Raw genomic sequence first — 72,089 nt, forward strand, 5'->3', positions numbered from 1 at the left:
AAATGTCAGCCAAAACACTTTGTCTTGTTCTTCACATTTGACTTTTCAGTTACATTCAGTACTAACCACATAACGGGTTTTGCTGTGTAAGAATAAAGCTGCAGTGTGACATGGATACAAGCCAAATAAAGGACAGGAGTGGTGTGTACTGGGATGTCTTAGGCAACTAGCATTACAGCAGCCCTGCCCTCCAGAGGCCAGTCAGTAGACTGCACTGCCAGCACAAAAAGCATTGAGCAGAGGAGCTGATGAAGGAGCCTTTGCGCTGAGCTCGGTCTATTCCCCTTAAGAAGAGGGTCCTTTGCTCAGGGAGTAGAAACATGATGAAATCACCAAGATGATGCTGCAAGTTCTTCAGACCTAGACTTTCACAACATCTATGTTGCATTGGTGTGACTAGGGGTTATGTACAGTAGTACTGATTTCAGTCTAACCAAGTGATTAGTTCACAGAAGAATTGAACTCCCAATCTTCACAGAAAACATTGGCAGATGAACCTACATCCAAAGCCGAGCCAGAGGGAGACATGGATTATTGGGATAATTTTGTTTTGGTACATTGTGGTTCTAATCTAGATGTTTTTCCAATGCAGATATACACAGAGTTGACAAAACATTAGGAACAACTTCCTAATGTTTAGTTGCACCCCATTTGCCCTCAGAACAGCCTTAATTCGTCGGGGCATGGACTCTACAAGGCACTGAAAGCCTTCCACAGGGATGCTGACTCCAATGCTTCCCACAGTTGTGTCAAATTGGATGGATGGCCTTTGGGTGGTGGACCATTCTTGATACAGACGGGAAACTGTTGAGCGTGAAACGCAGCGTTGCAGTTCTTGACACAAACCGGTGTGCCTGGCAGCTACTACCATACCCCGTTCAGAGGCACTTAAATCTTTTGTCTTGCCTATTCACCGTCAATGACACAGATACACAATCCATATCTCAAGGTTTAAAAATACCTCTAATCCGTCTCCTCCTGTCCATCTACACGGATGGAAGTGGATTTAACAAGTGACAACAATAAGGATCATAGATTTCACCTGAATTCACCTAGTCAGTCTATGTCATGGAAATATCAGTGCTCCTAATTGTGTACACAGTGTATGTAAATAAAACTAAATGAATCTGACAGAAAACAGATCAAAATAACAGATGAATAGTTGAAAGATTGCACGAAAGAGACCGACTGAGCTGAGTAGAGGATTGGAAGAGAGAAAGAAGCCAGTTAGGCCTAGAGTGAGTGAGAAAGCCAAGTGATCAGTGAGATCGTCATCACTGGACCAGGGCAGTACAATGGCCAGTGGAGGTGGCTGCAGTGTGGAGAGGCCAGGTCAGTGCTGCTGCAAAGTTAAAACAATAGCCCAGTGCAGGAGGCCCAGATCCCAGTCAGCCCCGGGGAATGTGAGCGAGGAAACTCAGGGAACAATGCGCAAGGGTTCCTACGCCTCCCTGGATTCCGCCCCGACGCTACTCAGGCCTCAGGCCTGCTTTCATGCCTGAGAAAAACAGGAAAACTGCCGGGGCCGGGCCGTCTCAGATTGTACAGCGCCCCAACACTTGGCTACACTCGCAGATAGACAAAAGGTCATTCACTGAGTGGAGTCCTGAGGATGACCCTCCTGTTATGTGAGAACGGAGCTGTGCTCCCTCCACGTGACAGAAACCCAGCCAGCTAGTCCACTTGACCTGATCCCAAACAACAGCTGGAGTAGGTTGGGTAAGGACAGTTGCTGTACGCCCTCCCGTGGTCTGGACAAAAACTACAGGAGTTGATAAAAGGAGCTTTGCGCAGTCAGCAAACACAGTCTGACATGACACACCTTTGATGCCTGTCTCAGCAGTGAATCACCTCCTGCTACTGCAACACTTCTCCAATTCCTCTGGCCTTGCCCCTTCACCTGGCTCTCACATACCCTCTTCAGTTTTTCACAGGTCTGAAAGGATGGCGCTTCGCTTCATCCATCATTGCCTCCAAATATCCAGATCTTTCATAGATCTGAACACAGGGGGTCATTGAAACCAGGCAGTTGCCATGTTGCCTCTCTTTGAGATAGTTGTTAGGTCTGCCCACAGGCAACATGGTTGTCATTGCTGGGGAACGTGAGAATGTCACTTAACCAGCCCCTGGGTCACAATCACACACGTTTCGGTCTTGGCCAATCACCACTCAGAACTAACAAGAGGGCTTCAAATTACCAGCTAGAGGCCAGAGTGTTGCACAGCACTATAAAACTGGTAGATTAAAGTGAACATAACCTAACAGCTCCCTTCCAGCTCTGCTACATTACTGCTTGCTCAAGAACCAATAAAAGAGTGCAATCTAAAAGGTCAAACTTATTCTATTGATATGTTGCAGGAACCAACGTGCTCCATGTCCTGCAGAGACGTGCCCTTGCATACCTTGGCGATTCCATGCTATCAGACAAGCACGGCAGTGCACACTTAGCCCGAAAGGAACCCGTCAACAACTTTCACTGATCTATCAAGAAAGAGACTCATACGACACAAAGGAAATGATACAAAGAACAGAACTCTTTCTTTGTGTGTTCTGTCTAATGGTGGTAGAGTGTATCAGTGTCAGACTGAGGTGACATTTCTCATGTCACACAGCTGACAGACAACACCTAGTTCACAGCCTAGAGTCAAAACCACTGCCAGTGAGATTGTTTGGCAGCCAGGCACTTGTCAAAGTGCCCAAAACATCTATGCCACTTCTTAATATAGTGTTTAAAGCCCAGAGAATTAAAGGAATATTTAAACAAATAACTACAATTATTTCAGCCATAATAATCTTTCCCAGTTCCCACACTGCTTAGCTCTGAGCTCATGTAACAGCCATGTAAGAAAATCACAGTGCAAACAGCTCCTGCTAAACCTGTGTAATGTTACGTACCTTAAGGCCATAGAGCAGTGGCTGTATTGGGGCAGTCAGGAAGGAGAGGTCCCAACGATGTCAGTGCACAAGACTCTGAAACAAATCATTCAATTAGTTACCATACCAGTCAATCACCCACAGAGATGCATCATGTAACAACCACCTATACGGTGCATTCGGAAAGTATTCAGACCCCTAGACTTTTTCCACATTGAGGAAAACTTAATAATCTATACCCCATAACGACAAAGCGAAAACAGGTTTAGAAATTGTTGCAAATGTATTAATACAAAACAGAAATACCCTATTTAAATAAGTATTCAGACCCTTTGCTATGACACTCGAAATTGAGCTCAGGTGCATCCTTTTTCCATTGATCAGACGTTCAATGGAAACTGTCAGAACACCTCTAACTTCACAGCACATCAGTATTTAAAAAGGTAGCAAAACAAACTCATTCACACACACACTCACAGTGGAATGAGGCATCTTACTCAAAAACGCAGACAAAAATGCTTCGCACACACACTGACAGACCTGTGAATAATAGATGAACTTCCTGTTACAGCTCAGACCGCAACACCGGAAAGGTGTGTTACCAGACCACAGACAGAACAAGTGGAGCAGAGAATAAGACCATAAAGGCCCTTTTTACCTCACTGTGTTGGGGAGTAACGGATTAGGGTAAATGCACCTATTATGCCCTCCAAAATCTCCAAGTTTAGATATTTCTAACATATACTGCCCCACTTTTTGTAAGAAAAGTATATATAAAATTAAAGCTGAACCTCTCATTTAAGTTTGACTTTACAAAAAAAGCAACAAAAAAAAAAAAAACACCTCTCTCATGGTGTACAAGATACCGGTGTGACTCGCGCTGAGTGGACTGAACCATTGTGGAGGCCGTGGGGATGGCAAAGTCCATCAGACCAGTGCTTCTGAGACAGGTGCTACTGAAATTGAATATGGTTATATTACATAAGAACAATGGTGCGACACTAATACAAAATATTATTTTATAACAAATGCGCTTTCTCCCTCATTGGATCAGTGTGCTGTTGAATTGGTGCCTTTTCCTAGACCATGATGTTATGTGCACAATAGCAAAGTTACCCGGCCTATCGGTTTTTAGAACAATGCCCCGGAAGCTGCAGCAGAGCTGGGATATGAGAAGGCAGCCCTTGCCTTGTCTAAGAAAAGTGAGGAGAGGAAACCCAAACTTAAAAATCGTGTTTATAATCAATAGCCTAACTGTTAGATGTGCCTGGCTTTATAAAATCAGAAGTAATCTACAGAAGTAAGAGAGATCCAGCTTCTGTTGCCGGTTGTTTAATAGCCTACTGATTCTGTCAGCAACAAACCTCACGTAACATATCAAGTAAACAGTTTCACAAATTCGACTGTTTTTAAAATATTTTCTTTGCTGTAAATAAAAGGCTTTGTTCCAAATGGTCAGAAAAATAATATTTATAATGATGCTCCTTTTTCTTTCTCATGATATGTCATCATTAGCAGGCTTAGTACAGCACCCTTTATAACCACCATCAATCTGTAGGCCTAAGAGCACATCCTACATAGTCTTAATTGGGAATGCACAATATAAAAAATATATATATACACATTTTAAAAAAGTGAACATATCGGAATTGGCTGATATTAACTAAAAATGCCAACATCGGTATCGGCCGATGTCTAGTTTAACGCCGATATGCAGAACCGATGTCAAAGCTGACGTGCATACCTATATAACGTAGGTACATGATGTAATGACACCACATAAAATTTTGCACAAACAGCATTCCTAACCTAGCCCACAACGTCTGCAGTGTGGAAAGAGTACGAAAATTTCAGCAAGAAAATTCAAAGGTGTAATCCATTAAAGCCAAGATAATGGAATTCATTGCCCTTGACAATCAACCGTTCTCTGTCGTGGGTGATGTTGGCTTTCGCCGACTGGTCGAGCACTGGTATACACTGCCAAGTGTGCCATTTTTCAGATGTTGCCCTACCGGAGTTACACAGTAATAGCGTCACTGCTATTAGCTTCACGACATAGATACTATGGAACGCCATTTGAGTCTTTGCGTGTCAAAAAAGATACAGTAACACTGTCAAAGCTGTACAAAAAACAGTCTGCAAACAAGCAAACACAGGCCACGAACGATGTGTTTACAATACCCCGTTAGTAATAAAGCATCATTTGTTTGACCACAACTTCTTGGGTACTTAGCTAGCACCAATTACAACCAGTCTGAAAACAATGACCAGTAGAAACTGCAGTCATTTTCATTATTCTTAGAAATATTTTAGGAATCCTTGAGTAAGTATTAGCTAGGTTGCCACTTGTTCACCTATTGAAATTGAACTTCAGTTCATGAAAATAAATAGCTAGCCAGCTACTTAACCCTGTTGCCCAAAGCTAACGTTACAAGCAGCCAGCTAGCTTCATCTGGCTAGTGAGGCTCGACCGGAACGGGTTGTGTTGTGAAGCTAGCCACAATAAGGATTAGGTACAATAGCGGAATTTGGAGTTTGCCTTCAAAATAAAAGTACCTCTTTGAATTTGATGCAAATTCATACAAATTGTAGAATTAAGCCATACTTATATTTTGAAGGCTAACTGCAAAGTCCACTATTGTGGCTAATCCTTATTGTGGTGAGCTTCACATAGATGGGTCCAACCACCATTAATCAAATAAGAACTGTCTTCTACATTAGGGTAATTTTAGATGACACCTAGCTATATAATTAGCTAGCTAGCTATAGCTACTGAAACAGATGTCATTTTGCTATGCTTTTGGGGAAGAACATTGTTTGCATCCATGAGCTAGCTAGCTTTAAAAAATATTTAAAAATTATGACCAGCACTGTTGCGCGAGACAACTTGACCAGCATCATAGCATACGTATCGATGAATCATTGTGACATGAAATACGAGTGATAGTGTAATCAATGTTTAATAACTACGAGAAAAAACAAGTATGAACACGTTAAATTATGTGACGTGCAGTCATATTCAGGTCCTGATTGGTCAACAAGCTTATTTGACACGCAAAGACCAAAACGGCGTTCCATAGAAATCCTGGTTGAGAATGAAACGACAGAACAACAAAACAGCACAGCAAATAAGTGAAAGAAATAGGTTTTGATTATGTTTTACTGGTAATGGGGACATACGTAAATGCCAACAAAATAACTTTTTGGACAGTGTGGTGTGTGTGTAATCTTTATTTACCTTGGCGAATCAGTTAAGAACAAATTCTTATTTACAATGACGGCCTACCCCGGACGACGCTGGGCCAATTGTGCGCCACCCTATGGGACTCCCAATCACGGCTGGATGTGATACAGCCTGGATTCGAACCAGGGACTGTAGTGATGCCTCTTGCACTGAGATGCAGAGCCTTAGACCGCTGCACCCATGTGTGTGTGCAACTAACTATTTAACTGTACTAGAACACTTAAAAGGACGCTAAAAAAATGTAATAATTGGTTATCAGTATTGTTTTTTTGGCAAGGGGAAAAAATCTGATATCAGTACCAGCCAAAAATGTCATATTGGTGCTTCACTAGTCTTAATACAGTAACTTACTTAGGCCTATATTCAACTTCTATAAGCCACTGTATCAATCAAATCATTTGTTCATGTCATCACGCAGCATATGCGTCATTCATGATTTTAAATGCAAATCAAGCATTTTAGTTTTAAAATAAAGGGAGTCTTGAATAAATAGCTTACGCAGTGCGAGCTGTGCCACCAGAGACTCTGGGTTCGAGCCCAGGCTCTGTCGCAGCCGGCCGCGACCGGGAGGTCCATGAGGCGACGCACAATTGGCCTAGCGTCGTCCGGGTTAGACCGGTAGGGATATCCTTGTCTCATTGCGCATTAATGACTCCTGTGGCGGGCCGGGAGCAGTGCACGCTAAACAGGTCGCCAGGTGCACGGTGTTTCCTCCGACACATTGGTTGGATGCGCGCTGTGTTAAGACGCAGTGCGGCTTGGTTGGGTTGTGTTTCGGAGGACGCATGGCTTTCGACCTTCGTCTCTCCTGAGCCCGTACGGGATTTGTAGTGATGAGACTAGATGCTAACAATTGGACACCACGAAATTAGGGAGAAAAGGGGGTAACATTATTATTATTTTTTTTTTTAATTTTAAGAATAAATAGCTTAAACAATAAATAAACCGTTCCATTTCGGAAATTGCATTCACAAACAAAAGTCGGGTAATGTAATTATGTGCATGAGCACAAAGCATAATTTTTGTCCCGTCCGAGTCTGCCATGCCAGTAATTTTTACATGACAGGAGTGTAACATTTCCATCCAGAAAAGAAAAAAAATTGACAGGTGTGCGCAAGAAAAATTTAGACTCAAGCATAAACTAAACTCAGTAAAAAAAATAAACGTTTCTTTTTCAGGACCCTGTCTTTCAAAGATAATTCATAAAAATCCAAATAACTTCACAGATCATCATTGTAAAGGGTTTAAACACTGTTTACCATGCTTGTTTAATGAACCATAAACAATTAATGAACATGCACCTGTGGAATGGTCGTTAAGACACTAACAGCGTACAGACGGTAGGCAATTAATATCATAGTTAGGACACTAAAGAGGCCTTTCTACTGACTGAAAAACACCAAAAGAAAGATGCCCAGAGTCCCTGCTCAACTGCGTGAATGTTCCTTAGACATGCTACGAGGCGGCATGAAGACTGCAGATGTGGCCAGGGCAATAAATTGCTATGTCCGTACTGTGAGACGCCTAAGACAGCGCTACAGGGAGACAGGACGGACAGCTGATCGTCCTTGCATTGGCAGACCACGTCGGCAACTGCCCGAGTTACACCAGGAACGCACAATCCCTCCATCAGTGTTCAGACTGTCCACAAAAGACAGAGAGGTTGGACTGAGGGCTTGTAGGCCTGTTGTAAGGCAGGTCCTCACCAGACATCACTGGCAACAACGTTGCCTGTGGGCACAAACCCACCGTTGCCGGACCAGACAGGACTGGTAAAAAAAGTGTTCACTGACGAGTTGCGGTTTTGTCTCACCAGGGGTGATGGTCGGAGTCGTGTTTATCGTCAAAGGAATGAGCGTTACACCGAGGCCTGTACTCTGGAGCGGGATCGATTTGGAGGTGGAAGGTCTGTCATGCTCTAGGGCAGTGCGTCACAGCATCATCGGACTGAGCTTGTTGTCATGGCAGGCAATTTCAACGCTGTGCGTTACAGGGAAGACATCCTCCTCCCTCATGTGGTACTCTTCCTGCAGGCTCATCCTGACATGACCCTCCAGCATGACAATGCCACCAGCCATACTGCTCGTTCTGTACATGATTTCCTGCATGACAGGAATGTCAGTGTTCTGTCATAGGCAGCAAAGAGTCCAGATCTCAATCCCATTGAGCACGTCTGAGACCTGTTGGATCGGGGGTGAGGGACTAGGGCCATTCCCCCCAGAAATGTCCGGTAACTTGCAGGTGCCTTGGTGGAAGAGTGGGGTAACTCACAGCAAGAATGGGCTAAATCTGGTGCAGTCTATGAGGAGCACTGCAGTCCTTAATGCAGCTGGTGGCCACACCAGATACCGACTGTTACTTTTGATTTTGACCCCCCTTTGTTCAGGGACACATTATTCCATTTCTGTTAGTCACATGTCTGTGGAACTTGTTCAGTTTATGTCTCAGTTGTTGAATCTTGTGTTCATACAAATATTTACACATGTTAAGTTTGCTGAAAATAAACACAGCTGACGTTTCTTTTTCTGCTGAGTTTATATAGGAATGGACTGCATGTAGCCTATCAACTTTCACAGTGAATGCTTTGGTTTATATTTGTGCCTATGAATTGAATATTGCCAAATGCATCAGTAAAAAGTAGCCCATTTAAATGCAACCTTTAAGTTAATAGATCGCAAAGCAGCATACAACTGACCTAAACGTTTGGAAATGATCAGTTAACTTAACTCTCATCCATTGCCTTAAAATGCATCTCAAGTTGGGGTAGTGTGAAGATTGATAAAGAAAATAATCTATTTAATCCATTTTAGAATAAGGCTGTAACGTAACATAACAAAATGTGGACAAAGTCAAGGGGTCTGAATACTTTACGAATGCACTGCATGTCAATCTACTATGACCCATAGTAGAAATGTTTGCCTTCTCCATTGGTCAGCTTGTCGTTCTGCGCGAGAAAGAACTAGCCTATTCCAGACTCTAGGACAGCTATGGGACGATAAGTCCCAATTTCATACAACCAGTAGGCCTAGACTGCATAAAAATAAAAATAAAGTAAAAATCAAATTAGGCTCATGCAACACTTAAACTATTTATTCGCATAATAAGCGCAGCAACACGCACAAGCCAGCAGGATACCCGTGAATGTTTGTTCCATAACATGCTGACCAAACCGGACAAGTCGCGTGCGCAAGCATCGCAAATTAAATTAAGAAATCCATGTTATTCAATTATTGCACCCACACTGCTCGCATGCGCCAACGAGCGTATGCAACACCAAGGGCTAAAATAGAACTCATTCCTATTTCTGACGCACATCGCGCTAAAAAGTCCTGCCTCTCCCATCTCCTCATTGGTTTATAGAATCAGGTACCCACGTGACTGAAAGACGAACTGTTTTGCCGGTAGTTGTGGTAATACAATGAAAGTTTAGATGGATCACCATATAAATTGAACGATGAAAAAGCCTGGGAGGAGAGATGACTAGAAACGATTCGGTTGGCCGTTGTCTGTCGGAGTAGAGGTTATTGTGCATTTCAGGTAAAATAACTCAATGTTTATATCCCAGGACAAATTAGCTAGCAACAGCAAGCTAGCTAAATAGGACAATTTAACGTTAGCTAGCAAGTGCAAGCTAACTAGCCATACATGATTTTCGACCTGTCCCCAAATTAATGTAATTTGGTTCAGAGTTTGTTTTGATATTTTAACCTGCGTGTCGTGATCGCGTTTGGTGTGGGGGGGCAAAATAAATGTATGCACGGTGGCGCACGCGCGCAGCCGGTTTAGGTTCTGTGTAATGAAACTAGCGTAAAACGCCATTGAGCGGTTTCATGTGACAGATGAAAATATCCCATTAGAAATTTAGAAAGAGAGGAGACTTAAAATATGCAACAACTAGCATGGGTTGCTAATATGACTAGGATTGTGCTTTTGGCTACTGGAAAATGAAAGAAAGTTGAGTTGAAAATAAATAGAGCATATGAGAGACAAAGGCTACTGGTTTCAATGGCACATGGAAGTCTTTATAAAATAATTGCCTGCCCGCTTGGTTTGATTTTTGCTAGGCTACTTCGAAGCAAGGTAAGACATGCCCCAGTATGTAGTAAAGCGTGCAAGCTTCAAACAAGTACGTAAATGTTTTCAAATCCATGCTGCCTCCAGCTCATTGCAAAGTGGTGTGTGACGCGCTGAAGCCTGCCTAGTTTCCTATGACGAACTGGAAGCGTGCTTCAATTACCAGTTGAGAAATAAAAGTATCTTTCTTTTAAATGTATTGTTGCGCAATGATTGTGCTTATCAAATCACGTCTCAGTCCAGCTTCATTAAAACAGCTATTTTAGCTATGTTAGCAGCTCACGACATACATCGACTGGTAGGCCATTTCAATCAATGAAGGGATTCTTTTTTTCCTTTTCCCGGACAATTGATCAGCGCCAATTTAATTAGTTATGCATTTGTTTGGGGCCCAAAAGGCAGCTAACGGAACCCCTGCCAGCTCTATATAGACCCATGACAAGCAGCAGAAGTACAGAGTTGCACTCATGCATTTTGCAGCTTGGAAATAATAACATTGACATTTACGTAACTAGGCCTACCTACACACTATGACCGGTTGTGACAGACGTGCTGAAATAGACTTTGTCGTGGGGTGAGAGTAAGAAGCCTGGACAACAAAGGGCACCACAGTATGCAGCACCAACCTGATGAATGGTTAAGTGAAACTGAAATCCCCCAGGGTTTTCTAGGTCAGACAGGATGCTGATCTCATCTACAAGTGAGAATATACTGTATTATCTTGATCTCACCACTGGTGCAGTCATGACTGGGGTGAGGTCTCACTATTATTACACCCCAATCATCCAGGTACGAAACACAGGCATGTGTTGTGCTTTACACATGGAGCCACGCCCATTTCTGTAATGGTAATGCAAAAGGGACAAAGAAGAATTAAGTACATCTGGTTCACCAGCACTAAAATGACAGGCTTTGCCCTGGCATAATCACTACCTTCATATGAATCGGAAACATCACTAGCTTCTGACAGAGAAGGCGTTCATTCTACCACCCAAACAGGACCCCTTATTTGCCTGTTTTAAAAGCTCTTCCTCATAACTAGTGTGCTTTCTAAAAATAGAGGTATGTTAAGCCTGGTACACATCCCTGAAAGTTCCAATCCAAACACACAAGCACACTATATGAGGTGTGAGAGGTAGAGAGTTGGCTTTCCTTGGGCCAAGGAAAGGGTGGTTTCTTTGGTGAAGTCAGTCCCAAACATGAATTATCCTGCTCCAAACCAGTTCTCCCGACCCAAAAATAATCTGCCTCGGCAAGGTCCAATTATAGGCTATTTCTAGCTGAACTTACCCCACATTTCTGTGTATTACAGAACAGCCTTAGAATCCAAAGAGAAAGGATCTCTCTGATTTTAGGATCACTATGACTTGGGTGGGGGGGGGGCTTATCGGATGAAGAACAGCTATTTAAACAGTAACTTGCATGACCTTTCAGTTTAACATGCTCTTCATTATTGCCGGTGGATACCCACTGCAGCAGTTCAGATTAATTATTTAGCTCCAAGCAAACACAGTCATGCCTCCAACCTTTTCAGTTAGGTTTAGTAGATCATTTGGCAGGAGATCCAGCATCAGTCACCAGGCAAGCAAATACAGGCTGTAATTCAGCTGGTAATAAGAATACAGACGGGTGTAGTTCACTCTAAATCCAGGTTCTTTAAGTTCTCTTGATAAGGCAGTAGGTGAACTGTTGAGACGTCATAGGTCAGTCAGATACAGGTGTTACAGAGAGTCAAGAAGCAAGGCAAGATATGTGCAGCCATGAGCTCCCTGTATGTAAATAATGGAAAGCATATTTGTTTACCAGATGGCAGAGGTGCAAAAAGTGTCAGTCAGTTGGTCAGTACAGGGACAAAGCAGTAAGAGAGGGGAAGGACAACAGTGTCAGTCTGATGGGACAGGAGAAACAGTGCGACACCGGGCTCAATAAGAAGAGAAATGCTCTTTACTGCACAGTTATTATTTGGCTCCTGTAAATCTAACCACCACACTCCAGTGATAAGTGATCCATGGCCCTCCTCTGGCTCATCCTGAGAGGAGACAAGCCCATGGCCTGACAGGAGAACCATTCAACCAGATGCCAGCTCTTTATATCTAGCACCTACAGAATATACATCAAGGTAGAGTGGAAAAAACACCCAGCAATGATATTGATTGAGAATGCAATCTTTGGGGGAGAGAATGATATTCCTTGTTGTTGGAGAACCATTCAACCAGAGGCCAGCTCTTAGTGGTCTTCAAAAACATCATGCCACCTTGAAATTTGAGAGACCTTGCTCAATTGTACCAAGGTATTAACATTGTTCATTCCATGTACCTGATGCGTGGGCAAATCCTTAGCAACAATCAAGTTGTATTCATCGGAATTATACAGACATGACATAATGCTGGTATGAAAAGAGAACACAGTACTTCTGTTTTCAGACCATGAATACCTGCACAACCTCAGAGACATTTCAGAGGAAAGTGTTTCTTCAAACGTGTCATGATGGTCACATGTTTGGTGTATGATAGAAACTATGATAGATAACAGCACAAATAAATGAGGACAAGCTGCAAAGTTAACTCCTTGCAAAGGGGAGCCAGGGATGCTTTGTCAGGGCCATTCTTAGTGAGCCTGGCCTTTCATCCCTACACTCAATGCCATTAATGTCTTACCAGATTAAACCAAAATCACACATTCCCTGGAATTATGCTCCGAATAATTGCAGATAGATGCCCCTCTGCAATCTAGAGGGATTCCCTGCTGTTTCTATGCACATAGACCTAGTGTGTGTGTCTGTGTACAGTGCAACACACCTGTACTGCCATCAGATGCTTATCCTTGCAGGGTGGAGCCGGGAGGATAAGTCAACCACACAGCGAGAGACACGTATGGGATGGGACAGACAGGGACCTCACTGTACCTTACACTCACCTTAAAGTCACCACAACAAACCAGACTGCCACTAGTCCTAACAGCCTCCTGTCCTGACGATGACAATCTAGTGATGTTTTTTAAATCAAAATAATAAATTATAACCCATTATGATGCATTGGCATTATACGTTATGTAAGATGTGGCCTATTATTCAACAATGAAAGAGCACCAGTCCTTGAATTAAGTGGTTACTGATTATTCAGAGCATGTACAACACCCATGTGGGAGTGACACAGACAAACTTTTCTCCAGATGAGAAGTGCATTGTAAAGGCCTCGGGGTCCACAGGCCACGTCTGAAATAGTTCAGCCCTCTCCACCTCCAGGCTCATTGCAAAGTGACCAGATTCCTCTGTGTGTCTGTGTTCTCATTTCAATGCTTGCCTCCAGAAAACAAGAACAAACTCCCCATTGTCTGTCTGTTGCACTCAACAGAGCAGATAACGTTCTAAGAATGTTAGACATGAAACACACAACTATTTCCCAGTACAAACACACCAGAAGACAGACAGGCGACCCTATTATGATTGATCTTTACTGTGCAGTGTGTACACTGCCAAACGTTTTCACAGACTGATGTTTGGTTCCCATGCCAGCCTGGATGTGGTCCAATTTAAGAGGGGGACAAAAACAGCTGCTAAACAGGACAAATGCAACTTGGCTGTTGCTGTAATTACACACTTGGAAGAAAGAGTGCCCAGTAGCAATTACAGAATGTTAGCTATTACAGTTCTGATTGGAGGTTAACTTTATATCTAGCACCTACAGAATATACATCAAGGTAGAGTGAAAAAACACCCAGCAATGATATTGATAGAGAATGCAATCTTTGGGGGAGAGAATGATATTCCTTGTTGTTGGGCTACAGGACTAGGCATACACAACTAGCATTGAATACAATTTTGGGGTATATTGGCATGACAAAGTAAAGGCATTTCCGAAGTAAGATTGAGTTGTGTAATAACAAGTGTATATGGATATTTGCTGATTATCCTGAAACATTAGTGGTATCCTAGCCAGTAACTTACTACTTATCCTTGCCAGTCAAATTGCCAATACATTGTGTCAGGAACAATTTACGGGACGTAAATCAACGAATGGACAGAGGCAAAACAAAAGAAACAGGGGGTTATAGTTCGCTATAACTAACGTTACATAATGAACTAACAGCGAACTTGCTACTGTACCAGCATTATCATTGTGCTGTGTCTTCTATATTGCATCGTAGCTAACGGTTAGCCTGGTTGGTTAATGTTAGCTAGCGTGGAATTTGTTTCCGACACCATAACTAGCTTGCTGACAACTGTAGCATACTCATTCAAGTATTTCTGGTGCTTGCCAAAATCCTGACAACATGGCTAACTAAGGTTATGCAAATATTTGTATAACTAACGCTCATAGCTCATTGTTCTATCTGTGCCTATGTTGCTAACTTACCTTACCTAGAAAATAAATAGCTTATAGCTAATGTTAGCTAGTTAACCGGGCTAACGTGAGCTAACTAGCAATGTGGGTGCGCTTTAGCCAGCTAACTAACTGCAACCTATGGCAGACAAACGGTTAGTTAACGGCTGCTAGTTGTTATCGAAGCAATTCGTTAACTAATCCATTTGTGCGAAACGTTAGCTACTCATAAATTAGCTTGCTAACTTGAACTGCCTAGCTAGCTATCTGTGGTGGGACCGAGTATTTCAAATCTCGGCCGAGCTTACCTCTTTCAAAGTGCGCTTAGCTTGTTTCCTAGCAATCCAACTCCTTTGGCATGCTAAACTAGTTTAGCTTTTTCCAACAGTGAAGCTTCACAGGCCTCGCAGAAATTATATTTCAACATTTGTCTGTGTCCCCACCTCCCATTTCCTTTCATTCTTTTTTTAGAACGTTCATTTTTTTCAAAGACCTAAAATTCGTCCAATGACAACTACCCTCCTCTTTGAGAAGGGTGTAATTGCAGATCACAGTTAAGGGCGTTTCTTGACATCAAGTTACTCCCATTGTTGCTCGCCATTGATCCGTGGTCGTTCATTTCGCTTCGGGCACAACAATTGTTGACACATGTAACATTATAACTAAGACTAACCCTTTTCCTAACCTTAATCTTTATCCTCATAACCTGCCACGTGAATTGTCCTCGTTATCCCAACCTACAACTTTAACAAATCATCTATGATATCAAGGAACGCCCACATCAAGAAACACCCCGAATTGTGGTCTGCAATTACACTACATTGTCCTCTTTGACATATTCGGGCATTGGTTAACGATTTTGCAGTTTGTCATGCATTTTAAGATTTGTATAAACCTATTGTATCAATGATTTTTTTTTTTTCAGCCTCTGGCAAACTTACGTCTCTGCATTGACTGGATGGTGTCCCTGAGAATGAGTGGTAAAGGGGCTTTCAAACTGACGCTACCGCAGTGTAAAATGTCAAGTGCTAGTCGGAACTCGGAAACTCAGAAATGTTCTACTTGCTAACTGGTTGTAGCTGAGCTGTTCACATGCTGCAGTCAATCAGTTAGCAAGTTGGACATTTCTGAGTTTCCTAGCTCCGACTAGCACGTGAACGCGGCATTAGCCACAAGGCTGCTCTCTATCCCCCTGCTCCTCGGACGCTTTGATGCTTTTGGACTGGGTGTGCTTCTGTACACGTGACGCCCTCTGGTGGTGGTGTACAAAAGCAGGTTCCCTGTTTTTTTCCAAGTTCCAAGTGGTCTTGAACGCACTGAAGTCGTACACGAGTTCCCAGTTGTTCTGAACGCGGAATACGTTGCGTAAACGCTGGATATCAGAGGGCGCATGAGTATTTAGGCATGTGGCTAACTGGCTATGGTTTGATATTGTAACGACCCTGGGTTTATAAGCCCCAGGGTCGTTACAATATCAGCATCTGCATCAAGATAGAACAAGGCTTGACAGGAAAAAATGGCGTCCCTTGAGAGGGCAAAAATTAGATGTACAGTACCAGTCAAAAGTTTGGACACACCTAATTCAAGGGTTTTTCTTTATTTGTAGTATTTTCTACATTGTAGAATAATAGTGAAAACATCAAGTCTAAGAAACAAACACACATGAAATCATGTAGTAACCAAAAAAAGAGTTAAACAAATCAGAATATATTTTAGATTCTTCAGTAGCCACCCTTTGCCTTGATGACAGTTTTGCAAACTCTTGGCATTCTGTCAACCAAATCAAACTTTATTTGCAACATGTGCCAAATCCAACATGTGTAGATCTTACCGTTAAATACTTACTTACAAGCCCTTAATTACATGTTGACCACACCGCTCGTGTCCGTGCGCAAGCTTGCAAAATAAATGTACACATGCATGTTATTCAATCATTGCGCGCCAATGAGCGTCTGCGTTGCCAGGCACTAAAATGGAAGTTGCTTCTATTTTTGGCGCAGAACATGCTGCAAGTCCTGCTCCTCCCATCTCCTCACTGGTTTATAGAAGCAGATACCCACATGCCATCTCCTCATTGGTTATACCCACTTGGTGATTGAAAGAGGAACTGAGGTCGGTCGTCGTCATGGTAATACTATGAAAGTTTAGATGCCAATCGCCATATAAAGTCCAAAGAAGAAAAAGAAGCCTTATAGGCTGACCACAGTTCTCACGTCACGTGCGTTGCAAAATACATTTTGAAATCCATGTTATTCAATTATTGCACCCACACTGATCGCGAGCTTCTGCATTGCCAAGGGCTAAAATAGAAGTCCTTTCTATTTCTGACACAGATCACGCTGCAAGTCCTGCCTCTCCCATCTCCTCGTTGGTTTATAGAAGCAGGTACCTACGTGCCATCTCCTCATTGGTTATACCCACGTGGGTGATTGAAAGACGAACTGTGTTGCCGGTCGGTGTAGTAATACTATGAAAGTTTAGATGCCAATCACCATATAAGTTCAAAGATGAAAAAGCCTGGAAGGAGGAGAGATGACTAGAAACGATTCGATTGACTGTTTTATGTGTGGAATAATTGTCGGAGTAGAGGACCTTGTGCATTTCAGGTAAAATAACAACTCAATGTTTTTATATCCCAGGATAAATTAGCTAGCAACAGCACGCTAGCTAGCTAAATTTCCATAAATGTTTAATGCTTTTTGACCTGTCCCTAAATGAATATTTCAACATGCGTGTCCTGATTGCTTCTGGTTTGGGTGAACAAAATCAACCTGCATGTGGATGCACGCGCGCGGTAAGCATGTATGTCATGCTACAGCATAAGGATGCCAAAGGTCAGGATTATGTTCCAAATAGCACCCTATTCCCTATGTAATGCACTACTTTTGATTCGTATGGGCCCTGGTCAGAAATAGTGCACTATAAAGGGAACATGGTGCCATTTGGTAGACATACCAGATCTTCCCCTCTTCCTCTCTTGAGCTCTCTTTTACTAAAGCATATAGCTACTGAAGTGTTTTTGGCATGCATTGTTAAAATAAAGAGCTATAAGGATGTATGGATTCTGTATGACAATTTTTTTTTATTCTCAGTCTTTCCAATAACTGCTGTGGCAGTGTCTGTAGCTCAAGTACTAGTTATGAAAGGTAAGTTTAATGTTCAGTCCAGTAAAATTGTGATTCAAATATCAGCCTAATGTCTTTCATTGTATTTTACTTCCCTTTCTATATCTCCCTTCCATGAGTCCTTGCACCCTCATTACGATTTGGTTACCTGCCTAAAGTAGCTAGTAAGTAAAGGCAGATGTTTATTTTGACAGGGAGCCAATGCTGAGTCCAAGGTCTCTTTTCCAGACGAGCCCTGTTTAACACAACAATACACATCGAAATACAATAGACACATTAAACTACACATCCATATATACATAACAATACACATTATTATACATCAATGCATTAAAAGGACAACACAATCATTAAAAAACAGACACCAATTCCTCAAATGTTAAAATGCATTGGCGATCATTCCACACAAAAGGTGCAAAAAAATTGCAACCAGATCTACCCAACTCAGTGGAGAGTTAGCCATCCCTGAGACCGGGTCTGGTATCTCATACGTCTATAAGTTAACAATGAAGTAAGGTACGGCAGAAGTTTATGCAGGAGAGCTTTAAAAACAAAAAGAGTGCAATTAATCGATCGACGAGACTTCAAAGAGGGCCAGACTACATGCTGATACTGAATGCAGTGACGTGTACTGAACCTATCGCCCGTAATAAAGCGTAGTGCTCAAAGATAAACTGTGTCCAATGGCTTCAATACAGTGGCGGCTGCATTCATATAGTCTATAACCGGTTTGAATTTCGACTGAATGAATATGTGGCTTGTCAGTGTCCTGCTGGAATTCAAAATGTATATGAAGCATTGTCATGTCTTTGAGAATATTCATTTTTGTGTTTGTGTGGTGTCTTTTTTCAGTTTCTGGTCTGTTTGGATACATTGGCGGAAAGAACTCCTACACAAAGTTAAGTCAGGAGAAATGTAAACAATCTGGAGAATTCTCCATTGGGTGAAGCCCTAAAGCAAGGGCAACGTCACATCCCTCAACAGTCAGTATGGCATCTAATCCCACCGCCCCCCTCAAACACACACACTCGTATGGTTGTTGAATGAATATTCATCAATGTCATTTGAGCCTTTATTGTGGTAACAGGTTATTGTTTTGACGTCTTACCAAGTTAGATTTTTATTGTACACAGGTTTGCTCCTCAAAACCAATCAGAGTTGGGAGATGCTAATCAGGCTTTTTTAGCTCAAGCCCCCAGCTGAAACACCTGTTTCCGAAGAGAGATGGTGACTCACTCCTCACAGTGATCTGTTATTATTTGGGACTATTCACATATGTTGATAACAATGAGGATATAGGGCCTGACCATATAGATTATTCAGTGTGTTAACAGTGCTCACATACTTGGACATCAGTTTAAATTATTGTGCCGGAGCAGGGTGTCTGTATTAAGGCACATGCTAACATACACTAGCATTTGCTTTGTAGTTTGTAGCAATAATTAACAGTATAGCCTTTATAATTGTTGATTTAAACACAATATTCCGGGTGCATTAGTGAACTGCAATGCATAGATATAGCAGATTTGCTGTGTGGTTATTTAGTTTTTGCCTCAACAGTGTAAAGATAACCAATATGGAGATGCATGGGTCGAGTGAATAGTCTGCTTTCAGGTGCCATTGATCAGCTGCTGTAACAGGAGAAGGCACATGCAGAATACACAAGAAGTCTGCTAATTATGCAATCATGCCATAGTCATTTGAAGAACACATAGACGGGTTAGCTGAGGCTGACGTCGTCACAAAAACGATGCGCACGCTTCAGTGTGACAGGAGTCCGTGTGTCCGTGTGTTGTGATTCTGGATGGCCAGATAGCTAGCAACAAGGATAAGACATGTCTGTTTTCCCCATAGTTGCGCACATGTCGTTTTTTTTGCTAAACAACCAAACCGTCTATAGCTACGTTCCCAAAATAATATAGTGTCAAAAGTGAAGATGAATAGCAGCTTTCTAGAATTGTCCATTATTAGAGACAAGAATGTTGTTGTTGTTGTTGTTATGTTGCTAACATGCTGTGTTGTCATGTGTTGCTGCCTTGCTATGTTGTTGTCTTTAGGTCTCTCTTTATGTAGTTTTGTGTAGTCTCTCTTGTCTAGATGTGTGTTTTGTCCTATATTTATATGTTATTTATTTTTAATTTATAATCCCAGCCCCCGTCCCCGCAGGAGGTCTTTTGCCTTTTGGTGTGCCTTCATTGTAAATAAGAATTGGTTCTTAACTGACTTGCCTAGTTAAATAAAGGTAAAAATAGAAAAATAAATAATAACATTTTTAAAAAAGAGGCCCTTGACTTTCAGCTTTAAAAAATATATAATTATTTAACTAGGCAAGTCAATTAAGAACATATTCTTATTTTCAATGACTGCCTAGGAACAGTGGGTTAACAATAGCTTTTTACATTGTCAGCTCTGGGATTCGATCTTGCAACCTTTCGGCTACTAGTCCAACGCTCTAACCACTAGGCTACCTGCAGGCGTTCTAATCTGTGATCTCGGTCACTTCAACACAAGAACCTGACACCAGAAAAGGTCCAGATGACGTCAAAGAATGGAATTATTCACTGACATGGAAAAATATTTATATATTCATTTAGGAATAGGATTTATAGATAAACCTTCACAAAAGTATGAGCTGACTTTGGTAATACTGAACATTTTACATTTGAACGAAAATGGTGGGATGGAAACAGGCAATTAGTAAGTTTGTTGGCTGTATTCAATTGTAATGTATAGGTCCCCTCACTTGGTTTTTCGCAGCATTGTCAAAAGTAACATAACAAAGGATGTGTTGACTGAGATTTCCTCCAGGACCAGGCTTGCCCAGCTGTCAGGTCTGTTGACTTTTCAGTAAGGTGTGGCGCCGTCACCGCAGAAATCCACCATGTACCTCAGACATGAAAAATAGCACTGTAACGCATATCGTTTTACTTCCGCTTATGTTTTGTTAAACAATTGGGTTAATTATTAAACCAAATTGGTTTGGGTAGGGTCTGCCGGCTGTAGTCATTTGTCTTCTCCATGCTGTATGCTCCATATTTCCAAAACTCAAAGCATTGTATTTGGGACAAATCATTCGCTAAACCCTAAACCTCAACTAAATCTTGTAATGCAAATTTGGTAACTGAGCAAGCTGAGGAGACAACTGCTTGGAGTAACCCTGGATTGTAAACTGTAATGATGAAACATTGATACAACAGTAGCTACGATTGGGAGAAGTCTGTCCATAATAAAGAGCTGCTCTGCATTCTTAACAGCACTATCAACAAGGCAGGTCCTACAGGCCCTAGTTTTGTCGCACCTGGACTACTGTTCAGCCGTGTGGTTAGGTGCCACATACAGAGGGACTTAGGAAAATTGCAATTGGCTCCGAACAGGTCAGCACGAACAGAGCTAACATTAATAATATGCATGTCAGTCTCTCCTGGCTCAAAGTGGAGAGATTGACTTCATCACTAGGTATTGACATGTTGAATGCACCGAGCTGTCTCTGGCACACAGCTCGGACACCCATGCATACCAAACAAGACATGCCACCAGAGGTCTCTTCACAGTCCCCAAGTTCAGAACAATCTATGGGAGGCGCACAGTACTAAATAGAGCCATGACTACATGGAACTCTATTCCGCATCAATTAACTAATTCAAACAGTAAAATTAGATTAAAAAAATTAATAAAAAACATAAAAATACACAGCATGGAACAGCAGGGACTGTGAAGCAACACAAACATAGGCACAGACACTCTACAAACACATAACATATGTACTATACACACACATCCACATGGATTTTGTGTTGTAGATATGTGGTAGTAGAGTAAGTGCCTGAGGGCACACACTTAATGTTGTAAAATCTTTGAATATATTGCAATGTTTAAAAAAATAAAATGTTTAACTGCCTTAATTTTGCTGGACTCCACAAAGGCCGAAGCTACAAATATGCTAGCTTTGTTTGGATGACAGACATACAAACACACGTGTGTGTGCGTGTCAAAGTAGAAGTCAGTCCAAGTGATTTTCACTCAGTCAATTAACATGCCCTGCTCAGCTCAGGGTTTCTGATCGTTCTCCCTCTGCTGGAGTACAAAGTAGAGCTGTGTTAACTTTCATAATTAATAAAGAATATGGCAAAGCCATCTAATCTGGTCAACAATGCTGCTATGGCAGGGACTGCTTACATGGTTTCATCCTGAGTACACAAACTTGAACACAAATCAACAAGGTATTTAACTGAGGTAAATACTCAATCTTTATTTTTAGTAAAACTACACACACAATCATTTCATCATGTCCATTTGCACTGCATCCTGTAGCAGAGACACAGAGTCAAGAAGCAGGTGAGCCGTTTAGTAAAACAAGAATGGACCGAGACAACATAACAGTAGCGTCTATGCATAAACACAAGAACAATACTGACTGGGGAAAGAGCCTAAGGGAGTGCCAGATATAGAGGAGGTAATAAATGAGGTAATGTGGAGTCCAGGTGTGCCTCATGATGACGTGCAGGTGCACATAATGATTGATGCCAGGTGTGCCTAATGATGGATCCCAGGACCGGTGGTTAGTATACTGGCCACGTCTAATGCCGGAGGGGAGGAGCGGGAGTAGTTGTGACCCCCTGGTTTGGACTCCATGGTGTCTCAAACTTACTGGGGGGGGGGGGAATAGAGGATCATTATAATTGAGTGTGTTTTAGCTTTGCATGTTCTCTGTAGGTGCAGGTGCAGCAGGGACTTGCTGTCTCTTACACTCTTCACACACACATGGTGGCAGTGAATAAAAGAGACAGAGGATCCTGTTAATGCTTAAACTCACCAACGTTAGCTTTATTTATTACATTTTTCAAAAATCTTTTATTTATGTATTATCCAAAACATACAATATACTTGCAGTGAAGCCGCTCAACAACCACACCACATTAGTCATCCAACAACCACACCACACCAGTCATCCAACAACCACACCACACCAGTCATCCAACAACCACACCACACCAGTCATCCAACAACCACACCACACCAGTCATCCAACAACCACACCACACCAGTCATCCAACAACTACACCATACCAGTCATCCAACAACCACACCACACCAGTCATCCAACAACCACACCACACCAGTCATCCAACAACCACACCACACCAGTCATCCAACAACCACACCACACCAGTCATCCAACAACCACACCACACCAGTCATCCAACAACTACACCAGTCATCCAACAACCACACCACACCAGTCATCCAACAACCACACCACACCAGTCATCCAACAACCACACCACACCAGTCATCCAACAACCACACCACACCAGTCATCCAACAACCACACCACACCAGTCATCCAACAACCACACCACACCAGTCATCCAACAACTACACCACACCAGTCATCCAACAACCACACCACACCAGTCATCCAACAACCACACCACACCAGTCATCCAACAACCACACCACACCAGTCATCCAACAACCACACCACACCAGTCATCCAACAACCACACCACACCAGTCATCCAACAACCACACCACACCAGTCATCCAACAACTACACCACACCAGTCATCCAACAACCACACCACACCAGTCATCTAACAACCACACCACACCAGTCATCCAACAACCACACCACACCAGTCATCTAACAACCACACCACACCAGTCATCCAACAACCACACCACACCAGTCATCCAACAACTACACCACACCAGTCATCCAACAACCACACCACACCAGTCATCCAACAACCACACCACACCAGTCATCCAACAACCACACCACACCAGTCATCCAACAACCACACCACACCAGTCATCCAACAACCACACCACACCAGTCATCCAACAACCACACCACACCAGTCATCCAACAACCACACCACACCAGTCATCCAACAACTACACCACACCAGTCATCCAACAACCACACCACACCAGTCATCCAACAACTACACCACACCAGTCATCCAACAACCACACCACACCAGTCATCCAACAGACTCCCAATCAGACGTTAGCTTTATTAATCACTCACACCAGCACACACCATTCATGTGCCTTAACTTTAACATACATGATAATCCACTGGCATGTTAAAGTTTAAGCCACGATAGCTGATATCGTATTTACATACAGGTTCAGTCGACCTGTCACCCATGAAATGCTCAAATCAACATGTATGCCCACTTGTTTATCCAGCAACTCAGCATCTGCCACCATTTAGGCCGGGAGCATCAACTCCACTGAGGCCAACAGTCCCTTTAAAGTTGCGGAAAAAGTCATGTGTGACCATGTCACCATAGAAACCAGGTTTCCACAAACAGTATGGACTCACGACTCACCTGCTAGTTTTGGGAATGGGCCAAGTTTCTTAAATGCATATTAGAAAGTGCATGTTTGTTTGTGTAACAGCAGAGTGGTAATTCCAATATTACTTTTGTAATGTTAGTGTCTTACCTTTGTAGATGAGCCCAGTGACAGCCATGCTTCCCAGAGAGAGGGGAAGAGCTGAGAGGAACATGAGGTTAGTAGTTGTCATACTGTATTATTTGTTGGCAGTTGGCAGTTTGGTTGATGTTCAGCTTTATTTACATCATACCTTCTCACTGAACTTCCACTGTAATGGAGATCATTAACCCCTTTGGTGACTGATGGTCAGAAAACAAGGCATTAAAAAAGGTCCGAAGTCCTCTTGTGAACAAACCCTTTGAATACAGGCAATTATTCAAAACCACAGTATTTGCAGACTACTGTTCATCTCTGAGCAGAGCAAAAAAGGAATGAGAATGAAAGAGGAAAAGAAAGACATGCACACACCAGGTTGCCCCCCATCATCAGTCACCAACAGCGTCCAGCAATGTTCAGGTCTGAGATGGTTTGGAATGCAGAAGGTAGAATGTGAAAACATGCCATTTCCAGGGAAAGGGGCTTGATTAAATTCTCAGGTCATTTTATATCAATTTTACTTTTGAAAAAAAAATATTTATTTTAATAAAATACCAAATATGTTGCTGTAGTTCGTCTATGAATCCTAAAAACTATATATTATTTGAAGTTTACATTAAACTATAATATTTATTAGGTACAAAAAGTGTCTGTGGACGTCTCATTACCGTAACACTTTTTCTAGTTCCTGTAAAAATCTGTTTTTAAATATAGTTTTATTTACCCCCTTCCTAGTTGGCTAGTTGGCACCCCTTCCAGGTGTCGCTTGTATTCCCCAGTGTATTTATCCCTGTGTTTCCTGTCTCTCTGTGCCGGTTCGTCTTGTATGTTTCCAAGTCAACCAGTGGTTTTCCCATTCACCTGCTTTTTGCGTTCTCCTTTTTCTAGTCCTCTCGGTTTTGACCCTTGCCTGTTACTGGACTTTGTACCCTCCTGCCTGACCATTCTACCTGCCTTGACCACGAGCCTGTCTGCCACTTTGTACCTCCTGGACTCTGATCTGGTTTTGCTCTTTTCGCCTGTCCACGACCATTCTCTTGCCTACCCCTTTGGATTAGTAAGCGTAAGACTCCAACCATCTGCCTCAGGTGTCTGCATTTGGGTCTCGCCTTGATAGAGATAAAATTGTGATGAGACATACAGTATATCTGGGGAAGGGTATAAACAATTTATAGAGTGTTGAAAGTTTCCGAGATCACCGTGGTCTCCATAATTGAAAAAATATGGAGCTACCCAGACTCTGCCTAGACCTGGCCGTCTGACCAAACTGAGCAACCGGGCAAGAAGATGACCAAGAACCCACTGACCACTCTGACAGTACTACAGATTCCTTGGCTGAGATGACAGAACCTGTCAGAAGGACAACAGTCTCTACAGCACTTCACCAATCTGGGCTTTATGAAAGTCCTTGAGCGGCCCAGTCAAAGCCCAGACTTGAATCCCATTGAAAATCTTTGGAAAGACAAGAAGATTACTGTTCACTGCTGCTCCCCATCTAACTTAACAGAGCTTGAGAAAATGTCTAAAATCTTTGTTGTGATGGGTTATTGTGTGTAGATGGGTGAGAAGAAAATATATTTAATCAATTTTCAATTCAGGCTGTAACACAAAATAAAAGGGTATGAATATTTTCTGAAGGCACTGTTTAAACAGGTTTGTTGTTTAGCTGTGTAGGCTGTGTGGTACACCACCATGGTCATTACCTCTATATCAGGAGCTCTCTTCCTTGTACCTAGTCTTCTTTGCTACACGTTTCAATTTACTCTTGTTTGTTCCTTGACTACACTGTCCTCCTCACTGCTCCCTTTTTCAATAAACACTGCAGAGGCCCTGGTCTCAAATTCTCTGTGCTATGCCAAACAGTACCTAACCTGTAACGGCTAATTCAGCTTCACATTAACCCGTTACAATCTGCTAGCTGGGGCAGGTCCAGAGTACAAAGACCTGCTGTGGTCTTAATGAGTATATCATTTAATGTATCAGTGGTTTCAAAAAGAACTCGAGAAAATAATATTACAAACAGTATGTACAGTTGAAGTGGGAAGTTTACATACACCTTAACCAAATACATTTCAATACAGTTTTTCACAATTCCTGACATTTAATCCTAGTACAAATTCCCAGTCTTAGGTCTGTTAGGATCACCACTTTATTTAAGAATGTGAAATGTCAGAATAATAGTAGAGAGAATGATTTATTTCAACTTTTATTTATTCCATCACATTCCCAGTAGGTCAGAAGTTTACATCCACTCAATTAGTATTTGGTAGCATTGCCTTTAAATTGTTTAACTTGGGTCAAATGTTTTGGGTAGCCTTCCACAATCTTCCCACAATAAGTTGGGTGAATTTTGGCCCATTTCTCCTGACAGAGCTGGTGTAACTGAGTCAGGTTTGTAGGCCTCCTTGCTCGGACACGCTTTTTTGTTCTGCCCACAAATTTTCTATAGGATTGAGGTCAGGGCTTTGTGATGTCCAGTCCAATACCTTGACTTTGTTGTCCTTAAGCCATTTTGCCACAACTTTGGAAGTATGCTTGGGGTCATTGTCCATTTGGAAGACCCATTTAACTTCCTGACTGATGTCTTGAGATGTTGCTTCAATATATCTACATAATTTTCCTCCCTTGTGATGCCATCTATTTTGTGAAGTGCACACCAGTCCCTCCTTCAGCAAAGCACCCCCACAACATGATGCTGCCACCCCCCATGCTTCACGGTTGGGATGGTGTCTTCAGCTTGCAAGCTTCCCCCTTTTTCCTCCAAACATAATGATGGTCATTATGGCCAAACAGTTCTATTATTGTTTCATCAGACCAGAGGACATTTGTCCAAAAAGTATGATCTTTGTCCCCATGTGCAGTTGCAAACCATAGTCTGGCTTTTTTATGGCGGTTTTGGAGCAGTGGCATCTTCCTTGCTGACTGGCCTTTCCGGTTATGTCGATATAGGACTCATTTTACTGTGGATATAGATACTTTTGTTCCTGTTTCCTCAAGCATCTTCACAAGGTCCTTTGCTGTTGTTCTGGGATTGATTGCACGTTTCGCACCAAATTACGCTTATCTCTAGGAGACAGAACGCGTCTCCTTCCTGAGCGGTATGACCGCTGTGTGGTCCCATGGTGTTTATACTTGCATACTATTGTTTGTACAGATGAATGTGGTACCTTCAGGCATTTGGAAATTGCTCCCAAGGATGAACCAGACTTGTGGAGGTCTACATTTCTTTTTTGAGGTTTTGGCTGATTTCTTTTGATTTTCCCATGATGCCAAGCAAAGAGGCACTGAGTTGGAATGTCGGCCTTGAAATACATCCACAGGTACACCTCCAATTGACTCAAATTATGTCAATTAGCCTATCAGAAGCTTCTAAAGCCATGACATCATTTTCTGGAATTTTCCACTGTTTAAAGGCACTGTCAACCTAGTGTATGTAAACTTCTGGCCCACTGGAATTGTGATACAGTGAATTATAAGTGAAATAATCTATCTGTAAACAATTGTAGTAAAAAATACTAGATGTAGATGTAGATGCCAAAACAATAGTTTGTTCACAAGAAATTTGTGGAGTGATTGAAAAACAAGTTTTAATGACTCCAACCTAAGTATATGTAAACTTCCGACTTCAACTGTATGTAATTTGCCAAATACTTTGCTTTCAAGTCACATGACTCTTGCCACATTGCTGTTGTCACACAAGGACAACTATACATCAAATAAATATTTGAGTCACTGGGATTAAAGTCCAACTCAGTAAATGTAAATGATTTGGGTGTGCCAGCCTAGTCTCATTTAGGTGTTGTCCTTGGCTGTATTTACCAGACTGAATACTAGATTGCAGGTGTTATCGCCCTCTTGTGGTCTTGAATGGATCTGATTGGATACATAGGGTCTTTTATTGTTTATTACTCTGAACAAAAATATAAATGCAACATGCAACAATTTCAAATATTGTACTGAGTTACAATTCATATAAGGAAATAAGTCAATTGAAATAAATTCATTAGGCCCTAATCTATAGATTTAACATTACTGGGAATACAGATATGCATCTGTTGGTCACAGATACCTTAAAGAAAAGGTAGTGGCGTGGATCAGAAACCCAGTCAGTATCTGGTGTGACAATTTGCCTCATGCAGTGCGACACATCTCCCTCGCATAGTGTTGATCAGGCTGTTGATTGTGGCCTGTGGAATGTTGTCCCACTCCTTCAAGGTCTGTGTGAAATTTCTAGATATTGACAGGAACTGGAACACGCTGTCGTACACGTTGATCCAGAGCATCCTGAACATGGTCAATGGGTGACATGTGTGGTGAGTATGCAGGCCATGGAAGAACTGGGACATATTCAGCTTCCAGGAATTGTGTACAGATCCTTGCGACATAGGGCCATGCATTATCATGCTGAAACATGAGGTGATGGCGGCGGATGAATGGCACGACAATGGGCTATTCATCCTTGAAGGTCGCTTTAGAAAATTTGGCAGTACATCCAACCGGCCTCACAACCACAGACCACGTGTATAGCGTCATGTGGGTGAGCGGTTTGCTGATAGCTTATGGTAGAGAAATTAACATTTACTTGTGTTGTTAACAAAACTGCACATTTTGAAGTGGCCTTTTATTGTCCAGCACAAGGTGCACCTGTGTAATGATCATGCTGTTTAATCAGCTTCTTGACATGACACACCTGTCAGGTGGATGGATTATCTTGGCAAAGGAGAAATGCTCACTATCAGGGATGTAAACAAATTTGTGTTCAACATCTGAGAGAAATCCTTTTTTTTGTGCATATGGAAAATGGCTGGGACCTTTTCTTTCAGTTCATGAAACATGGGACCAACACTTTACATATTGTGTTTATATTTTTGTTAAGAGTAGTTAAGTTCCCAGTAAGCTACAGTGGTTACTCTAAGAAATATTTCACATATGATTCCAAGAATATTTGAAGCACAATTTAAATATGAATACTAGGAAGTACAACCCCCTCCCATTACATGACTTAACCTGCTTATATTATCCTATGTTGAGGCAGAGATATATGCTGTATCTATGATGAGGGCCTAAAATATCTCCCTCTGACTCATTCACCTTTCTGCTATCAGAGGCTTCAAAACCACAAAGTTTTGTCCAAGTGTTGGTGGCCTACCCTGCTGATCTTTATTTACAGGAAACAATGAAGTGTTGTAGATATGTCATTGTTTACCCAGGTTTGCAGTTTCATTTGAAAATCACAGAACAACATATGTCCTTTTGACTAAAATGTGTATGTTGCTTTATTTGTCCCATTCTAACCCATTAATCCAGGTGACAATTCATTATGTTCTTATTTTCCCTCTAGTGAAGCACTGTAACTCAATCTGTATTGACCTCTCAGTGCTCTACAATTTAGTAAATGCCTCCTCCTCCTTAAACCCCTCTTGTGAGAACAGGATGTTTTCCCTGCAGTTCTGGTATGTGACTGGGAGATCCCCACAAAGGCTGCCCTGTCAAACCCATCACTATAATGTCGTTATATAGGCCGACCTATTCCATCAAACTAACGCGCTGCTCTTATGTGGAATCAAGCAGCACCTATTCTGCAAAGGTAGCTATGAAATGTAAGTCCTTTGAAATGAAAAGTACATGGCTTTTTAAGTTCCATACATTTATGAATTTGAGGCCAGGCACAGAATGTTATAAAATTGAGCTTTACGCATTATGCTTGTCAAATATGTTGCAGAAACATGGGATGTCAGAATATCATTTTGAACTTGAGACAAAAAAACAATTCATTCAGATGGGGAACAATAAATAAAATCACGCCCTTCTGTAAACAACAGTTTTCTGTGTAACCAATTGTATTTTACAACAAACGTAGTTGCTTATGACTGAATAGAATTTTCACCATTCACAAAGCGTATTGGGAGGTTCCTAATGGGTGAACCGGCCAATGAAGGTCCATCGTGGGTTGGTTTTCGTTCTTGCACGAGGAAATTCCGATTAGTGAGGGGATTCGATTAATGCTCAGGGCATTCCCCGGGTGACCCGGCTTAGCGTTGATTGCGTCCATTTGGAACCGGGCCTCATCCCGGGCATGAGCCGGGTGCTCCGTTTTGGCCGGCGGAGAAGTCGGCTCAAAACAAAAGTGACTTTGGGTTAAGGTCGTGGAGTAACGAGTATTGATTATGTGTTAACAAATGCAAAAGTGATTGATTAAGATAAAAACGCTTTATCTGCCGTTACAATGAAAACCAGTTTGAAAATTCGCGCATATATTTTATGATAAATAGATGTATGTTTCTGAACGATGCTGCACTATTCACAATATGACTGAGCGGCGCAGATTACTGTTTGATTTGAAAAGAGCGTGCCTCGCTCACCGGTTTCGCCCGGTCACGTGTTGGGCCATAGTTCGGTTCAAACCGAGGCATCTTAATCGAACTCTTCCATTGACATACGTAGGTACTTTTCCTAGCCAATGAACTTCAGCGGTGGGATGGCCTGGTTTGGAATTTTGACCTCTCACGTTCATCCAAAGGAGGGTCCAAATTCTTTGTCTTCAGATTTCCTACATGACACCAGAGACAGCCTATTATGAAGGAGTAGGGGTGCGGCTACTAGGTTCCTTGTCCACCCAAATCATCTGTGGGCATTGGTTATGTTGACATGTCCCGCCTACTGGCCGGTCTGCGGACTTCACACAGGCAGTTGTGTGTTTCATAAAAATGCACTCTGATGCGGCAAGTAAGTAGCTATAGTAGTGGCTTTTGGTGTGTTTAGGCTCCTCGTATTGATAACTTACGTAACAGCGACCGGATCTATTGCATCTATCTGTTTGCCTTTAGATTTAACTGTTAATCGAGTGTCAAATAGAGGTATGTGCAGACTATCTGTCTATTGCCATTCTCTTTGTATTTCCAAGTGTTGTCTTGGGGCGCAACAAAGGGACTGTACTGTGTTATTGCTGAATGTACGCACTTTTTGTTGACTTATTGTTAGGACAACTAACGTTGCAAAGGATACTATTCGGTTGAATACATCAGCTAAATATGTAATTATTGTCGACCTATTATACTGCTATTTTGTCGCTTATTTACGGACGGGAATGAAGTGCTACTGCAAAGCAAGTTACACTTGGAACAATGTTGTGTAGGCTAAATAGGTCAGTTTTCCAGTCAACTGCGGAAAATTACAGAGGATGAAAATTGTGACGCAGTTCTGTAAAATATATTTATATGCTTGCTGCAATAGAGCTGTCCGACTGCGCGTCATATACATCAACTGTTGCAAGAGAACCATAAGATACTTGCATGCACTATTCCATAGGATGTAACATTTTTGTATCGATATAATATGCATTCATCAGTTGGGGTGAGTGTCAGGAGAGGGGTGCAGAATGAAATGTTAATTTCTGAGGGCGGGAATTGTAGTGTAATTCCACTCTCCATTGATCAAGATCTTAGAGCCTTGATCCAGGAAATGGACTACAACAACCATAATGTCTCCCTCTACTCTCCAGATACTTTGTAAACTCTGTGCAAGTTGTGTGTCTGTATTGCTATTTTAAGTAGTCTATTCAGTTAGTGCTATCATGAGGTTCGGCCTTTCGTTGATCTAGGTGTGTGAGCGTTTTGACTAAAGAAACGGATTAAAAACGAAAATGACACTTTGTGAGCGCAGATGAGAAGATTACATGTTTTATTGGATAGGCCATGTCGGCGTGGTTTTTAATCATAATCGACCACTCTACTTTTTTTGTCTGGCGTTCTGTGAACCCTGTTACGTTTGAATACAATCCTCATCTGTCATTCCTGCTCATGATCTGACTGTGACTACAGTATTATATTACTGTCTTCTAATGTATCTACGTAGCTACTGTCCTTCATACCTATTTCTTGTTGGTATTATGCCTACTGAACGATTATAACTGCTCAGCATAAAAATGAACATTTTATTGTCAATCCCATCACGATGAAAGGCATTGATTATGTGCAGTTATGGCTGTTTGACATCACTATTTAGTCATCCCAACTACTTTGATGCAAATTATGAAGGTGATTAAGATGGTTACATGCATACCTTCTCATTCCTATTGGCTGAATGCAAAGATGTGACCCCTATGACAGAGGGAGGAGCATGATGATGTAGGCAGGGTGTGGGTAACAGATGGTGAGTTCTCCCAGCTATCAGTGACCTGGGAAACCTATATTTCTGTGAGAAGGTTATGTTTCTCTGAGAAGCAGATAATTGTTTAATATTGCCTACTGTTGCTGTTGCGCGTCTGTTCCATATCTAATGCATGTAATGTAGTGGTGTTACATTTAGAGATGTGCTGAAATGTACTTTTCCTCCTTTAGATTTTCAGCTGAACTCTCATTTTTCTACATTGGCCAGCATCCACAAAATCTACCACACCCTGCACAGGCTGGTAAAAGCATTTTGCCCTCATACCATTATGTGTTTTTCATGTGACATATGAGTACCAGCCACCTGTTCCAACAGTTTACATTATGGAGTTACTCTGGCAAAACGCTAAGAATTTGATCATGGACATTTACCCCTATCTACAAATGAATCCTAGTTATTAATGAGTTATAGACATGGATAGATTTTTCTATTCCTGGATGGATACTTAAAAGGGATTAATTCATCCTTCCTCTCATCCTATTTCTCTCCTCCCTCTCTCTCTCTGAAATAATAACTGCATCTCTAAAGGTTACAAGCTTGAGGAAATGAGAGCGCAGGCCTCCCCTCACACCCTTCCCTTGCTCACTGCATGCGGACGCCGGTGCTGCTGTGTGTGTGTGTGTGTGTCTCTTGGTGGGGGTTGCCTAATATAGTTCCATTTATCTCTCCACTCAGAACCTGACGGAGGACGTTGGACAGGACGGTCACTCCACAGGTACCGACCCTGCCTGCACCTTAATGCAGACCCACATGACACTTACTAGCTATAGGTTTCCATCCAATTGGCGGCAGGTTTTAACACAATATTATCATTTTCCACATGTGTGTTTCCATCTAATTGATTAAAGGCTGTGCGTGATGACGTAGTGCACATGAAAATGACTTTAGCTGTTCAATTCCCATGTACCAAAAGAAAAAGACAAGTTAAATGGGTTTCTATTGAATTTTATACCCTACTGATTGTTTTGTCACAATCCTTTTGGTTATATAGCGAATTTTCCCACTCTGGCCTTGGCAAGTTCGCTCTAGCCAACAGCTCACGGATACAGTGCGGGTATAGCCTACATGATGAGATTATTATGGACAAAAAGATTTATTTGTCAAATGGCAGTCAAGCATCGATCATCATGTCACCAGAATAAGACCTTCCATATTTATTGAAAGGAGCATCAAGCTCATCATTGTGCTCTTTCACCAACCTGGGAAGTTCATCATAACTTATTTAATCTGTAGTCTAACTGCATGCTTTTCCAAGTCGTAGTGGGAGGACCACACAACATATCATCGCGTGGCTCCCTAGTTTACTTCGATGTGATGGTTATTTGCGCATAAAGGCATTTCCATGGCCATTTCTCACATAATACATTTTACCGACGCAAAAAGATCCCACCTTGTCTAGCGTGTTTTGTTTTGTCGACATTTGGAAAGTTTACCGACAATTTTGCTGTTTCCATCACGGCCTGTCAATACATTTTCTATCTGACATGTATTTACTCGCATAAAAAGGTTGGATGGAAACCTGGTTGCTGTTCTCTATATCTCTCTCCTCACTCTCTGTCTCTCTCGTATTGTGTTTCTCTCAGCCTGCCGCTCCAGAGCCATGCCTCCGAGGAAAAAGAGGAGACCCACTACTGGAGATGATCTGTCAGCTAAGAAGAGTCGCCAGGACAGGTACTACCAACCTGCTACACCAACGAATGCATCAGTTACATCAGGTTTTACACAATAAAAGGAATTATATCCAACTTATTTAGATTCACTAATCACTCGTGGACAGGCTGTCAAAAGACGGGGATGAATAACACCTCCATCACACCGACACCAGAAGTACATTCATTTCCAAATAAACGCTGTGTTTGCCTTGCAGCATTACCTTGCGGAGGCAGTTGCAGTGCATTCTTTGTGGTCTATATATCCAACGTATGCATCAAATTGTATGCGTCGGGCTAGACAGAAATAGTAGCAAAAGGTGGATGTTGAACTTTTGTTGCACACATATCCAGTAAACATTTTTGGATTTGCATAATAAAAATGATGTGTCATTTAATTACGAAGCGTTGATGCAAAGACGCTGTCAGTCTTATCGAGGCATAGCGAATAACAGTTGTTGATGTGCGCAGGTTTTTGTCACTGGTTATTTGAACAAGTCTTGATTTAGCGGGTGTGCGCGTCTTATCGAAAATCCGGGAAGGGGAGGGTACGTTTGACCCATAGCCTTGCAGAGAGAGGCGGGTGGAGCTACCACCCTGCTTTTGCTCCTCAGTCCAGTATCTTTTTTCTCATACATCTCCCCCAGAACCTAATCCAGTATGTTACGCAATTGCGTGCAATTTTTGTTCTGGATTTTCAACTGTTCACTGAAACGGTATGCATGCGTGATGACACGTGATTTGTCTCCCCAGTGGATTTGCATACTTCATTGTCAGCTTAGAAATCCAAAAGAGCAGCAAGAGGACTTTCCATCACATAGCTCATCCAATAGTTATTTGTCAGGATTAACTTTTTTCTCCATCGTAGTATTTGATATGCTCCTAGACGGTAGGATTTTAGGTCACACTGTATTCCCAGCACCCGCAGTAATGTGTGAAATATGCTGGGTGTGCAGTGCCGTAGATTGTGTCTGAATGGTCTTTTTCAAAATGCAGTGTTTTTAGAAAACATGAGGCACCACAAATCCGAGAGGAAGAGACCTTCTCCAGTAAAAGATGTCTGGAGTGGTTCTATGAGTACGCAGGTGAGACTCAAGGTTTGTAAATATACATTTTGCAATTCTCTATCAGTTTATATAAGCACACTGACCATAATGGTGTAAATACCTTTGTTAATTTTAGATTTGGGTTTTCATGTCATAGTTGAATTGTACTGTGTGAGAGCTGTGAATCGGGCATCATTGATTGCTTCATAAAGGATGTCTCTTGCTTGCTGAAATGATGTCATAGATTAATGTTTTGTGTTTGTCACCTGCAGGTGGGATAGGGTCATAGAGAATTGTTACGTATGTATGTACGCATTGTGATTGTAATTTTTGCTGTGATGATGTCAGAATACTTTGTTACCTCATTCTATGTCATAGAATTCTATGACATCATAACAATAGCGATTACAATCATAGTTTTCGTGATGCGATGTCATAATAGGGACTGCTTTGACCTCCACATTATGATATCACACCATGTAAATATAATAGAATCTCTATGGTTGTGATGTCATAGCATTGTTGTGTCTGTGGCATACTATGCTGTCATAATATCAGAGATTAATCCTATGTGTTTGTTTCTGGTAGGAGTGGATGATGTCATAAATAATGGCCCTGTATATATATGTGTGTATCTTTGATAGGCTGTGATGATGTCGTGGGGCCAGAGGGAATGGAGAAGTTCTGTGAAGATATTGGAGTGGAACCAGAGAATGTAAGGATGGCTAGTCACCCATCTACATAGACATGACATTTGTAATCCATCCACATGTGCATGCACTTGGTGGTTATAGTTGGGTACAGCTCTGTTATTCAGCGATGGCACAAAGACGAAAATGACTCATTGAAAAGTAAACATCTCATTGTGTTATAGCATGTGAGTGTATGCTGTTCTTTGTGAACAGGTGGTGATGCTGGTTTTGGCCTGGAAGCTGGATGCCCAGAGTATGGGCTACTTCACTCTACAGGAGTGGTTGAAAGGCATGGGCTCCCTGCAGTAAGTCTCTGCTCTCAGTTTGTGTGTTTTACTGTACGTGTGTTATGTGTGTCTATCCCTACAGTTTGTCCTTTTCTAGCTGTGCCATGTACAAAATGGTGCTGACCCCAGACTGGGTTTATAGACTGCCTCTGTCTGTATAGTCTACTTTATATTCAACTGTCTGTTTTATAGTCAACAGTCTGTACTCTGTCAGCCGGGACTCTAGTCTGTCTCTAACTTGTCTCTCTGGCGTTGTCAGGTGCGACTCCACAGAGAGGCTGAGGAACTCCCTGGACTACTTGAGGTCTGTCCTAAACGACACCACCAACTTTAAGCTCATTTACAGATACGCCTTCGATTTTGCTCGGGTGAGTGAGACAAAGCCGCATCTGCAGTATTCTCACTAGATTTCCTCTGACTGGGATATTTATTCCCCTGGGATATTTATTTTGACTCTTATATTTATTTGTTGATGTTTAGATTCAACACACGAAAGATGACAGACAAATGAAACTATTACCATTTGTAGAAATAAACACAAGGGATAAGTGACGTCATGTAGGGAAGTACGTCTGTGCTGTCAGCTCTTAGTTTTGAGTGTGTGAAGATAACTTTCCTATTTGTCTTGCATGGCTGAAGCTCTCATCAGGAGTACTGCTCTTTCTATTGAGTCAGTCATATTTGACCCCTGACTTCTGAGACATCTGTTAGGGCTCTATTCAATCTGTAAAGGTGAGGCATTACAGACTCCGCAGAATAAATGTAAAGGTCATTTCCGTTTGAGCCGACATGTTTACAGGGAAGGCTGTCTCCGCTAAAGCGGGAACATTGCCTTTAAATTTCAGTCACGCTGTAAAGCTGAATTTCCGTGATACTGATTGAATAGAGACCTTCATTTCTGATTTTGTAGGAAAAGGACCAGAGGAGTTTAGACCTGAACACAGCCAAATGCATGCTGGGGCTTCTCCTGGGGAAGACGTGGCCACTGTTTCCTGTATTCAATCAGTTTTTAGAGGTATGGTGTCTAACTAACCTGTGTAACATTCAACTTGATACCGTACATACAACATTTGACACGGTTTTGTCACTATGTATTGACTGCCTGTCCTGTCTGTCATTCAGCAATCCAAGTATAAGGTTATCAACAAAGACCAGTGGTGCAACGTTCTAGAGTTCAGCAGGACAATCAACCTAGACCTCAGTAACTATGATGAGGATGGAGCCTGTAAGTGGACACATACACACACACACACACTAATACACACTCACTCATTCCCTAAGTGGTACAAGGGATCAGTGCTCTTAACGCGATCCTTCTTTTCTCTCTCCTTTTGTCAGGGCCCGTTTTGTTGGATGAGTTTGTGGAATGGTACAAAGAAAGAGAGATGTCATAGCATCAGGTAGACTGCAACAAAACCACGTTATAATACAACGACGATGACAAACGGCTATGAGAAAACTAAAAACAAAGAATACAAAATGGGAGAGGTGCTTGTCAGTGATGGCAGGTGGCGCATCCAGGTAATGATAGCGATATGGTTTGGGGGGAGGGGGGGGGGGGGTTAGGTGCAAGCCGCTCTGGCGAGATTAGGATGTAGGTCACCATGGAGACAAAAACCCTCTCCAGGTAATGATCCCTACCCATGTTACATTGTGGGTAATCACACGGCGAGCCCCAGTGGCGTTGCGCCCCCTCACTGTGATGTCATATTGCTGCGTGTTAGGATATCGTGTTCTCATGAGTGGCTAAATGGTTTTGTGTGTGCCAGAGATCCACTCTTGAACCCTTTGCTCCCGTTAGGAGGTATTAAACTAAATCCCTCCATTTTGAACGGTCGGTCTTAGTCTTAAAAACAAGGTCATTTTGACCCGGTCACATTTGAATTATTGCATATCCGTGCTTTGAACTTGATCTGTGCTTGACTCTTTATAACCTACAGAACCCATCGTTTCTATCAGTTTTGTCCTGTTTGGGTTGAATTGGAATTCTTGAAGAAGCACACTGTCAAATGGCTGAGTGTTACAGTAGTTGGTATTTTAGTCATGGTCATTAAAGCTGTTGTTACAGGTGGATGATGACACCTGTACAGTTTACTGTGATGAAGTCATTTGTGCCAGTGCTTTTTGAGCCCCTTTTTTTCCATCCTTAGTCTTACTGTGATACCAGCCTGTGCTAAAGCTTTGTAGCCCCCGGTGAAGGCTTCAGATTACCTCATACCACAACAACTAACCAATCAGCAGTGCTGCTTATGAACTCTTATTACAGTGCAGTGGTCAGTCGTTAGTGGACTGGCCAGCATTCATTGGTTATGTGACCAATCTATGTTTCTAAGCTGTAGGTTTTTAAGAGTTTTCTGTGCCTCTTTAACCATTTATAGAAGTCACTTTACTTGCACCCCACACACACACACACACACACACACACACACAGTGGTCAGGGATACGTTCAGGATTAAATTAGACTGTTTGGCCTAAGTTGCAAGTTAAAATAGAAACGTACCTCTATTTTTTCTTCATATCTGGCATATTGCTTTGGTCTTGTCTTCTGTTATGTCCACTGAACATGTCCAGTTTAATCCATATTACTAACGAGCCTCTCTCTCTCCCCAGTACTGAGAGTGTTATAATTGGAAGACTGTTTAAGGCCTTTGAGGAATAGGTTGTGTAGGGTAGGCAGGCTGTACATTAAGGGGAAATCCAATCCCAGCATGCATGCATTGCCATGTATCATTCAAGAGGTCTCAAAACCATGGACATTGACGGGTTAGATTTAGAACCCGGTGGTGATGTAATGGTGTTCTTTTTGCCTAGCGTAGGGCTAATGTTCTTGTAACACATGTCAACTTTTGTCTCTAGCTGTGATGTGACGCTCAATTGTCATGAGAGTGAAACCTTGCATGCGTGCTCTCCATCAGAGCCATCTGCGAATGGATGAGATTTTTTGAATACTTATTTTATTGTTGTTGTTTTTGTACAGGAATTTGTGCAAGTGTTTTTTTGTGCTTCATTTGATATCCTTGGTCATGTTGTCTTAACGCTTTATGAAAACCATGACTGTGCATATTCAGAGCTGGAACACACATGCAAACTCATTTGGGGAAGAGGAGTTCCATCCTGCATTTGCCCAACCACTCCCTTCTAACACACACACACAGAACCACACTGTTAGTCTCTCAAACAAATTGACATGAACTGAAATTAACAAAAGTTTGAGAAATTGGAGAAAGAAGACACGTTTTGTGCAGTGTTGAAGGTGTGGTGTAAGAATGGTATCCGGTCATATGTCAATCATTTATTGGTCAAACCCAGTGGTCTGAACTAAAGCATGTACAGTAAATGGTTCAATTTCTGAAGTAATAAGAACACATGATAGCTTCACCTATCAGTGATCCATGATGCTTTGACTGTCAGTAATCAGTGTATTTGTGTATATTAGGTTTTGGTAGGAGATGGAGCTAGTTTCTAAAAGGCTCACTAATCATTTGCACAAAGTCTAATTCAGATGGTATTCTACATTGGTATTGCAGGAGGAAGAACAACTTTGTCCTGACTGTATGTACAGTATGTATGTCTGTTTTCACTGTAACCTATCTCTACGTATAAATGGGTTTATTAACTTATCGTTGTCTTTCATTTTTGCTTTGTCATTTTCCTTTTACAGAACGATTGTGAACAATTGTTGTCAAAGGATGTTTCATTCTGCGTTCCTAAATTGCACAGGATCATATTTGGTCCCTCTACTGTAGGCCTAATGTATTTTTGTTCTGACTATTGCATTACCACAGTAATAACTACATGTGCAGTGTGTGTGTGCACCTTATTATTCGGGTATCCATAGAACAACAGAGACAAAGGCATCACAAACACAGTTACTTTCTTTACAGGTTTATTTATGATGCATACCAACGTGGTCTCAGAGCATTTCGTATGATATGTTATGAATTTCAATTCATACGATATGTTACGAATTCCAATTTGTCGTGGCTAACGTTAGCTAGGGGTGGCTAATGCTAATGTTAGCTAGGTTAGGGTTAGGGAGGTTAGCTAAAATGGTTAGGGTTAGGGGAAGAGTTGGCTAACATTTTAAGTTGTGGCTAATTGGCTAAAATGCTCAAGTTGTCCATGATGAGGTTCAAACACACAACCTTTGGGTTGCTAGGTGTTCACGTTCTATGCTTACCCATCCACCTGACCAACTACCCTCCGTTTGTACTCCCTGACGAAGGCCATGTAGCTGAAACACGTTGGGTTTTTGTTTCTATTGAACATTCCATACAAATAAAGGCATTTTAATGAATTATATGAAGAGTGCCTTGGTCCTCCTTTCTTTTTGATGACCAATTCACCCCTTTTACCAAAGAACACCTTCTGTCTACCAAAATGTACTATTGTGTCCCTTAGTAGCGCTTCCCTTCCTCCTTTTTCCACCCTCCTTTTTGTTTTTGATTTAAGTAACCTATCTTATGTAAACATACCAAACATAACATACACTACATGACCAAAAGTATGTGGACATCTGCTTGTCGAACATCTCATTCCAAAATCATGGACATTAATGTGGAGTTGGTCCTCCTTTTGCTGCTTTAACAGCCTCCACTCTTCTGGGAAGACTTTCCACTAGATGTTGGAACATTGCTGCAGGAACTTGCTTCCATTGAGCCACAAGAACATTAGTGAGGTCAGGCGCTGATGTTGGCCTGACTCGTAGTCGGCGTTCCAATTCATTCCAAAGGTGTTCGATGGAGTTGAGGTCAGGGCTATGTGCAGGCCAGTCAAGTTCTTCCACACCGATCTTGACAAACCATTTCTGCATGGACCTCGTTTTGAGCACGGGGCCATTGTCATGCTGAAACAGGAAAGGGCCTTCCCCAAACTGTTGCCACAAAGTTGGAAGCACAACATTTTCTAGAATGTTATTGTATGCTGTAGCGTTAAGATTTCCCTTCACTGAAACTAAGGGGCCGAGCCCGAACCATGGAAAACAGCCCCAGACCATCATTCCTCCTCCATCAAACTTTACAGTTGGCACTATGCATTGGGGCAAGTAGCCATGGAAACCCATTTCATGAAGCTCCTGACAAACAGTAATTGTGCCGAAGTTGCTTCCAGAGGCAGTTTGGAACTCGGTAGTGTGTTGCAACGTTTTTTACGCGCTTCATCACTCAGGGGTCCCGTTCGATGAGCTTGTGTGGCCTACCACTTCATGGCTGAGCCGTTGTTGCTCCTAGACATTTCTATTCCACAATAACAGCACTTACAGTTGACCAGGGAAGCTCTAGCAGGGCAGAAATTTGACGTACTGACTTGTTGGAAAGGTGGCATCAGAATGACAGTGCCACGTTGAAAGTCACAGAGCTCTTCAGTAAGGCCATTCTACTGCCAATGTTTGTCTATGGAGATTACATGGCTGTCTGCTCGATTTTATTCACCTGTCAGCAATGGGTGTGACTGAAATAGCTGAAAACAGTCATGTTAAGGGGTGTCCACATACTTTTGTATATATAGTGTATCATACTAATTTCAGGGTCCCGGATTTACGTTTGCTATGTTACGTCTAGTCTATGACCAGTCTGTGCATACACATCATGTGGAGAGGCAGTGTCATGAAGATATATATTTTGTGGCAAAGAAAAAAGGGGATTTGTGTATCGAGTAAGGTAGGTAAGGATGTGAATCTAGGAAATTCAAACAGTGTTTCATGCTCCCACCTTTACAATCCCTCAGTCTATTATATCATTCAAAGTCATATAAACAGCATTTTCATTACGATTAACATGTCTGGTTTTCCACCACAAATTACTCATATTTTACAATGTAAGAACAGTATAATTCTGTAATAAAATATAAAATCCAACTTCTAATTTCTTTGTCGTCTGCTGCGTTTTTCTCAATATTAAGTGCAACTTATCTTAAATCAGCACAAACAAATACAGTCGGTCTTAAGCCTCACTGTGTCTCACAGTGGAGAAGGTCAGGTCAGAACCATCCCTCTCGGAGATCTCACTATGCTGTGTGGCCATAATGGTTTCTGGGGTAACGCTCTGGTACTGACGAGCTGTGCCGAATGGTTTAGCAGCCAATAACCCCATATAGTTCTCTCCTTCATCTCCCTGTGTCATGGATGTACGGCCAAATCCATCTATGGCTCTCCACCTCTGTTGTCCCCTGCTCCTCCATCCAGAACCAGCTGCCTCTTCTCCCTCTGGGAATGGTGGTGGTGTTCCTGGGGCACTAGGTGGAGCCAGGTGGGGCTGAATGTCTACAACTAGACGCCTCCTATGGCGGGGGATTTGGAGTGGAGACTCTATAGGCCTCGCCTCATCAGTGGAAGTGGAGAAAAGGGATGATGTTTTTGGAAAAGACAGTTGGGGAGAGGGATTGGTTTCTTCCTCAAAGCCTCCGTCCTTTCTGCTAATGGTACGCTCTAGTATGGGACTGCTGTAGTCTGCTCTGGCTCTCCTGCCCACCTCATCTGTGCTGCTGTCTGAGTTGATATTGAGAGCACTCCTTTGAGAGAAAGAAACATTCATGTTTGTAGAACTGTCCTTTGTGTCCCACCTTTGTGTCTCTGACAGTGCCTTCAGACCACCAAGCCCTGGCCTTTCCCACCTGTCCTCTGCTCCGGTCTTCCTCTCCACCTCCTCTGTGGTACTGGCTGAGTTGTAAAGGCTGATATTGAGAGCTCTTCTTGGGGCAAAGGAGACATTAATAGGCGTGTCCCCAGGACTGAGCGAGAAATCTGTGACGTCTCTCCCTGGTTTCTTTGTGTGTTCTGTAAGCTCATCTCCATTCTCACTGCTAGCAGAGGATGATTCGGCAAGTGTAGCATCCTGAGAGGGCTGGATATTCTGATGCCTCCAGAGTCCAGGGATGTAGAGTGGAACTGGTGGCTCCTCAGTTCTCGCCCTGTCTGAGGAGGTGGAGTAAAATATTGATGTTTTGGGAGCAGGCTTGGCATCTTCCTGAAAACCTCTATCATTTGTGGTGGTTATACTCTCATACTTTGACTCTGATGATTGATTTTGAAAACTCTCCTTGGAGAAGCCAATGTTGAGAGCTTCCCTTGGAACAAAAGAGACATTAATGGGTGTGTCTCTAGGACTGAGAGATGGATACTTATATGTGACATCAGGGACCTTAGCTTTCTCCTCTTCTCTTTTTTGGTTCATTGTAGTCTCATCTTCACTCTCACTGCTGGAAGAGGTTGATTCAGAGTTATGCGATGTTCGTAGGGAAGCAGGTGGAGTTTCCTGATGAGGCTGAATATCCACATGTCTCCTGAAAATAGGGATATAGAGTGGAACTAGAGACTCTTCATCCCTTGTCCCATCTGAGGGAATTGAAGATTTGGGAAGGGGCTCCTTTGTACTGATGGCAATCTGGGAGGTTAGACCCATGCCAGTCAAACTTGGCTCTGATTGATACTGAAAACCCTCCTTGGAGAAGCCAATATTGAGCGCTTTCCTTGGAGCAAAAGAGACATCAATGCCTGCGGGAATGAAAGATGAATCGGAGTCCTGAGATTTCTCTTCCCTTTTTTGCTTCATTGTCGTCTCATCCTCACTTTCACTGTTAGAAGAGGATGAACCAGCAGGTCGGCGTGACCCTGGGGCAGCAGGTGGAGTTTCCTGAGTGGCCTGAATATCTAAATGTTCCCCGAGGCTGGGGATATCTAGTGGAGTCTCTCCAGTCCTTGTCCCTTCTGGGAATCGATTTTGGGGAAGAGGCTCCTTTGGGGTGAATTCACTCTGAGAGGAGAGATCCAAGCTAGGCGACCTTGTCTCAGGCTCTTGTTGATATTGAAAACCCTCCTTGGAGAAGCTGATATTGAGAGCTTTCCTTGGGGCTATAGAGACATTAATGTCTCCAAGACTGAGAAATGGATCCTTGTGTGTGACATCTGGGACCTCTCTGTCAAGTTCCTTACTCTCACTTCCAGAAGAGGATGAACCAGAGGGTGGTGGTGTTTGTGGGGCAGCAGGGGGAGTCTCCTGAGGAGGCTGAATATCCACATGTCTCTTGAAACTGGGGATATAGAGTGGAACTAGAGACTCTTCATCCCTCGTCCCATCTGAGGGAATTGAAGATTTGGGAAGGGGCTCCTTTGTACTGATGGCAATCTGGGAGGTTAGACCCATGCCAGTCAAACTTGGCTCTGATTGATACTGAAAACCCTCCTTGGAGAAGCCAATATTGAGCGCTTTCCTTGGTGCAAAAGAGACATCAATGCCTGCGGGAATGAAAGATGAATCGGAGTCCTGAGATTTCTCTTCCCTTTTTTGATTCATTGTCGTCTCATCTTCACTTTCACTGTTAGAAGAGGATGAACCAGCAGGTCGGCATGACCCTGGGGCAGCAGGTGGAGTTTCCTGAGTGGCCTGAATATCTAAATGTCCCCGGATGCTGGGGATATCTAGTGGAGTCTCTCCAGTCCTTGTCCCTTCTGGGAATCGATGTTGGGGAGGAGGCTCCTTTGGGGTGAATTCACTCTGAGAGGAGAGATCCAAGCTAGTCGACCTTGTCTCAGGCTCTGATTGATATTGAAGACCCTCCTTGGAGAAGCCAATATTGAGAGCTTTCCTTGGAGCAAAAGAGACATCAATGCCTGCGGGAATGAAAGATGAATCTGGGACCTTAGCTTTCTCTTCTCTTTTTTGATTCATTGTAGTCTCATCCTCACTTTCACTTCTAGAAGAGGATGAACCAGAGGGTGGTGGTGTTCGTGGTGGAGCAGGTGTAGTGTCCTGAGGAGGCTGAATATCCAGACATCTCCTGAGGCTGGGGATATAGAATGGAGCTGGAGACTCTCCAGCCCTTGTCCCGTCTGAGGGCAATGAAGTCTCCTTTGGGGTGATGGCACTCTGGAGAGAAAGACCCACGCCAGTCAACCTTTTTTCAGGCTCTGGTTGATATTGGTAACCTTGCTTGGAAAAGCCGATATTGAGAGCTTTCCTTGGAGCCAAAGAGACATTAATGTCTCCAAGACTGAGAGATGAATTCTTCTGTGAGACATCTGGGACCTCTCTGTCAAGTTTCATTGAGTTATCTGTAGTCTCATCTTCACTCTCACTGCTGGAAGAGGATTCAGAGGGTGGTGGTGTTTTTGCGGGAGCAGGTGAAGCTTCCTGAGGAGGCTGAATATCTAAACGCTTACTGAGTCTGGGGATGTAGACTGAAACTGGTGGGTCTTCAACCCTTGCCACGTCTGAGGGCAATGACGTTTGGGGAAGGGGCTCCTTTGTGCTGATGGCACTCTGGGTGGTTCGATCCAAGCCAGTCGACCTTGTCTCAGGCTCTGGTTGATATTGAAAACCATCCTTGGAGAAGCCAATATTGAGAGCTTTCCTTGAGGCCAAAGATACATTAATGTCTCCAAGACTGAGAGATGGACCTTTGTGTGTCACAGCTGGGACTTGAGCTTCATCCTCCTCTTCCTCATCGCTATCCTTGTTCACTGTGTACTTTGTGGGTTCATCACTACTATCACTGGACAAATCAGAGTGCTCTGAAAACAAATGAGAGCGTTGAACTTCCTGTCTCAGTTCACTCACATGAAATCCATCCTCATCTGGAGAGGGACTGACTGGGTCCTTATAGTGCTGCTTGTCCAAACTGACATCATGTTTGAGATAGGGGTTCGCTGCTGCAGGGTCTGTTGTGCTATCATGTGGTAGTGCATCCTGGACAATCTCCTTCTCCTTCACTACCCCCATCTCTGGGTTCACAGTGTACTCTGTAGGTTCATTCCCACTGTCACTTGAGTTGCTGGAGCTGGACTCATCATTCTCCCTCCATTCTTCCACAAGTGTTTCTTTATTCCACGCTTGTTCATAGTCTTTTCTCAACTGATCAGCAAAAGCAGAACCTGAAAGATCTTGACTACTGGATCGTGCCGATGCACCTTGGATGGAATCGGGGAACTCAAAGCTCTCTCCGCTGTCATTCCACAGCTCAGGATCCATGGGGTTGGGATCTGCCATGTTTGATTTCCTATAAGCAAATCCAGGGATCTCACCCACTCTGCCAATGTTGATCTGTAGAACATCAACTGGTTTAACTGTAGGGAAATCTGAACTCCGCTCAAAGGAGTCGTCTTCCTTCTGGGGGGATTGAGGCTCCCAGGAATTATTCCGGGTCTTGAGCTCCTCCAATCTCTGAGCCAAATTGTCTTTGGGCCAGTCCATATCCTGATCCCTATCTGGACTCTCCTGGTCAGAGTGTGAAGACACAGACGAGCTTCGACACCCCTGCAACTGTTCTGGGTCGGGGATGGATTCAAACTCCATGCCGTGGGTATGGACTGGGTAAGCGCCCCTTTGTGGTTCACTCAGAGACATATCAGAGAGATCTCCACTGTGAGTGTCTGTCTCTGGGTTGTCATGTCGGAAGCTTCCTGAGCTGACAGAGCCCCGTACCCTAGGCTTCTCCTCCTCAGGCGGGTGATAGACCTCAAGGGAGGGGTGTGAGGTATCCCTCTCCTGAACATTCTCATATGTTGCATCATATTCCCCAGCGAGGTTGTCCTGCATGCCATTGGCCACAGTATCATAGTATGGAATACTATTCTGATCCATTTGTTCTGAAGGATGTCCACTAAATGTCACTCTCCTCTCCCTGTGTGTCCCTAGTTCCTCTCGCTCATCCTCATCTGAATAGGCCTTGTTATCGTAGGGGGACTGCCCGGCAGAGGAGACCGATTGTGGCGGGGAGGCGCTTTGCTTGGTACGGTTACAGCAGCTACAACACCTCCTCCAGAGAGCGTCCAGGAGAGGTCTGGTCAGAGCACCAATTACAAATGCTACCAGGAAGGTGATGAACACAGACAGGCAGACAGCCAGGACCAAGTCAGACTGTGTTCTCTGGGTAGCCCTGTGGAGGTCTAGAGAGTTCAGGTCTGTCTCCTGACCTTCCCCCTGGATGCTGCCTAACTCTGAGTTCATCTGTAGCCGCTCCCTGTGTAAACTCCTAGTGTCTCTGGTTTTCCTCTCTGCCTTGTGAACAAGCAGGTTGAATACAGACACAGACTCCTTGTGAGGCCCAGAGATGCACACGTACAGTCCTGCGTCTCGCTCTGTGATGTCACTGATCAGCAGGCCTGCCTGGCTCCCAGGAACTTGTCCATTGGGCGTCCACCATGTTGAATCTAGAACAAATACACAAACAGTGGGAGACTATTATAAAGTCAAGCGTGATTACAATTCGAATGGTTGTTAACTATATACTCAACACACACAAACAAAGAAATGAAAGGTCCAATGCATCTGTTTTATTTCTGGATAACAATTAAGTACCTTACTGTGATTGTTTTCAATTAAAATGGTCAAAAAGAAACACAAAAATAGCTTCTTAGCTCTAATTTTGCTAAAACTGTCTGTGAGTGGTCTGAGTGGGGAGCGGAAAACTGAAAACTAGCTGTTATTGGCAGAGAGGTTTGGAACTCTTTCTTATTAGTATATTAACTAATTTACCGCCTGGTGATGTCACTAGGCAGGCCAAAACTCCCACCAAAACAGACTGAAATTTCAGTCGGCCTTTTCAAATAACTCGCACACTAAAAGGGCATTATCATCATTTTCACAATGCCACATTATTATTCCCATCTCATAGCGTGGAAATATATACGTATAAAACACAGGGAAATCACATTTTTGACTAGACTTGGCCTTTAACTGTTGGTGTAATGCAGGGTCCTGCCCCCCCTCTGGGTGCACGTTTTGGATTTAGCCCTAACACTACACAGCTGTTTCAAATAACCAACTCATAATCAAGCTTTGATTATTTGAATCAGCTTTGTAGTGCTAGGGCAAAAAACAAGGACCGAGTTTGGGAGACCGTGAAAGAAGTGTGTTACCTTGCTTTGGAGAGCCACAGGGCAGCAGGATCTCCATCCCTTTATCCACTGTCACATCCTGGTGGAGCCCCGCCCTGTTCTCAGCAGTAGAGCAGGTGAGGTCACTGTCCTCCAGGTGTAGCAGGTCTCTACCTGCGTGGGTGGAGGGGGATGTACACACCACCCCCCTCCAGGTCTGCTGCAGGGCCCTGTCCCTGTCGTAGGCCATCTTCCTCCTCAAGCTCCGCAGGCTGCAGTCACACCTCCACCTGTTCCCACTCACCTCCACCAGGGCATTCAGGTTACGCAGCGACAGGTAGGCTGATGGAGTGATCGTGGTCAACAAGTTGAAGCTCAGATCCAGGACCTTGAAGGATGACATTATAAACATGAATATCAAAAATCTGGTCAGGTGGGAGGAAAAGGATAACAAAATGGCTGTTATGATGTTGTAGTTATCATGTGTATAGTTACCCTGAGCTCTGGCATGTCCCTCAGGGCCTGTGGGTGGAGGTTGGAGATACGGTTGTGCTGCAGATGGATCTCTCTCAGAAGGGGGCACCTGCTCAGGTCTCCAGGTCGCAGGTCAGAGATCCTGTTGTGGGAGAGCTGCAGCACCTGTAGGAACTCACTACCTCCCAGGCCTGAAGGACAAAGCACAAACACAGTCCTAACATTGGAGTAACATTGGTGTAATTACACAGATGACTGGGGCGGCCCCTGTTTGTCCTCAGTGTGAATGCACAGAGGATAGTAGTTGTAAGGTGTAAGTCCCCTGCTCACCTTTGTACTGTTCTATACATGGGCTGGAGTCCGGCATTAATCTCAGAGCTTTACAAGCAGCCGACCAATCAGAGATGAATGTATACCTGCCCTTACAGCTCCCTATACCTGACAGGTCTAACAGTATTTGAGTGATTGACAATAACATGGTAGAGTACTTGTAACCGTTTTGTTTTTATCTACGCTGAACATTCCATCCTGGGATCAGTTGTGGAAAAAGTAACCAATTGTCATACTTGAGTAAAAGTAAAGATACCTTTATAGAAAATGACTCCAGTAAAAGTTCATTAAAGGCACCCGGTAAAATACTACTTGAGTAATTGTATTTGGTGGTAACACTTTACTTGACACCTAGCGTCATAACAGGTTATGACACCATCATAACCATGTCATTATATGTCAGAACAACTGACATAACTTGTCATAACCTGTTATGACACATATATTTAGACCTGTTGTGACATATATTGCGTGATTTTATGGCTGGTTATGACACCTACAAAATAGTGTAAAAACCCACAAAACCTACCACACAAGGCAAAATATTCCATTACATCATAGCCTGTGTCAACAGTATGTTTATGTTATGTGTGTATATACAGTGGGGCAAAAAAGTATTTAGTCAGCCACCAATTGTGCAAGTTCTCCCACTTAAAAAGATGAGAGAGGCCTGTAATTTTCATCATAGGTACACTTGAACTATGACAGACAAAATGATGTAAACAAATCCAGAAAATCACATTGTAGGATTTTTTATGAATTTATTTGCAAATTATGGTGGAAAATAAGTATTTGGTCACCTACAAACAAGCAAGATTTCTGTCTCTCACAGACCTGTAACTTCTTCTTTAAGAGGCTCCTCTGTCCTCCACTCGTTACCTGTATTAATGGCACCTGTTTGAACTTGTTATCAATATAAAAGACACCTACCTGTCCACAACCTCAAACAGTCACACTCCAAACTCCACTATGGCCAAGACCAAAGAGCTGTCAAAGGACACCAGAAACAAAATTGTAGACCTGCACCAGGCTGGGAAGACTGAATCTACAATAGGTAAGCAGCTTGGTTTGAAGAAATCAACTGTGGGAGCAATTATTAGGAAATGGAAGACATACAAGACCACAGATAATCTCCCTCGATCTGGGGCTCCACGCAAGATCTCACCCCATGGGGTCAAAATTATCACAAGAACGGTGAGCAAAAATCCCAGAACCACACAGGGGGACCTAGTGAATGACCTGCAGAGAGTTGGTACCAAAGTAACAAAGCCTACCATCAGTAACATACTACGCCGCCAGGGACTCAAATCCTGCAGTGCCAGACGTGTCCCCCTTCTTAAGCCAGTACATGTCCAGGCCCGTCTGAAGTTTGCTAGAGAGCATTTGGATGATCCAGAAGAAGATTTGGATAATGTCATATGGTCAGATGAAACCAACATATAACTTTTTGGTAAAAACTCAACTCGTCGTGTTTGAGGACAAAGAATGCCGAGTTGCATCCAAAGAACACCATACCTACTGTGAAGCATGGGGGTGGAAACATCATGCTTTGGGGCTGTTTTTCTGCAAAGGGACCAGGACGACTGATCCGTGTAAAGGAAAGAATGAATGGGGCCATGTATTGTGAGATTTTGAGTGAAAACCTCCTTCCATCAGCAAGGGCATTGAAGATGAAACGTGGCTGGGTCTTTCAGCATGACAATGATCCCAAACACACCGCCTGGGCAACGAAGGAGTGGCTTCGTAAGAAGCATTTCAAGGTCCTGGAGTGGCCTAGCCAGTCTCCAGATCTCAACTCCATAGAAAATCTTTGGAGGGAGTTGAAAGTCTGTGTTGCCCAGCAACAGCCCCAAAACATCACTGCTCTAGAGGAGATCTGCATGGAGGAATGGGCCAAAATACCAGCAACAGTGTGTGAAAACCTTGTGAAGACTTACAGAAAACGTTTGACCTCTGTCATTGCCAACAAAGGGTATATAACAAAGTATTGAGATACACTTTTGTTATTGACCAAATACTTATTTTCCACCATCATTTGCAAATTAATTAATTAAAAATCCTACAATGTGATTATCTGTATTTTTTTTTCTCATTTTGTCTGTCACAATTGGTGACAGACAAAAGTAATTTTGAACTTGCACAATTGGTGGCTGACTAAATACTTTTTTGCCCCACTGTATATATTTTTATATTTAAAAAAAAATATATATATTGACCATATTAAATTATGATTGTAATTGCAAACACATTGTCAGACATGCACCTACCCCAATGCTCTGTTGCTGATGACTGGGATGAATGCAGGAACAGATTTCAGGAGCAGGATAAGACACCCTCTTTTTGACTGATGACTAATATAAGGGCATGTACATGAAAGGCCTGTCTGGGCTTGTATGATTATGAAGCTCATAATGCTTCATGACAGTGTCATAAAGTGTATTTTCTACAAGCTATTTAATAAAATATGATCTAAAAAAACATGACTAACAACAAAGGATTTAAGAAACAAACTTTCAGGAAACTTCTTGGCAGGGGAAAAACGAATTTGAATAAATGTGGGTTTTAACACTCTTATGTACTACGTGTCATAACCAGACAAAACATAATGCAATGCATGTCACAGCAGGTGTAAATGTATGGGTCATGACAGTGTTATGACCATATTATGACAGGTTATGACAAGTTATGTCAGCTGTTATAAGCATGTCATGTTGTGTTATGACACTGGGTGTCAAGTAAAGTGTTACCGCAAAATATATTTAAGAATCAAAAATAAGAGTATAAATAATTTCCAATTGCTTACATTAAGCAAACCAAACGGCACAAGGTTCTTGTTTTGTATTTATTTACGGATAGCCAGGAGCACACTCCAACATTCAGACATCATTTACAAACAAAACATTTGTGTTTAGTGAGTCTGCCAGATCAGAGGCAGTAGGGATGACCAGGGATGTTCTCTGGATAAGTGTGTGAATCGGACCATTTTCCTGTCCTGCTAAGCATTCAAAATGTAACAAGTACTTTTGGGTGTCAGGATAAATGTATGGGGTAAAAAGTACATTATTGTCATACTTGAATGTATTGAAGCAAAAGTAAATGTTGTCCAAATATCAATAGTAAAGTACAGATACCCCCAGAAAACGACCTAAGTAACACTTTAAAGTATTTTTACTTAAGTGCTTTACACCACCGCCTGGGACAACAAACAATCACTGGGGTTGGGTAGAAATATGTGTTACTGTTATGACTGATTAAAGCCAAGGATTTTCTATTGACAGCACTTATTTCACACTATGATTTTCAGTCTCCCCAGTCTCCTCTTCTCTCTAGCGTGAGACTGCTGAGCTGAAGTGAGACATTGTGGGCCTGGGCTTCATTAGAGGAGCACTGGGAGACTGTGAGCAGAATATCAAGCAGCATAGAGAGGCCTCTGTCTGTCTCACAGAGCTCACATAACAACTGCCCACAGTCCTCACAAACCTCGAACTAGGAGAAAACACTCACAGTCACCAGGGGATACATATAAAACTCAAAGGTTCAACTCTTCTGATGGAATGTTGACAAAGAGAGATTAATAACTACTGTAAAATGATGATTGAGGCTTGGCCCTCTTTTAAAACACAATCATTGCACTTTTACACCCTCTTATGAGCCATTGGAATGTCAGTAAACAGCCTCGAAGATTGGCTGAAGATTGTGCAATGGTTTGTCAAGTTATTTTTTGTGATTGGCAGGGCTGGTTTAATCATTTTCTTTTAGAGCAAAGTCCTAATTATTAAGGATAATCATTCACAGGCGTATGGGTGTGAATGTGTGTGTGTGAGCATGTGTGCTTATTTACTGTATGTGTGTTAGGCAAAGTCACATTTTCATGATTAGTGTAACTGCATGTAATAGTACAGCGAAGCAATTCCTTATGTATTTGTGTGTGTGAGAGAGAGACTCACCTTCAGGAATCATCTCTAGCTGGTTCCTCTCAGCAGAGAGCAGCTGCAGAGTTGGGGCCCAGGACACACATCTCCCTCGGCTACGTGAGAGGGGGATTTTCCAATGTTTACCCCTCCAGGTCCTCCGCACACACAGAGACAGGTGAGTGATGCTGTTGTGTCCAAGCCATAGACTCTTAAGCCTCCAACTTGACCATGAGGGGGTAACGGACTTCAGGAGGTTGTGAGATAGATCTAGTTCAGTGACAGTGGATGGAACATGTTGTTGGGCCTGGGAAAGGCCAGCGAAGGAACAGTTTAGCAGACCTTTCTGACAAAGGCAGGACTCCGGACAAGCAGGGGGAACGGGAGAACACTGGAGCCCCTGGATGAGGAGGAGCAGCACTGCAGCACAGAACATCCACTGAGACACGGCCATCACAAACCACCCTGTGCCTATATAGGTAAAACAAGAGAGAATAACTAAAGTTAGCGAAATGTGAGTTTCAACATGAAAGACAATATCTGAACACATACCGTAATTAAATATTCATCTAATACATCTAACACATACAAAAACACCCAAATGGAATCAAAACACACACATTACTCTCAAATGTAGAAATCTGCAACTGCAATATTGGCACACGTCATAAACAAAAATCTAAATGAATACGTAAAAAGAAATCTAACTCACCCTTCCGTGTACGCATTGTATACAACCGAAACGAACTTGTGACTCTCACTCTCTCCCCACCCAGTGCACCGGCAAAGGTAGCATATTATTTGACTTTGTCTCCTGTAGTTTTAGATCAAAGTCTGCAGTGTGTACTGCCATGTTGAGTCAGACATGCACATACACAAAAATGGCATAAGCATTTCGCAGATTCCCTCAATCATTCACATGCCATGGTTAATGTCTTACCAGGATGTTATTACCCTCTCCTTCATAGGTAACTGTGCTGCCAGGAATCCTCATAACAAGGACAACTAAGCCCAGCTAGGATTTATTATTGATTGATAAATCACTGGATTGGAACTGAATTAAGCTAAAAAAAAAAAAAAAAAATCTAGGTTATTTAGCCCCTTTACAGTGTGAAATGTAGTAAACATGTAATACACACTAAATGAATTGTGGCATAACACCTCCAAGTGGGCATTGTGGGATAGGGCACAAAAAGGGTGGTTTTAAACATGAAAATAAAACTGCAAATTGACAAAAGACAACAGGGCCTTTCAAACACAGCACAACCCTTTATTAAACAAACATGGAAGTTAAATAATGGACATTTTTCCAAACGCTCATTCTCAAGGTTCCAGTGAAAACAATGAATACATACATCAATAAAGGCATGGAGTCCATATTGCTGCTTGAGATGATGACCACACTGTTACCATAGCAACACTTGAATATACACTCCAGTTAGCACAAAGTAAATACACATCACACGTGTAGCACTGCCACTCATGTTATGTTGCACAAAATGTCACTCAAAATTATTTGTTTCAAACCAATGTTATCAAAATGTATAATTGAAACAAACACAAAAGCCTCATGAATACCACCCCCCAAAAAAAAAAAGCAGCTGACTGCATTAATCTGTAGTATATCTTATAATTGTCCTGTTTCTGAGCATTAGGCAGTATGATATTATAGACACATGAAAACGAATTCCATTTGGCACCGAAACTAAAGACACTCCAATCTCTTCCCTTGTGAAAACACAGAGACAATGTTTGGCACATACAGGATGAGGAGGCAGATGTGCAGGACATTCCAAAAGTATTCAGACCACTTGATTTATTCCACACTTTTTTTTACGTTACAGCCTTATTGTAAAATGGATTAAATATTTTTTCCCTCTCATCAATCTACACACTATACCCCATAATGTCAAAGCGAAAACAGGTTTTTAGACATTTTTCAAAATGTATTAAACATTTATTTTTATTTTTATTATCACAGTATTAAGACCCTTTACTCAGTACTTTGTTGAAGCACCTTTGGCAGAGATTACAGCCTCAAATATGATTGGGTATGACCCTACAAGCTTGGCACACCTGTATTTGGGGAGTTTGTCCCATTCTTCTCTGCAGATCCTCTCAAGCTCTATCAGGTCTCTCCAGAGATGTTCAATCAGGTTCAAATCTGGGCTCTGGCTGGGCCACTCAAGGACATTCAGTGACTTATCCGGAAGCCACTCCTGCGTTGTCTTGGTTATGTGCTTAGGGTCGTTGACCTGTTGGAAGGTGAACCTTCGCCGCAGTCTGAGGTCCTGAGCGCTCTGGAGCAGGTTTTCAAGAAGGATCTCTCTGTACTTTGCTCCGTTCATCCTAACTAATCTCCCAGTCCCTGCCGCTGAAAAACATCACCACAGCATATTGCTACCACCACCATGCTTCACAGTAGGGATGGTACCAAGTTTCCTCCAGACGTGACACTTGGCATTTAGGCCAAAGAGTTCAATCTAGGTTTCACCAGACCAGAGAATCTTTCTCATAGTCTGAGAGTCCTTTAGGTGCCTTCTGGCAAACTCCAAATGGGCTGTCATATGCTTTTTACTGAAGAGTGGCCTCCGTCTGGTCACTCTACCATAAAGGCCTGATTGGTGGAGTGCTGCAGAGGTGGTTGTCCTTCTGGAAGGTTCTCTCATCTCCACAGAGGAACTCTAGAACTTAGTCAGAGTGACCACCGGGTTCTTGGTCACCTCCCTGACCAAGGCCCTTCTCCCCCGATTGCTCAGTTTGGCCAGCTCTAGGAAGAGTCTTGGTGAATCCAAACTTCTTCCATTTAAGAATGATGGAGGCCACTGTGTTCTTGGGGACCTTCAATACTGCAGACATTTTTTGGAACCCTTCCCCAGATCTGTGCTTTGATATAATCCTGTCTAGGAGCTCTACGGACAATCCCTTCGACCTCACGGCTCGGTTTTTGCTCTGAAATGCCCTGTCAACTGTGGGACCTTATATAAACAGGTGTGTGCCTTTCCAAATCATGTCCAATCAATAGAATTTACCACAGGTGAACTCCAATCAAGTTGTCGAAACATCTCAAGGAAGATCAATGGAAACAGGATTTTTCCTGAGCTCAATTTCGAGTCTCATAGCAAAGGGTCTGAATACTTATGTAACTAAGGTATTTCTGTTTTTTAATTTTAATTGGTTGTAACGTAACATAATGTTGAAGAATTTTCGAATGCACTGTAGATAGCAATGTAAGGAGCACTAAAAGTATGTTTCCTATTTTAAGCTAAAATTATGTTTCCTATTTTAAGTGTTAACCCTTGCACATATCCCACTAACTCCAACTCATTACTCCTTAACTAACCATACTCAAAACATAAATATAGTGGCTAAGTGATCAGTGGCTGATGCCTAATACAGGGGGACTTGTACTCGAGTCACACACAGCTGCCAGTGGAAATATACATAAGCAAATCATTATCAATATAAATACCCAGAACACCGGTAATAATACTGGACTGCTTGGTAGAGTGCTGTGTCTGTTGTTACTTAATATAGTGTGCTGCTCTAAGTATAAACAAAACAAAATGATAATACTGTATGTAGCTCTTATCTTTGGCCAAGCGGATATGCAGACAAACAAAAAGGCCTCCATAAAAAAAGAGTGTTTCTGGGTGTTACATTTTGAATGTGTATGCAGTATGCACTGCACATTGTTCTAGGGTATTTCAACATTGGTTGGCCATACTTGACCATCTGTTAATTGTAGGACAAGATGGATGGTGTAACATCAGTTTGTCTTCCAGTCTCTTCAGTGGGCCGTTCCACAGGGGTTGTCTGAGGTCTGGCAGCCCATGTTCTGATACTTCACCTGGACACGGAACAGAGTGCCGTCTGCACACATACACAGCTTGTACCTCAACAGACCTTCGTCGAAATACACGTTGGCCCCCACTGAGGAGTTTTGCATGCGACTGACGCTCACCATCACCGACCCGTTCAGAACAATGCTGTTCTCCTGCAAAGGGAAAGACCTTGTTAACCATAAGTTTTAATGGAATGCAATACACCATAGACCAGGGTCCCCCCCCCCCCCCCAGATGTTTCACATGTATGGTATAACCCTAAACTGGCACACCTGATTCAATTAGTAAACTAATCATCAAGTCTTTAACTAATTGAATCAGGTGTGTCAGTTTAGGGCTAAAAGAAAAATGTGAAAAGTCTGGGGGCCCGAGGAGAGGGCCTGATAAACATGTAGACCAAATTGGGTAAGGGGTAACACTCACAGCTCTGAGCTCGATGTCCCCTCCCATCCTGAACTCCACTGTCTTGCCCATGATGAAGACCCCCTCATTGCCGCGGATGATGGCCTTGCTGTCCCCTTTGATGGACAAGTCAGAGGAAGCGTTGCTGGTGATCTGAAAGCAGAGAGAGTATTCAGAGATCTACCACTTTTTTCTGGGATAAAAAAATATATAAATGACAGGAATGGATACTAGAATGTATTTTATCTACAGTAACACTATTTGTGGTGCTACATGTTTTATTAGATGGCTTCTGTTGGCCTGGAATATACCCTTTCTGTGGAGGCTTTCTTCACACTGAGTACTTTGACTCCTTTGGGCAGGTGAAATTCGTGGTTTTCAAAGTCTGTGCTGAAGAAGGTGTTCTGAGTGCGGGGGTCAGTGAAGGATATGCCCATGTCACTGGTGATGGACGTCTTCTCTTTCTCAACACTGAGCTTAGTGGAGCCCTGCTGAAACACCACCTGGAACACATATACAAAAACCATATACATGTAAGAGCATACAGTCTGATTAAGGTATTCATATCTGGGTATGAATACATTAATCGGACTGGGGAAGTGTGTGTGTATAGACTGCTTATACCAATGTATTTGTGTGTTCTGAATCTATTCTCTGTGTGTGTGTGTGTGTGTGTGTGTGTGTGTGTGTGTGTGTGTGTGTATTTTTCCATAAGTGAGTGTGTTTTGCCTGAGTTCACCGGGTTGTTGTTGCCGGTGATAACCAGGTCCTGGTCCTTCCTGCCCCCCACAGTGCTCTTGTGTAGTGGGTGGACCACGCCCATGTCTGCCTTCTGCTTGAAGCGCAGAAGCCCACTCTCATGGAACTCTATACTGTCACAACCACTGGGCCCGATGCGGATCACTGTCCATATCACTAGAGTGATCTGAGAGACAGGACAAATGTCAGAGATTCAGATACATTGACTTGATTTGTCATAATCAGAACTAGTTATAGCATATCCATAACTAACATTCCGATGATACTAGCCTGTTAAAAAGTGAATTCAGATAAATAAGGATGGTGCCATTATGCAGAGGATGCTTTGTGTGTCATTGGGCACTCACAATGAGGTTGATGAGAGCCAGCAAGAAGAGCAGGACTATGATGCAAACAGCCATGTTGCCCTTGCGTCCTCTCAGGCCTGTCTTGTGCAGGCGCTCCTCCTCAATGGGCACATAGCCCGCCTTGAAGTTGCTGTTGTGCTCCTTGTTGGTGGTCCGCCGTTCCATGGCCTTCTCCCTCATGGACCTCTTCACAGGCCCATTAGAACTCTCCTTCAGCACACAGAACAGCAGCAATGTCAAGGCTCAGTAGGCTCACTCAGCTTTAACATGCTATACTGCTGTGACATCTACAAACAACACTTTCTGGGTGGTTCCCATCAATCAAAGCATTGACTTCACTGTACACCTCTCTGGGTGAGATTAAACATTAAGAGTTATATACATTGTAACTACCACATGTTATTTTTTCCCCACTCTGCAATCTAGTTGACCTAGTAGTTGATACATTGTAACAACCCAATTGACAGCTTATTTAGCTGTCATATGTAGTTAAAATGTAACAAATATACTGTATCTCTGAGTACAGAACCACATATTGTAACCACCACATTCTATTTTATTAGACTTTATGCAGGCGTCGCTGGATAGACAGGTTGCTTCTGAGGAATGCGCGCAATTAAACACCCGGGTCTCTCTGTCTGTAGGTAATGACTAAAAATAAAGTACACGTATATTCCACGTAACAAATATGAATAGTCCAGGTCCATATTCAACTCGGATGAAAAGATAACTTCATGATTTGGGGTAATAAAACCAGTTTAAACTTCCCAATGGAAAAACTGCGGCAATCAAGCCGTTATTTTGAGCTATGTCTATCATAAAAAGCGTAACAGTAGTACAGGGCTTGGAAGCGTGATAGCGTACTATGGATATTCCGCATACGCTTTACAACGCCCGCTCGAATACCGTAATTCCTTTCAAATGAGTTCGTAGTGCATATAGATGCCTACATCAAAACGGGAATGCAAAATGTAGAAAAACAATAATGTCTTAAATGGAAACAGACCTGCTCAGACGCCATGTTCACCCTCCCCCTCTTCCAAAGCGTTTGACAGCTCCGGAGTCCGGAAAGACAGTGGACTAGACCACTTCATTCAAATGAATAAAATAATATATATCTCTCCAGTTTTAATACTTGTGACGAGGTTTTTATTAGGGTAATTATTATATTAGCAGGTGGAATTTGAAGCCTTTTTATCAAATTGTTCATAGCTGGATCACTGTTTATCACAGATGGTTCCTTCCTGGCTAAACCAGCCAATGGGAAAGGCCCGCAACAGGATTCCAAAATAAGAAAGTCCATATAAAGCCTGTCCATTCATATTTTCTTCCAGGCAGGGCTTCCGAATAGACTAGTCCACAGACAATTAACATCACTTTATCCCTACTTAAGTGTTGTTTATTTCAAGTAATAAAGGTTTTTATCAGAGATGATGACACAACATGATAATGTATGGATTCCACAGACCCTAAAACACTACCAGACCGACACTTTTGCTAAAGCGTGGCTTTCAGTGTTAGTGGGACATTTTAGTAAATGAACTGGGACACTGTATTCTCCTTAGAACTACATTCGTGTCCCACTTCAATCAATAAGACTGTAGAATTTGTAGAAGCTTGTAGATAACACACTGTTTTCACAATTTTGTGACAATAAACATTTACTAAACCCTCCCCATGCCATTGGAAAATGAATTGGGGGACATTCCAAGCTTTTGGGAGTCTGCACAGCTTTAACTTGATCCTGGAACACTACTATCCCCCAAATTCCCCTTTTAAAATGAATATAGCCTCTTTCTATAGTCTCTTTCTTCCATGTTATTGTGCTTCCTTTATTTCCTTCCTACCCTTGTTTGTTATTTTCCCTCTAATTCCTTCCACCCTCATCCTATACTGTTTATTTGCTATATAGTGTATAACATCGATTCAGAGATGCTATGAACAACTTAAACAACAAATTACAATGTATTTTATAATATCTAATGCCAGAAATATATTTTAATTAATTAAAGATCCTTTTTTAAGATTCATCAAACACCAATCAGGGGAAGTGGGACAATACTATAAACCTGGTTTTCATAAAATATAATATCTGTTTACATGAATAATTATTATATTTTAAAACACTACCAATAACAGTTTGTTTTAACACAACAAGCTAAATTGTTTATAAATAATTATAATTGACAGAATTATGCCTTTGTCATTCTAGCGCAAGGTTTCATATGTATGCCGGTTTTTCATGAGTTTTAACAGGTCGCCCCACCTAGGAAACCTGACCACACACTACGATGATGTCACACTAACCAAAACCATTTTTTTCAAGCACAGAACACATTCAGCAACAAACCAAAAAACATTTATTTTGATTGGGTTACAAAATTACCATAGTACAGTAGGCCTACCTTAAAACATAAAAGTACCACTTGGCCTATAACCGATTTGTCTAACTAATACTGACGTCATCCGAAATTGACTGTGCCTCTGAAAAAAAAGCTCAGTGTTTCACATCTTCCACATATGCCATTAATGGCAGGAGACACCCAACGCCCACGTGTGTGTAACAGTATGACATTACAATGGTCTCGTTTACAGCACAGACAGCCTACTTCACTTGAGCGCCTACATCATAAAGGAAGAACCGGCAGAAGACGCTTACGGTCTATACTTTTCTCACAAGAATAACCAGACTATTACTGAAAACAATGCAAGTGGCTTTAGCAAACATTCTCAATATGTATATGAGTAAAATGAGTAAAAAGCGTTGCCACAACTGAGATGGTACTTGGCACCCGTTGTAACGAAGGTGGACAAAACGTCAAGGGCAAGAATTTCTAAGGCGGGTATAAAAAGGGAGCGCGCGCCTGCCACGGGCGCTCTCGCCCCAGATTAAATCCCACGGTTGTCCAAAGCGTCTTGAACCTTTCAAGATTAGGGAGGGAGCAGACATGGCCGACTCGCTAAGGAGGCTGGTGAACACATCTTCCTTCAGCGTTCTACAGGACAAACTTGAGTCCTGGTACAAGGACTACCATGTAAGTCATTAATAATTTATTTATGCCCTACATCTGTTGGCTGAAAAGTGGCCTAACCAACAATAAAGATAGGCGACACATGATAAATTGCAATCATTCGATCCGTGTAATAGTTCAGGCTATTGTCTAAATTAGTCTTGGCTATAATAAATGTGATATTGGTGTGGAAATCAATAGCATATTTAATGAATCACTGTTTGATTCAGCAAATGCGTTCTTCCCTTGAGAACTTGATTCCTCTATAGAATTTCTGTCCACCCATCTAAAATAACTTGATTAGCCTACTTGATTATGCCACTCATGGCCAGATAGTGTAATAAATTTGTTATGTATTTTTTATTTTATTTTTTACAATGTATCACATTGACAGTGGATTGGAACGTTTTTGAAACACTGTAGGGGCTAAAGGAATTCAATTGTTTCGATTAAATAGATTTTCTGGCGAAGTTTGGTTGCTATAGACGCTAGTCGTCATGGCGACCGTGAAACCATTGCTGACTCTGAAAGCTAGTGGCTCGAGCACGCCCCCTTGAGCATTTTGGTGTGAACCCGAACCGCTTGTCCTGATAGAACCCATGCATTATCACACAGATACTCCAGAGACCAACCAGTGCATTTGCCTGGAAGTCACAGATCATTTATTTTAAAAGCACATATAGTACATCCCTCAATTCAATATGATCAATACAGATATTCACTAATCAATGACCCATGTGAATGTTTGTTTTTTTAAATGTCCTACATTGTTGACCCCACAATTGAGATGACTACATCTTTAAAATGTATGTCCCTTTTGTGATGGTACATAATTCTCATACAGTGTCTGTCACCTTCCAAGGTCATCTCCTGTGATCAGAATCTGAACAGGTGCTGTGAATTGGTAGAGCTCACCTCCAAGATACAGGGTCAACTCTTCACCATCCTCAACTTCACTGCTAGAGAGGGTATGTGTCCGAGCTTCTCACAACTTCCCTCTCTCTTTGACATTCTCTAATAATGTCTCCTTTTCCTTTGAGTCAGGTGGTCACTATGCAGGAGTGGATGTGCTCAAATCACGCCTGCTGCCTTGGTTGGGGACTTGTTTCTCCATGGCAACCTCCTCTGTCACCAACGACACCAGCCTCAACCTCATCCAGGTGAAATAATCTGTTCTGTTATTTATGGTTCTAGCTACTGTACATTCATTAAGTTATTCTATTCTATTATGCTGTCCTGCCACATAGTGTGAATAAGACAGTGATAATCAAGGTTAAATGAGGAGTGTTGTCATGCAGGAGTCCGTGGAGAAGGAGAGGAAGATCAGAGAGCTGTCTGCCTCCCATGAGAACGACATGCAGAAGATGGAGACTCAGCTGTGCTCCACTCACCTACAGCTGGACTCTGTCAAACAGGAGTAAGTCTGCACTAAACATACAACAAATGACTCATCTATACAATAGACTATACATCTATACATTTCTATCCAACCAAATCAGTCTGCCCCAGGTTACGTTAGTATGGCTTACTTTCTGGTGTCTGTTTTATTCACCTATTGGTATGTTGAATACGTTTACAGACTGGCAGATGCTCATCTGCAGCTGGACAACACAAAAAATATGTCAGCCACAACTCTGCTGGCTACCGAGGATGAGATACTACAGCTGAAAGCAGAGTGAGAGATAAATACTGTAATACAACATTGTACACGTTTCATTTGAGTATTACTTGTCCTCTTTGGCTTATTGATGTGTATGTTCCGAGGTGATTATGGTGTGTATCTGTGTGTCAGGTTGCGTGCGTCCCGTGACCAGGTGGAGACCTATAAGAGGAAGCTGGATGTTCTGGATGACTATGAGAGACAGGTGCGTCTGCTGAGGGATGAGGTGTCTTTCCTCACAGCAGAGAAGAGCATGCTGCAGGAGAGGTGAGCAGGACACGCACGCACACACACACACACACACAGACACACACACACACACACACACACACACACACACACACACACACACACACACACACACACACACACAGGGCCGTAGCTTCAATTGAGGACACAGAGGGTCAGACCTTGGTCATTTAAAAAAAAAAAAAATCTTAACAAAAAATATCAACATTTGTTTTAGGAATTCAGTCACTTACTGTTGAGAGTTAGAATAGTAGAATACACAAGGTCAGTCATTTTTTTTTAGATTGGTAAATTAGACTAGTTTGTCTAGCCAGCTATCTAAACATGTAGTAATCATGGCCGACTTACCGACGGGCACGCAGGGTACGTGCCCAGGAGACCTCCAGGGGGCCCTCATTGATATTGTTAGTCACTCACTCAGATATCATATTAACATGGCATAAGTCAACCATCCCTCCCCTCTTCCTTTCTATCTGTCTCAGGTTGGTGAGGAGTTGTTCCCCCAGCCCCCTGCCCAGACAGAGCCGCCCCTCCAGCCCTCTGAAGAGTGAGTCTCCCACCCGGGCCCAGCTCACCAATTCGTCCCGCCATGCCAGGCTGGTGTCCCGCTTCAGTGACTTGTATGCTGTGGAGCGCCTGGAGGCCCAGAGTCTGCTCCGACGCTACATAGACGACCTGGAGATGGTCCAGAGAATCCTCTTCATTGCCACTGTGGTATGACATCTGGAAACCCTGTACATTATGGAATAACACTACATACAGTACAACCTGTGATGATTAGCTGGGATTCACAATGTATTGGAGATGATCATCCTAGCACATGGAACCACCTGACCTTGTTTTCATCCAATTTGACATGTCAGATCTGAGGTTCTGGTTTCTCTGTAAATCTCCTATACCATACAGTATCTCTAATCCCTTTGTCTGAGTGTGTGTGTGTGCGTGTGTCTGTGGTGTGTGTGCGTGTTCGTGTGTGTGTGTGTGTGTGTGTGGTGTGTTTGTTTGTCAGGAGGCCTTCCAGGCAGCCAAGCTGGCCTACCGTCAATTCAAGCTGCGAGTAAAGAAGACCCTGTCACCCTCCCACCTGGGGCCGGAGTCCCTGGAGGACTCGGTGGTGGACTATATCGTCAGGAACCTGGACCTCTACGACGTGCAGGCCAGTGTTAATGTATGGACTACACTTTTCTCTCTTACTGACATGTCTGACATGTTACAAAAACCTGTAGATTCCAGTCACCTTCACATTACAATTTCAAGAATCTCACGCACTGTAGCTCATTGAGTGTATGTTAATAGGAGATGTGTGTCAGAGTGTATTGTGATGTGTTTCCTTCTCCCAGGACGTGATCAACACCATGAATGTAAACCCACGGATCTCCTTCCCCCCGGAGGTGGACTTTGTCCTGATCAACAGCTTCATCCGGGAGACATGCAGAGTGGCCTTCGCCATGCAGACACTGGACTCTCCTCTGGACCTGGCTTTCACCAGCGGTGGAGAACTCTACAGCGATAACAAGTCAGTCTGCATCCATTGTCCTCATGAAGTTACAGGAAAAAAATATATTAGATGTGCAATTCCTAATCTTACCACTAGATGTCACCCTGGTCCCGTGTATGTACATCTCCTCCCTCTTCTCTCTGTCTCCCTCTCTCTCACTCTTTACCAGGTATCGTCGTAGCTATGACTCTGAGTTTACTGCTCCTCTGGTGGCGTACCATGTGTGGCCAGCACTGGTGGAGGGGGACGGTGTCATAGTGAAGGGAGAGGCAGTCACCAGGAGAGGAGCTCTGGTACTGATGCACCTTCAGTCCCTACTGTAGAATCATAGGCTTTGCTTGAGCAATTACTGCATGATCACAATATAACATGCAGATTGACTCATGTGGTGTTTCTCTGCTTTCTTCCAGTGGAGGAGCAGAAGCAGGAGCTGCAGTCCTGTTCGCTCTGGCAGCCCCACACGCACTCTCGTAAGTTACTACGACGCCTGAGACCTAACACGTTGAAATAATGTCACAAATATCACAAAACTCTTTGGAAAGATGAGTCAGCCCAGGGTTTTTATGATGCAAGAAAATATTCAGGGAAGTTGCGTTTGGGAAAGCACACTAGATGAAAGCTGTGCATGTGTGATTTAGTGTTAAGACTTTTCTTTTGCCACCAAAATACATCCATGCATACCCTGAGCCCTTGGGGTAAGTACAACAACAAAACAGAAACTCCTAGATGTTGTATTAGTGGGAGAGAGTAACTTCATCTCAAATCCAAAGGTGCAAGAAATGCTCAGTGTGACAGACTTTCTCTCCTTCTCAGGGGTTTAGTCGCAGCAGAAGCCCCTCTCCCGGACGTCTCTCCGCCAGTCGCCTGTAAACCCTAACTGACCACTGAGTTACAAAAGGAAAACAAAATTCTACACATCGATTTCATGTTTGCAACAAAGACAGATCTTTAGCTTTAATGGACTGGATCCTGTCGTTATTTGTCAGTTGTGATGACTTGATGTTAAGTAGTTAGACTCCGTGTCAATATGGACATTGGTCCAGGGTTTACAGTATTCTGGAGAGAAGTTCCATGTTACCATTACAGTATCCAGAGACTCTGGCAGCTGGTCCTTTCAGAACAATCCTTTCAGGGTGCTGTAGCAGCACATGACAAGGCTGTGTGTGTGTGTGTGCGTGTGTGTGTGTGTGTGTGTGTGTGTGTGTGTGTGTGTGTGTGTGTGTGTGTGTGTGTGCGCGCGCGCTTAATCTATCACATTATCTTAGTGATTCTTAACTGTGCACTATGCAAAACCAGGATGATTGTGTGGTTGACCGTAATGTAACTTTTTAAGGACATTTAGACCTGCACAGTATCATTTTCTGAGACTGTTGTAGTTTAGGTTTTATCTTTAACCTCAAACCTTGATAGACTCTGGGTTATAAAGAATATAATGAATACATTTTTATGTCATTTTAATGTAAGTCTTAGCCTGCTTTTTTGTTGGTAGATTTTTGTTGTTGTTGTAAGACACATGGTGCTAAAGTTCAGTCAGAACTGTTCAACTCCACAAAAACACGAGAGATGGTATTGCTGAGAATAATGATTAAGCATACAGTTTGTAAAGTAATCTGTTTTTTGGGGTGTTGTGATATTAGCTAGATGTGTGGTTTGGATGGATTTGGAACAATAGAAGGGATTTAAAATGATACAAAACATATTCTGTAACTTCAAATGGTTGACTTGAGAAAATATGCCTTTTTTTGTTAGTCCTAATGGAGTTGCTTATTATCTACTGTACGCACAAGATCCAAAAGCAACATATAACATATTTAGGATAATTGTTAGGCTGTAATCAATGAAATGTGGAGCCTAAGTATTGTTCACTATTTGAAATCATTATACAGTCTAATCTTTCATTTAGCATTAAACAGTGTGTTAGTGTTGTGTATGCAAAACGTGGTGATAAACCCAAAAAACTTGGACTCAAATATATATAATGTAATTGTGCTGTTCTTGTTACAGAATACAAAAAAACTAAATTATTTACAGAGAGATTGTGCCTTTTTAAAGATAAAATAAATAAATAAAATCAGAAAAAAGGTTACTATCAATTTCTTGTGATAATGAAGACTAATTTAATTATTGTCTTCCTTACCCTCATCCACTGTCAGTAATTTTTTCCTGCAGTCCTTACCCTCATCCACTGTCTGTAATTTTTTCCTGTAGTCCTTACCCTCATCCACTGTCAGTAATTTTTTCCTGCAGTCCTTACCCTCATCCACTGTCTGTAATTTTTTCCTGCAGTCCTTACCCTCATCCACTGTCAGTAATTTTTTCCTGCAGTCCTTACCCTCATCCACTGTCAGTAAATTCTTCCTGCAGAACATGCTGAATTCTAGTCAGTTATTATGATCGTGTTGTACTAGTATGTAGGCTACAAATATACTGTGTAGGTTATGTGTACTTTGTAGTCTATGAATGTAGGCTATGAATGTAGGCTATGAATGTAGGCTATGAATGTAGGCTATGAATGTAGGCTATGAATGTATGAATGTAGCCTATGAATGTAGGCTATGAATGTAGGCTATGAATGTAGGCTATGAACAGGTCCATTTGGGGATGGGAGGAGGACATCCTATGTGGCAAATAATCCCATTACCAATGTGGTTTTGGGTTGTTCATGATGTGGGTGGCTGTTGGAGTGTCCCTGTCAGAGAGTCTAGAGACCAAACAGAGACAGGCAGACAGGCACGGAACACACCAAACCAGTTACTAAGACAAACTGTTTCGAAAGACTGATTCACTGACCACGAGGACAAATAACAATACCATTCTGTCGTTGCCAGGATATCACATAACCTCCCCCAGCCTTGGCCTATTTAGAGAGACTACAGCCATGTAATTACAGAATGTCTCAGGACTCAAGCCGACAGCAAAATTAGAAAGCACTGCTTGGTATAATGCATGCAGATGTGTTATGAATTCATACACTTGTCATTTTCAGCATGAAAAACCTGCTCTATTTTGCTCATACTGTATTCTGTGTCCTCAAAGAACCCTGGTTGAAGTTATTCTTGCTGCAAGAAACATGTTGCACCGTAACGTTCTTTCCTCTCTCTCTCCCAACTATAGCAAATGACTCTTCCATCATCCTTTACAGTACCAGTGCCCCTCATTGTGCATGAAAGGAAAAACAGGCATGTTCCCTATGGGTGAAGTTAGAGCTGTCAATTAAAAGTATTCTCCACCATTGTAAAGGGTTCGAGTTAGAATCTTATCAGGGTGTTGATCTCAGTGGGTCTCCTCTACTGTTCTGCACTGATGTTAAAAATGGAGTTCCTGTACATATTGCACGCACGTAAGACATGAGAGGGCACTGTTGTTCCACTGTAGAGACTAGACTCTGCAGGGGAGTAGAGTGGCTCCAGAAAAGACAAAGGTTTTCTCTTGAGCCAAAAATATGCTTTTGACTTGTTTAAAGAAGAGAGGGGAAGTTTGGCCTTGTCCTTGGACTCTCAAAGTCACTGCACACCAGGAACTTGGTGCAAGACTAAGTGTTTGTGGCTGTGTAGTTAAATTAGGGCCTAAACCATGACTCTCCATCAAGAGACACTGAGAGCCATGGAGAGAGCAACAGGGAGAAAGAAAAGACATAAGACATAAGAGCCCCCAGACATGCTGAAGAGCGCGTGTGTGCAGCGCACGTGTGTGTGTGTGTGTGTGTGTCTTTGTGTGTTCATATGAATGCACTCATTAAGCACAATCCCAGTGGTGATGCCAGTCTCGTGATTATCCAGCATTCACAGTCCCTAATTAACACAGTCTAATTAGTGCCCACTCTCCCAGGACTTGCCCGGTCCTGGCCTGCTCCCCTTCCCTCTCCCCAGGCAATGCCTTGCCCAGTTCTGCCCGGCTCGCCTCCTCTCCTCACAGGCCAGACACATGACACAGTTGGCTGTCCAGCGCATATAGTTAGCACCCCTGCTTGACAGAGCAGACACTAAACTGAAACAGACATTAGGCCAACTTCCACCCTCCAGGTCCTTTTTGTTGATGATAGCAGCTCACTGGTCATAGTTGTTTGGCGATGAGATAGTGCCTGTATGGGGTCTATTCAATCCGTAATGCTGAAGGTCCACTTCATAGCGCGATGGACAATTAAATGGAATTTTCCCGTGGTCGCGGAGACTTCAGAAGGAGAAGAGCAGATGTCACCTCCAAAAAGCTTTCTAATGGATAATGGCATTTTATTTGATTATACATTCATGACATTGAATTAAAATATGTTTTTCACATGGTGGGTGACAGAAGAATACGATTTCAACGAACTTGCTAACACAGCTAGCTACCTACCTAGTTAGCTCATCTTTAGCTTGCCACCAACGTGCATTGTGACTGACCAAGGTAAGAATTGTTTTGAAAATTGAAGTTGAGTAGATTTAGCTAATTTAATGTATGTATTAGATATTAATATATTTACTCACTGCTTGAGCACACTCTGCCAACCCAGATGTCCTAGCCATGTCTGAATCCTGGCTTAGGAAGGCCACCAAAAATCCTGAAATTTCCATCCCTAACTATAACATTTTCTGACAAGATAGAACTGCCAAAGGGGGCGTTGTTGCAATCTACTGCAGAGATAGCCTGCAGAGATGTGACATACTACCCAGGTCTGTGCCCAAACAATTCGAGCTTCTACTTCTAAAAATCCACCTTTCCAGAAACAAGTCTCTCACCGTTGCCGCTTGTTATAGACCACCTTCTGTCCCCAGCTGTGCCCTGGACACCATATGTGAATTGATTGCCCCCCATCTATCTTCAGCGCTCGTACTGTTAGGTGACCTAAACTGGGACATGCTTAACACCCCGGCCGTCCTCCAATCTAAACTAGATGCCCTTAATCTCACACAAATGATCAATGAACCTACCAGGTACAACTCTAAATCTGTAACCACGGGCACCCGCATAGATATCATCCTGACCAACCTGCCCTCTAAATTCACCTCTGCAGTCTTCAACCAGGATCTCAGTGATCACTGCCTCATTTCCTGCGTCCATACTGGGTCTGCGGTCAAACGACCACCCCTCATCACTGTCAAACGCTCCCTAAAACACTTCAGCGAGCAGGCCTTTCTAAATCGACCTGGCCCGGGTATCCTGGAAGGATATTCCGTCAGTAGAGGATGCCTGGTTATTCTTTAAAAGTGCTTTCCTCACCATCTTAAATAAGCATGCCCCGTTCAAAAAATGTAGAACCAGGAACAGATATAGCCTTGGTTCACTCCAGACCTGACTGTCCTTGACCAGCACAAAAACATCCTGTGGCGTACTGCATTAGCATTGAATAGCCCCTGCGATATGCAACTTTTCAGGGAAGTCATGAACCAATACACACAGTCGGTTAGGAAAGCAAAGGCTAGCTTTTTCAAACAGAAATTTGCATCCTGTAGCACAAACTCCAAAAAGTTCTGGGACACTGTAAAGTTCATGGAGAATAAGAGCATCTCCTCCCAGCTGCCCACTGCACTGAGGCTAGGAAACACTGTCACCACCGATAAATCTACGATTATTGAGAATTTCAATAAGCATTTTTCTACGGCTGGCCATGCTTTCCACCTGCCTACCCCCACCCCGGTCAAAAGCCCTACACCCCCCACAGCAACTTGCCCAAACCTTCCCCATTTCTCATTCACCCAAATCCAGATAGCTGATGTTCTGAAAGAGTTGCAAAATCTGGACCCATACAAATCAGCTGGGCTAGATCATCTGGACCCTCTATTTCTAAAATGATCCGCCGCAGTTGTTGCAACCCCTATTACTAGCCTGTTCAACCTCTCTTTCGTATTATCTGAGATCCCCAAAGATTTGAAAGCTGCCGTGGTCATCCTCCTCTTCAAAGGTGGAGACACTCAAAACCCAAACTTTTACAGACCTATATCTATCCTACCCTGGCTTTCTAAGGACTTCGAAATCCAAGTTAACAAACAGATCACCGACCATTTCGAATCCCACCGTACCTTCTCCGCTATGCAATCTGGTTTCTGAGCTGGTCATGGGTGCACTTCAGCCACGCTCAAGGTCCTAAATGATATCATAACCGCCATTGATAAAAGACAATAATGTGCAGCCGTATTCATCGACTTGGCCAATGCTTTCCACATTCTTATCGGTAGACTCAACAGACTTCGTTTCTCAAATGACTGCCTCACCTGGTCCACCAAATACTTCTCTGAGAGAGTTCAGTGTGTCAAATCGGAGGGCCTGTTGTCCGGACCTCAGGCAGTCTCTATGGGGGTGCCACAGGGTTCAATTCTCTGTTCGACTCTTTTCTCTGTATACATCAATGATGTCGCTCCTGCTGCTGGTGATTTTCTGATCAACCCCTGTGCAGACGACACCATTCTGTATACTTCTGGTCCTACTTTGGACACTGTGTTAACTAACCTTCAGATGAGCTTCAATGCCTTACAACTCTCCTTCCGTGGCCTCCAACTGCTCTTAAATGCAAGTAAAACTAAATGCATGTTCTTCAACCGATCGCTACCTGCACCTGCCCGCCCATCCAGCATCACTACTCTGGATGGTTCTGACTGAATATGTGGACAATTTCAAATATCCAGGTGTCTGGTTAGGTGACTGTAAACTGTTCTTCCAGACTCACATTAAGCATCTCCAAACCAAAATGAAATCTAGAATCGGCTTCCTATTTCACAACAAAGCATCCTTCACTCATGCTGCCAAACATACCCTTGTAAAACTGACTATCCTATCGATCCTTGACTTTGGCGATGTCATTTATAAAATAGCCTCCAACACTCTACTCAGCAAATTGGATGCAGTCTATCACAGTGCCATCCATTTTGTCACCAAAGCCCCATATACTGCCCACCACTGCGACCTGTATGCTCTCGTTGCCTGGCCCTCACTTCATATTCGTCGCCAAACCCACTGGCTCCAGGTAATCAATAAGTCTTTGCTAGGTAAAGCCCCGCCTTATCTCAGCTCACTGGTCACCATAGCAGCACCCACCCGTAGCGCGCTCCAGTAGGTATATTTCACTGGTCACCCCCAAAGCCTATTCCTCCTTTGGTTGCCTTTCCTTCCAGTTCTCTGCTGCCAATGACTGGAACGAATTGCAAAAATCACTGAAGCTGGAGACTCCCTCACTAACTTTAAGACTCAGCTGTCAGAGCAGCTCACAGATCACTGCACCTGTACATAGCCCATCTGTAAATAGAACATCCAACAACCTCATCCCATATTGTTATTATTATTTTTTTTGTTCCTTTGCACTCCAGTATCTCTACTTGTACATTAATCTATCACTCCAGTGTTTAATTGCTAAATTGTAATTATTTTGCCACTAAGGCCTATTTATTGCCTTATCTCCCTAATCTTACCTCATTTGCACACACTGTATATAGATTTTTTCTATTGTGTTATTGACTGTACGTTTGTTTATTCCATGTTTAACTCTGTGTTGTTGTTTGTGTCGCACTGCTTTTCTTTATCTTGGCCAGGTCGCAATTGTAAATAAGAATTTCTTCTCAACTGGCCTACCTGGTTAAATAAAGGTGAAATATATATATATTTTTTAAATAATATTGTCAAAGCTATTGTTAGACATTATTGGATAGCCAAGCAATGTGTTGATTGCTAGCTAAATAACTTAGCTAGCTTTACTGAGGGTCAGGTGTCTCTGATAGAACTGGCTAGCTAGCTACAGTATATTATGTTTAGCCAAAATAAATTCATATTTTTCTACTGCAGTGGATCCATCTGGTCTGGAGCCAGCTGCCTATGGACAGACCCCAGACAATGTAGCCTTTTATCATTTAACTAGCTAATTCCCAATTATTTTTTAATGAAAAATGTGTTTACAT

At 42.6% G+C, this 72,089-nt stretch overlaps 4 protein-coding genes across 5 annotated transcripts; 2 read left to right on the forward strand and 2 right to left on the reverse strand.

The window, feature by feature from the left end:
• The first annotated feature begins 30,725 nt into the window (after positions 1–30,725).
• Positions 30,726–39,549, forward strand: LOC115145113 (DCN1-like protein 4). Its single transcript, XM_029686399.2, is given in 12 exon segments — positions 30,726–30,762; positions 30,765–30,812; positions 32,426–32,496; positions 32,931–32,970; positions 33,839–33,926; positions 34,901–34,989; positions 35,595–35,665; positions 35,856–35,947; positions 36,189–36,297; positions 36,840–36,944; positions 37,052–37,154; positions 37,268–39,549. Coding segments are annotated over 12 exon segments (900 nt in total). The 5' UTR covers positions 30,726–30,734; the 3' UTR covers positions 37,324–39,549.
• Positions 39,550–39,802: 253 nt separating this feature from the next.
• LOC115145115 (uncharacterized) lies at positions 39,803–53,301 on the reverse strand. Its single transcript, XM_029686402.2, has 5 exons — positions 53,166–53,301; positions 52,490–52,924; positions 48,234–48,403; positions 47,781–48,126; positions 39,803–47,072 (listed from the first exon to the last, which is right to left on the reverse strand). Exons 1-5 carry the CDS (start codon positions 53,179–53,181, stop codon positions 41,869–41,871), a joined length of 6,171 nt encoding a protein of 2,056 aa, XP_029542262.2. The 5' UTR covers positions 53,182–53,301; the 3' UTR covers positions 39,803–41,868.
• A 401-nt stretch (positions 53,302–53,702) lies between these two features.
• LOC115145116 (beta-sarcoglycan-like) lies at positions 53,703–58,920 on the reverse strand. The gene is made up of 6 exons (XM_029686403.2): positions 58,813–58,920; positions 57,807–58,016; positions 57,440–57,625; positions 57,012–57,203; positions 56,722–56,853; positions 53,703–56,450 (listed from the first exon to the last, which is right to left on the reverse strand). The coding sequence occupies exons 1-6, from the start codon at positions 58,825–58,827 to the stop codon at positions 56,244–56,246; spliced, it is 942 nt and encodes a 313-aa protein (XP_029542263.1). The 5' UTR covers positions 58,828–58,920; the 3' UTR covers positions 53,703–56,243.
• Positions 58,921–60,319: 1,399 nt separating this feature from the next.
• On the forward strand, positions 60,320–66,564 carry LOC115145117 (mitochondria-eating protein). 2 transcript variants are annotated; one of them, XR_003865913.2, is made up of 12 exons: positions 60,320–60,841; positions 61,680–61,785; positions 61,862–61,977; positions 62,116–62,234; positions 62,397–62,492; positions 62,610–62,744; positions 63,209–63,440; positions 63,736–63,894; positions 64,067–64,242; positions 64,394–64,517; positions 64,635–64,919; positions 65,038–66,564. XR_003865913.2 is itself a non-coding variant. In XM_029686405.2 (12 exons), the coding sequence occupies exons 1-12, from the start codon at positions 60,755–60,757 to the stop codon at positions 65,092–65,094; spliced, it is 1,467 nt and encodes a 488-aa protein (XP_029542265.1). In that variant the 5' UTR covers positions 60,320–60,754; the 3' UTR covers positions 65,095–66,561. The 2 variants fall into 2 exon arrangements, 1 of the variants encoding a protein (XP_029542265.1); XM_029686405.2 differs by having other exon boundaries at positions 64,635–64,694; positions 65,038–66,561.
• The last annotated feature ends 5,525 nt before the right edge of the window (positions 66,565–72,089 follow it).

Source organism: Oncorhynchus nerka, linkage group LG17 (assembly GCF_034236695.1).
Source record: "Oncorhynchus nerka isolate Pitt River linkage group LG17, Oner_Uvic_2.0, whole genome shotgun sequence".
Taxonomy (NCBI): Eukaryota; Metazoa; Chordata; class Actinopteri; order Salmoniformes; family Salmonidae; genus Oncorhynchus; species Oncorhynchus nerka.

Bases quoted from the DNA above. Each gene is read 5' to 3' on its own strand.
- LOC115145116 (XM_029686403.2), bottom strand. The intron at 57,626-57,806 runs GTGAGTGCCCAA...CCTGTCTCTCAG, and splicing joins TGGCTCTCATCAACCTCATT to ATCACTCTAGTGATATGGAC. The intron at 57,204-57,439 runs GTGAACTCAGGC...TATGTGTTCCAG, and splicing joins TCACCGGCAACAACAACCCG to GTGGTGTTTCAGCAGGGCTC.
- LOC115145115 (XM_029686402.2), bottom strand. The intron at 48,404-52,489 runs GTGAGTCTCTCT...TTTGTCCTTCAG, and splicing joins GCTAGAGATGATTCCTGAAG to GCCTGGGAGGTAGTGAGTTC. The intron at 47,073-47,780 runs GTAACACACTTC...TATTTGTTCTAG, and splicing joins CTGTGGCTCTCCAAAGCAAG to ATTCAACATGGTGGACGCCC.
- LOC115145117 (XM_029686405.2), top strand. From the start codon at position 60,755: ATGGCCGACTCGCTAAGGAGGCTGGTGAACACATCTTCCTTCAGCGTT. The intron at 62,493-62,609 runs GTGAGAGATAAA...TCTGTGTGTCAG, and splicing joins ATACTACAGCTGAAAGCAGA to GTTGCGTGCGTCCCGTGACC. The intron at 63,895-64,066 runs GTATGGACTACA...TCCTTCTCCCAG, and splicing joins ACGTGCAGGCCAGTGTTAAT to GACGTGATCAACACCATGAA.